This window comes from Montipora foliosa, chromosome 6 (assembly GCF_036669935.1).
Source record: "Montipora foliosa isolate CH-2021 chromosome 6, ASM3666993v2, whole genome shotgun sequence".
Lineage (NCBI taxonomy): Eukaryota > Metazoa > Cnidaria > Anthozoa > Scleractinia > Acroporidae > Montipora > Montipora foliosa.
Window position 1 is genome coordinate 3,283,242 of NC_090874.1, and position 60,000 is coordinate 3,343,241.

Sequence of the window (60,000 nt, forward strand, 5' to 3'; positions counted from 1 at the left end):
TTTACAAAAAGTATTGCAAAAGTCAACTAAAGTTACGTGAGAGGTTTTTTAAGTTACATCGCTAACGATTTGTCGTGTAAATCAAAGGAAAAGGAAAAACTGACAGTAAAGGCAAATAGCCTAAGTCTATATGGACTTAAAAAAAGTCGGTCGAACTTCTGTCTGAAATACGGAAAATCGAACAGTTTTTCCTGCAATTTTACCCATTTTTCAGTTTTAGAATGAGCGCAAGAAGTGGAGTTTCAAGCAATCGTTGTAATAGGGTTCAGATTCGCAAATATAACAAACAAACCAAATAAAAGTACTGTCATAAGAAATATAATGGCTACCTGCTCTTTTGATCGTGAAATTGTTCTTCCAGTCTGCTTAAAAATTCGCCGAGACACTGCAAACTGTATATTTTCTTCCTTTCCTGTATTTAGGATCACGAACGGTGCATTTAGAGGGATTTTGCGATTTATCGCTCTTTGTAGAGATCGGCAATATGCTCAATGATACTTCCAAGTAAATAGCTTTGGTAGAGATCCATGGATGTTTCCCTACGAGGCATACTTCGTTTCACTCCCCATCATGTCTTTTCAATGCCCTGCTGCGGGCTCGTTTGTCTGGGTCGACGAAGTTTAGGCGATGGTTCACTGCGGTGAGATGATCTTAGCCCTTGTCTTGTAGGCAGTTGTAAACTTTCCGGCCACAGGTAGCTAGGGCTAATATTTTTTCAAGGAAAGTTTACGGTCAGAAATTAATATGTGTTCCATTGCAGTTTTTTCTTGAGCATCGCGAAACAGATCCATCTCCCGATGCGGCACTTGGTCTTTGCCAACTGACTGCGTTTTCACACAGGTTTTGGACACAGAAGACGAAAATAAATTGTTTTCTTTGCACCACTCTATGCACAACTCTGGAAAGGCTATAAAGCAGGGACAATTTCCAAATGTTCAAATCTCCCATTGCTGTGACCCTTTGACTTCGGTAGCCATCTTGAATATTACGAAGACACAAGTTTGCTTCAAAAGAAGGGAAATATGAAACGATTTTAATTGCAATGAACTCGTGCATGAAAGTTTCCCATGAAAGATGCACCAATCAGACTTTAAGCGTGGTATACTCTTCCACGCAGTGAACTTGTAAGTGTGCCGCACGCACGGGGCATGAAGGAAAAGCAGGTCACAGTTCACAGCAATACTGGAAAACCTAAAACTATCACAGGGACTAACCTTAAGCCTAAACAGTGCCTTTAGTCGTGATTAGGGTTACGGTTAGCATTATTAAAGGGATGGGTTGTTTCAAGAGTAGTAAAACAGGGATCTCTTAACGGTAACCTACAAGTGTAAGTTCGACTGTAGGTGCTCGGCGCGGCACGTGTATATAATTACGTATCATTGTTATGTAAATAGTCAGCCAGAATTCAAAATAAATATCATTTTCAAGGTGTGAATTAGCAACTTGACTCGTTAGTTCAGTGGTAAAGAACAGGGACAAGTAATCCAGAGGTTTACAGTAGGTCGGAATTCAAGGCAAGCTGAGAGTGACATATCATGGGATAAAATGGCAAAAAAAGCCGAGCGGGATCTGGAAATAAGAACAAGACGAAGGGATAGAAAGGGGAAAGCTGGGACAAAAACGAGTAACGGTGTGGGCGATGAAGGGAAAGAAGAGAGAGAGGGAGGGAGAGAAAAAATGAGATCCGTTTTTATTCATCCCGTAAGTACAAATTACCCATGTATATATTCGGTTCTCTTGGGTATACGTATTGTTCTACAAAACAATAGCGCGAATGAATAATTAATTTATTCTGCATGCATAATGAAGTAGGGACCTGTACGGAAATCATTCCTCGATTGCATAACGATGAGTTTATTCTTCGGGTTACGTCTCTATCTGATGGTCCAGAAAACGAATTTCATGAATAAAACTTACAAGAATCGAAACAGTTTGAAAAACTGTGTAAGAAAAAATGTGGCAATTGCATTAAAAATAACTGCTAAAAATCATAGCAATGTTTGTATCATTGTTTCTTATTCTTTGATTGCACGTGAAGTCATTTGGGAATTTGACTTTATTCTTATGCAAAACTTAAAGTGCTACTATGATCAAAAAGTGCACTTCCCTTTTTCTTTCAGATTCTAGTGAAAGAATGTTTGCTTGACACCTGACTGGCAAAATTTTGAGCTTCGAATTTTATCCAAAGGCTGTTTGCTTTGAGTGCAAGTTTTGGATTTCACGGTCCGCCATTATTCACGATCAAGACTGACCGATTGGACCTCAAAGGGTAGGATCGAGGATAAGATGACTTCAAAGACTCACTGGCTTAAAATTGCAGCGTATAAACGCAGCTTATTGTACATGCAAAACACATGCAAAATTTAGGCGTTTGCACACGCATTGAATTTTTAAAGATTTTTAAAGTTAGTAATGGCTGACCATTAATTAGGAAAATTTCACTCAAAATAAACAGGTATCTTTTTAAAATGAAGGCTTAAAACTTCGGTCACTTAGTGTTCAGTTAACATAGTTTTGAAATATAAAGAAAAAGTAGAATTGATTTTTGGTCATAGTAGCACTTGTAAGCAACATTTTTCTATTGTTTTGGCACCAACATCACGGCCGTCTTACCACGTGAATACAATCAAGGAATTCGGGGTTTTCTGCGATCGAGCCGGGTCTCTCACAAAGAGACAGTGGGATGACATCTCGTGCAACAATACGATTTTAGCCTAACGCCACCGCCCGATATGAATCTTGAAACTTATTCCATACTTATTTTGCAGGCCCGGTGGTTCGAAGAGTGGATAGAGATTTCTTCAAGGGAGATGAGTCAATCAGTTTTGATAGCATTTATTCACCGGTTGGGTATTTATTCGGTAAATGGTGCTATTCGACCCTGGGACAACAAAAGCAAGGCGATCACTTTCAAAGCATGACACTACGAAATGATCGAAGCTGCAAGAGCCCACCTGGTAACTGGATGCGTTACCCCATTGAGTGCAATTAACATGGGAACAAATGAGATTTTCTGCAGGCTGAGCAACCGGTGAAATGAATTAACCAAAATAACTATTCAGTAAAGGGGGCCATATTCAGAATTTGCTGACAAGTGATTTGTTGCAGGTTTGAACGACTTTAATTAATAAAATATAGTGCATCTTAATAACATAGCGGAAGTTTTAATAATCAATTTGACGACAGCACGTGTGCACACTGGAGCCATAACAAGGAAGACAAGGAAGGAAACATTCATTATTAAGCTTTGATATCCTATACGGAAAAAGTGATTTTGAAAAAAAAAAATCGGTAAATGTCTTCGGAATTGTTGTATAGACCATCTACTTTAAGCCTCATGAAGCTCTACTCAATAGTCCTTTCTCCATGACTTGTCCCAGGTGTTCAAAATGCCCCATTAAAAAACAAGTGAGGGTTGTTATGGAGAGAATATTATTTGAAACTAAGCACCTCGCTAATGGGTCAACAAGGAAATACAATAGGTGCTGTCAACTAATCGCATAAATTGCATACTGAGGCTGGAACCCGGCCAGACATCAGTCTTAAACTGCTTCTGTTTAGTCCAGTAAGGGGCAATCATCTTTCTAGTGAATCTCAACCAAACAAAATGGAGAAAGGGCGAGCAGCATTGGCTTTGAACTTTAGACCACAAAGAGGAGTAGAAAGCGAAAGGCAGAAACGGAAGCGAAATTCTTCGTCTTTGTCCTATGTAGCTGCAATTTCGCTTGCTATCCTCAGCTCGCCACGGCAAAGACTTCCTCTGAGCGATATCTACAGTTTTATCGAGGAACACTTTCCTGAATTTATTGAGAACAGGGTTCGTTGGAAAAACACGGTCCGACACAATCTGTCCCTACACGACTGTTTTGTACGCGGTGAAGTAGCTTCTAACAAGAAGGGCTGCAACTGGAGGATCCATCCATCGTTCGTAGCCGAATTCAGTCGTGGAGATTTTTCCAGGCACAAGTTGTCACAAAGTCCAACTTTTTCATGGCCAACTGGGTACCAGGCGACAACTTCATATTCAGCTTCCCTCGTGGAAAATCCAGCTGTTCCTTGTTATTCTTACGAGTCAACTTGCCGATTACTGATATCAGCTCAATTCTGGTCACCTTCCTGCCAAACCAAAGAAATCAGACAGCCCCATTACACCTCTTACCTTCCTTGGATATCGCCAACAACCTCCGACAGTGCAGTTCTAGATTAAACCATGCAGCCAGGGTTGAGCCTTAAGGCTTCCGGTTGTTCCAGTCGTTTTTTATGCGATGTATAACATGGTTTCTTGTTATCAGAGTAGTAAAAGAGGTAATGTACCAAGCGAACCTCTGCACTCGTTTACTTTCAGATATTACATTTTCTTAGCTACTTACTGCATGTTTTAGTGTTCTTCAAGTATCTCATGGTTTATTTTGACCGCCAAAATACGTTTGTGACTTCAAGAAAAATAAACTCAAATTTGTATTTTCAATACTTTTAAAGTTTCAAGTTGTCTTCTTTCACATTTCCTCGTGCTCAAGCCCATCATTAAACCAGGGAGCAAGGCGACATGCTTGAAAGGATACCAGAATGGAATTGCCCGGTCGAACTAAGTAGGTAGACAAAACACGAAAAGATAGCACTCGCTTTACCTCACGCGGGAAGTCTTAATTTCAATTCACGGTGACGCAGAAGAAAAGAAGTTACTGTTTGCACACGCGAAATTTACTCGTGCTACATTTGAGTATGTGGAAGTCAATAATCCCAATTGTCGAAAAATGTCAACACATTTATCATAATAAATATTCTTTATTGGCCATAGATAATCTAAAAAACACAGCTAGAATTATTCTCCCAACATTTAATATTCAGTATAAAAAGTAAGGAGATACCTGTTTCGAAATAACACCGACCATCAAGTATTATCGGGCCGTAAGAATACATAAAAAAATGGAAAACCTGTTTGAACAACCCTAAGGATTAAAGGAGCCAGGCGGCTGGCCATAAAAATCGTCCATAACACTAAAGCTTGATTTCGCAATATATGAAGAAAAGAAAACTCTGTTTCCTTATTTCTCTCAATACCGAAAGCGCAAAAGTAGCGAAAACTAAAGACGTCCACTTCCGTACAAGTTCAATCGTTTTCTCTTTGAAGATGATAATGATCTGAACAGACCAAACACACCACGCTTTCACCAGCAGATAGACTGGGTTGGTCAATTTAACCCCGCTTCACACTGACATTTAAGATTTCTCATGCGACTAGGATAACGTTTTGCAAATACACCGAGTACCAAAGAGCCATAAACAACAAATTAAATCACAATTCTTGCATAAATCCATTCTCTTTCAAAAACGTTTTCGTATTTCAACATGAGCTGGAACTCTTAACAAGGCAAAATAACATATTTGCAAATGTGGTTGAACTGGTTTATAAAAATATGCGAGTTTAAAAACTGTTTTGAAGATCAAACTTTCCTACTTTTTCTCGCCAGACAAATATTGAATAACCTCGCGGTTCTTAGGTGTATCGTATGAATAATTGCTAAGATGCAAACTAAACTAGCCAAAAGGTACTCAAATTAGCATAATTTTGCCCCGTTGACGTATGAATTAAAAACCTAGAATCCTTCTCATTTTCATCGAAGTTCGTTATCTCACAGCCATCTTGGACCAATATCCTAACAATCCCGCGGAACCTTGAGGACCTTATTTCTACAAAGCACGTATGCTGTAAATGGCGACACGAGGGCTGACAGAGAAAGGCTTCACTTGAAATTTCTACCTTTTACAATAATTGTTTGCAAAGAAAGAGACGTAACTGTCAAAACGTGACCAAGAAAATTCAGAATTTTAACCCAGACAAGATAAGATGTTTTTGTTTAAAGCTGACCGCAAACCAACTTCCATTGACCAGCTGAAACAACGCCTTTGGCATTAACCGAGATGACGTCAAATATTTTTAAATTACAAGTATTGGCAGCGAGACGAATCTTAGCTTGCCCTGTGGCTGACTAACGATGACGTTTCCTAGTTTTCATCAAATTCGAAGGTAGACTTCCAAGTTTTCTTGCCGCCTTGCATTAAAATTCCCGCAAACTTTAAATTTTCTTCTGACCTTTAAAAAGTTATTGTGGCGCAGTGTGCAGGGTGTTTTAAAGGTTTCACCCTCATTAATTTTGAATATACTTTGCCAGCTAGTGATGTCCTGCCAGTTGGGGTTCTTATCATGTAATGTTTGCTTCGAAATATTCTTTTCTCTGATCTTCGTTGCAGTGAAGCGCGTTTGAGTATATCCACGTGGAAATGCGCAATATAAATGATACCCGTTATTTATTTGTATTTATTATAAGTGTTCTATTCCCAAACGTTTTACCCTGACAACACTTGGCAAAATCATCAGTAAGTCAATTTTTAGTAAAGAAGGCAACATTAATGAGAAACATCAAGGAAGTTGTTAGCCATGATAGCCCATATTTTAATTGTAGCGATTATGCCGCAAAATGAAACTTACAGATACAGGTCGATACATGTTGGTTGATTTAAGTCCGAACCTGCTGTAACATGGCAATTTGGTGCTAATCTCAACAAAAATAAGTAAAGTTTAAGCAAAAGTATCCACTCCTCAACAAAATTTTAATGTACATCGAAAGTGTCTTAATAAAAACTGGTACCACGTGCTGAAAATAATAACGGAGATATTTGTACAATATTGAAAAAAATACTAATGGTTGCCGAGGTTATACTGCATGAGTTAGTTTAGGTAAAGAAATTAATGGATCTCAGCATACTTTACTTCTCATTAAAATCGGAAGGTCTTCGTGAAACGAGTGGATGCGATAATTATAATTATTATTATTCAAAAACCTTATTCATTACCCATGCACAATATTAAATAATGATAAACACGACAGGGACTTGCAATTTCACGAAAAGTTGAACAAAGTAGATCAAACAGTGTTCCTGATATTGTCATTTGAACTGACATAACCACGTGTTTCGATGAACCAATATGGAATGCCGTTTGTATCAAAAATATTTCTAGTCATCTGTAAAATTTACCATCAAATGTATAAAACTTATTTCTCCTTAAATATAACATCTTAGCTTATACAAAATATAAAACTTGTCACGCCGTATACAAAACATGTTTGAAAATATAAAACTTATCATGCCTTAAGTAAAAGTTGTTCCCATAAAACTTGTCACGCCATATATAAAACTTGTCGCAATAAAACTTCTCACACCATATATAAAATACTTGACACGCAATACGCCTATTGGAACCCAGTACCGCACGCTTCGGCAAATAACTCAGCTCGGTGGGGCGGGGGGGAGGGGAGGGGAGGGGGCTTCTTCACAAAAAGGACGGGGGTGCTCGTCGTACCATTAAGGGGTTAAAAAAAAGCGGTCTTGGTGGTACCTCTTAGGGTGTTCACCCTCAAACGGTCCACAGCGGGAGCTTTAGTGCTACCTACGATACCTTGGGGTATTGAGCTGAAAAATTAAGACACTGGAGACATTTAACAATTACCTATTTTTTAATTTTGTCTAGTTAAAACCCATGATTTGGTACCTCTTAGGGGTGAAACAAATTTCATACCACGCACACAAGATACAATACAGTACAATGCAATACATACTTAATTGACCGCTCCCCATAGGGGCTTTTCAGGGCCAATGAAACACAACGAAACGACGGAACAGAACAACAACAACTGTTAAGAATCCCAACTGGCCAGAGGCAAACCAGTTGGCTATTTACAAGTGAAGCTGGGAAGTTGAACCAGGGACTACCTGGAACAAACTCAACGAGTGGTGAAATGACGACTTCGCGTAAGGTTGCCGACGGTGATTGCCTCACTTTGTTCTAGTAATCGAGGCAGTGACTCATTTAGGTCCTTTTGATCACCTCTTTGCCTTTCCACTCTGTTTTGGTCTCTAAGACCATCAACAAGACTTGATAGTCTCAACGAGGTCTCTGTGAGAGGCCATTTTGCTAATCCCGGAAACTCAAGTTCATCGCCTCGTTCTGTGTTCTGGTACTGGGTTCCAATAGGCGTATGTGACAAGTTATATAATTTATATATGGAGTGAGAAGTTTTATTGCAACACGTTTTATATATGGCGTGACAAGTTTTATATTTTCAAACAAGTTTCATATATGACGTGACCAGTTTGAAAGAGAACAAAATATTCACAAAGAGCTTTCGAAAAATTCTCGGTGAACTTTGGGGTTAACTTGCATGATAATTTATATCGCACTTCATCGTACCTTGGACTCAGTTCAAGCATGTGAAGTATATAGAAAGGATATAAGGTCAAGTAAAGCTTGGTGACGATAACGGATATCTTCTTTTCGTTTGGGTGGTTTTGTAACGTAGACGTAAAACGTTCTTTAAGCGTTTTCAAGAAGCAGAAAACGGAGGTCTTCGAAAAGGCATTTGTGTAAACAGAGCATATGTCAAATCCTTCAATATGGAAAAGAAAGAAACCAAGAGAGTATGAGGTATGAAAGCGAATCCTTGTGCCCTATGATAATTATTTGAATCTATTTTTAGGCGTCCATGCAGAGATGGTTATTTTCATCTGTTGTTTCCATGACCGCTCGGTCCACTTTCACACCAACTGACCATGCAATTTCAGGTGTCGTCTTTGAAATAACCACACAGCAATAATACATTTCAAATAATTTTCATCGGAATAGGGCCAAACACGGGAGATTCGCTCTATGACCTCGTTTTCTCTTGAAGAAACACATTTTAGTACTCGGTTGGTACTCAGGTCTTGAGTATCACTTCAATAATGACTCCACGGGTTAGGAACTGCCCGCTCACTGCATGAATCGTGCTCCAACCTCGCCGTAAACTAGCCCCATAAGGTTAAAACACCGGAAGTTTTCGTTTGCTAATGTCAATTAACTGAATGCAATTTTATAGTACAAAATAGTGACCTTAAAATTGGTTGGATTCTTATAAGACATTGAAATGTTGAGTGTGCATCATAAGGGCAAAACATATTTCTGTCCAGCAGTCCCGGAAGACTTCAGTTGATTCTTGACTGAAAAAACACTTAGATTTAATATTTCCAAGCAGAGAGAGAAAGTATTACGGCCCCTTCACTATTTTTTTTGCAGCGGTTCAATGTTATATTAAAGGAAAGCAGCTGAGAAAGTTCAGTCGATACCCATTGCGATATTTCAGCGAAATCGACATAAGGTACCACCTGGCAGGCTGGATTTTTCAATTGCATTCTTGTCGCGACAAATGAAAAATGCTACTATAAATGTGTCGACTTACTGCGACAAAATAAACGCAAAAATCAACGTAAAACTATGTGTATATACTCAGGCTAGCGCTGTCGGTTCCCGATTTTCGCGCCAAATCTGTGTGTCGCGCCAGCAGCCAACCTCCTTCGAAAACAGGGAAAGACCGAAAAGGGCCGAAGATGTTTGCTAGCTTCGGTTTATTTTGCTTTTTTTCTATTCACTTTCCCTTAACGCTACTTCAGACGTTTCACAGTGAAGCATTTATATACAATAGTGAAGAGGAAACGGTGCAAGCTGTGTTATTCACCGACAGTTTATCTCAATTTGAGGAACCTCATAGTCTACTCTACTTCAGCGAGGCAATTTTGCCCATACGCTGTCAGTTGAGGAATCGTTCCTGGGACACCTCGCAGTCTCGAAATGCTTTAGTACAGCAATATGCTGACCAAGGAATGTTCCCCACGATTACATTTATATCCTTACAGTGCTCAAAGTCGTACAACATCGATGAACTTGTCGAAGACGACAGCGTTTACTGGACAAAGAACATTTCAAAACAAGAAGTACTCGATTATTGCGTGGTGGACAAAAACGGAAACGTACCTTGGACGTACAAGGTAGAACTCGGAAAAGGACTTGATTTGTTTGAATCTTGGGGTACAGTTGTTTTTCCAGATATAGAACCGTTACTTTCCATTCAACTTGGCGACACTTTAGTTGACTCCATCACTGGTATTTCTCCTCCAAAAGATGTTGTTTACTGGCAGCATCCTTGTTCTCCGGCTGTAGCAGTCTTGGTTCCTTTATTTAATACAAGGAAACAGTCGTTTACAGGTACGATACTTTATGGATTATTCATTCTCTTGAAATTTTATAAGGTATGGAAATTGTGATTGGAAAAAAAACATTTTCAAATTTTCTAAACAGCATATATTGCTTCGAAATGCCAAATGCAGAGACCTTCTATTTTTTGCTATGTTGTCTTTAGGGTGTTATTTGGCTGTAACCCATGGGAGTTTTACTTCCAATACCACTCACTGGTATGATCTTCTTTACCGCTCTGTTGGACAACCAGGCCAATACTCCATCTGCAAGGAGGCTTCATTTGAAGACTGCGAACAACTATCAATTCTGGACTTCACATTAGTGGATAACTACATTTTATTGGTAACAACAAAAGGTCTCATCAGGTCGGAGTCCATTCTCAACGCTACCAAAGGAGAAAATAAAACCAAGGTAAAGTCATTCATAAGGTTTCCCCTATGGTAGCAATTTAATAAAAACAAGTAACTTCACGATGCACTATGACACGTCTGCAAGTTAGTCATCATTCGGCTACCACACTATTCCGCTATAGGGGCCGAATTTTATCGTACCGCTCATTGAGCCTTCTGAATGCTTATTGAATCCTCGTCGTTAATATAAACAGTCAATTTACTAAGGAGAGAAAGAAATTTTGATTTAAGGGGAAAAGGAGGCCTTTCTGACAAATTCTTCTGCCCAAAGAGGTCAGTACGTGTTAAGTAGATTTCATCTGAAATATGAATTCCAAACTGAGGTGGTAGGTGGGAGGGCATATCAGAGAGGGGTTAGGACTAAAATGGATACTCCAAAATATGGTGAGACACTTCGTGACACATACAGGTGTAACATCTGGTGACTTCACGTGGCAATACCTGACAACCTAGTGTCGGTTGTTCAAAAAGGTAGATAACGCTATCCACATAATAAATCACTATCCAGTGGATAAACACTAGCAAAACCGATTGAGTTATCCAGTGGATAGTGGATAGCGCTATCCACCCTTCGAACAACTGGGGCCTGAGTGTTAACCCGCTTTGGCAGATAAACAACACTCTATTTAGGCAGAGAATAACTGCTAGCTTGGGCACTGATCTCTAGTGATTAGGTATAAGCGCCGACTAGGAAATGGCTAGCTTTCATAAATTGTTCTGGTGACACCATAGTAGAACTCAGTAAAACTTTAGTACGATCATTTGGTACCTTATATACACAAAAGTAAGTGTCTCAGCTTATTTTGGAGTATCCATAGACCGTATTCATAAATGGCGGCCAAGAAATTATTATTTTGTCTTTATGCTGATCATCCTCACTAGCCTCACTTTGGAGCACAAATTATTTTGAATTTTGTTCGTGCTAACGAGGCTAGAGGGGATGTTTAGCATAAAGTCAAAAGAATAATTACTTAGTCGCCATTTATGAATACGGTCTATTCTAGTCACGACCATCACAGAAGATCCCCTTGGTACTGTGGTCATGTGGTGACACCAACTGGCGCTTATATGTCCAGGATTGACCATGCTTAGATGCACGCCGATTTCAATAAGCGTCACGAGGTGTCCTCTGGCTCTTCTCCCCATCTTCAACATTACTCGCTTCTCAGAATACGGACAATTAAAGACACAAAGTGTCCCCAAAATCAAATGCTGCTTCTTAATTAAATGATAAACAGCTATATTTACCCCAACCAAAAAATAACGCTTAACGTTATTGTTGGAAATAGGTAAAAAATGTTTGGACGGCTTAAAGAAACACTTCAATTGGGCGTGCGTGTATTTAGGTGTAATTCTGGACATAAGTGGAGATCTGCTGGCTGCATTCTATTCCCTGTTCATTATTGACACAAATCCCAAAACAAATGTTCTAATAAGAATTATTTAACCAAAGCTTCCTGACAAATGAACAGGGGTGCGACGAGTTATCCTAGCAGCTTTGGACAGGGATGGTAGTCAACTCATGTTTCTTATTTTTTTTCATATCGTCTGTTTCAGGTCAAGTTCTACCAAGTAACCAACATTCCCAAATCACTTGATCAAGCATTTAAAGCAGGATCAGTTACACCCGGAAGGCTCAAATTTTATCATACTAGTCATTGCGATCGACATGACCTGTTAATCAGAAAGCAGGTATCATACTTGATTTATACCGATACAATGTCTGACGATGAAACTTCAATGCTTCTCACAAGTGAACCTCCGTTCGAAGAATGGTCCTCATATGCATTGCCTGCATCGCTGAAAGATATGTTATTACTGGGCGTGTCTTGGGACATTCAAAGAAGAGCAGTAGTTTTGCTCATGAAGGAACTTAAGAAGGTATAAAACATCTTTTCCCCTATCTATGAAGCCATTTTGCCAATTTATTGTACTGTGGGCAAACTTGCGGCTTGTCAATTTCTTCAGCATTTTTATGGAGGTCCACACAGATTTGCATTTGATAAAAGTAATAATATATGATGGAGAACTTTTTTGGGTAATACCGAAAACCCAGAAGTTTACATTGTAGCCCATAAAATTGAAAAAATTAATCAAGTTGGATGAAACAAGGGAAAATATTTACAAAACAGTGATTAAGACGTTCTTTCTTTTTATTTGAAATGTCTTTCTCGCATTTACATTGCAAACCACCCCTCCTCCAAGGGGGAAGCGAGGGTGCAAGGAGACTAGGGGGTAGAGGTGTCTTCACTTTCTCAAAACGTATAACTCAACTCTTACGCAATTCTCCTAATATCGCAAGGTTCTTTCAGGTGGTTCCCTACTTATTCCAAAACACTTATCAATAAAAACAAGTAAAGCCCCGACGTCAAAATGGAGAGAATTTCACCAGAAAAGCGAAAAAAATTAATAATAAAAGAGGCAAAGTATAAGTTCAAGGTGTTTTTTTAAGCACAAAGATTCTGAATTTGATGTAATGTACTCATCTGCGTTACTAGGATTGTTCCTTGGTAGCAGTTCTTGATCCATATCACGCCAAACTCGTACAGCCAGTGTTCCGATTTCCGGATAACCTAACATTCTCAAGGATCATCTCTCACGCTCATACTCATGTAATATTCGTTTACGGATCCCAGGTAAGCCGAAGTTTTCTTTCTTAGACTAATATGTATCGTTTTTCAAGGTCTATTTCACCTCAGAAAAAGACATCAGCTTCAAAGGTTAATTTAGTTATATTAGTTATGTTGAATTGAGTACGTTTACCTCATCTAAATTTCACTAATGTAGCTTTTTTACTGCTGACAGTTGTAAGCTAAGATCGTCTTAAAATAACGCAATCTTCTAAAAGTGCACTTCATGATCTCGAAAACGAGCACGGTGACCCCCCATTTTTTTGGCTTTTTGGCAAAAGTAGATCATTACCTTTCTGCGCGGCAAGTTTTTTGTACGTAGGAACATTTTGGGCGCGAACGTCCTTAACTACAGAAAGGTAATGGTTGCTATGGAAGCTTTTTAGTCAAAGAGCCCTACAAGAAAGTTGCATGAATGGTTGAATGGAAATCTGAAATCCCTTCAATCAGAAGGCGCATGCGTAACTAGTTCCAGTCCTCTGCCGCTCGTTTCACTAAAAAATAGGGAAAAGCTTTCAGGAAACGAAAGGAAGAGGCAATCTTTTCACCGGATGGGAACCATCCCATCAGTTTTCGTAAACTGCAGCATGAAATTTCTATTTGGACAAAAAATGGAACTGATATTTTGAAAAGTGTATCAAAGGAGTGCCTTATGACGTCATAATTTTTTTTGAGAAATAAAAATCCGTGCTGCAGATTTTGTGTTAGAATGTTCTCATACTGTTGCGTTGCAAAAATTGTGAAAAACATCGTTAACTCGCTGAGGTTTTAGGCGTTTTCTGTTTTGGTCATGTGATTTACCAATATGCTTGTGATTTAAACTAGACAAAGGAATGTTTGAGGAATTTGAAAAGTGACTGTTTGAAGGGGTCCATAGCAGCGGTTTGGTAGTTAAGAGTCACCTCCCCCTCCCCTCCCTTAAAAATCTCCAAAAAGGAAGTCTGATTGACAAAACCTAGAGTCCGCGATTCTTTTGGCGCTTACCGAAAGAGTCGCGTCCTCTGGGGACGAGAAGACTGCCATTCGACCTTTCACACTAAATCCACTGTGTCACACAGGTATGGCTATCTGTTGATGGAGGAAACTCGTTTCAGTCAGTGTTGGACAGGTATCTACGAGGTGACTCAGTATCATCACTATTTGCTAACACCATGGGAGATGCTTTTGTTCTGGTGACAAAACATGGCGCTTTGTATTGTGGTTGGTCAGGCATTCCGCGAGTAAGTCAAATCGAATCATCTCAAAAGAACCCCCTCTGTTCATTCAAGATGGCAAGTTTTCGTCACCAAAAGTCAGTCAACATAATCTGCATAAAGAACATTTCTAATGCGCTCCAGTTCATGACTTACAACATCGATTTTGGAACAAAAATAAGAGAAGACAGGATTTTTCTTTTCAGACCACTTCTTGTGACCTTTGTCTCTGAGAGAGAAGTTGAATTTTCTGCTTTTTGCGGGGATGCTTTTTTTTCAGACCATATTGACTGCCGCGAGTATTTCCACGCTTCTGATGTCGGAAGGATTCTTCGAATAAAAAATGGTGGTTCCGCCCTTATAACTAAATTGAAAGAAAGTTCAAGCATAACTGAGTTTAGCGCCCGTGCTATCGGTGACATCATACAGCCAATCCCGTTTGCGAATACATCAGAATCCCCTGCTCTTCGGTACGACCTTGAAATAAACATCACGGGTACGTACGCTTACTTACAACTTCATAACTTAGTTAACAATTCTGGATGGCGAGGGGAAGACATTGGTAAAACACTTTATTTACTTGGAGGATTAAGTCTGATTTTAGCGACATGTGCCAGTCCTTCGTTGGCAATTGGTAGGCTTCCTTCGGCATTGAACGGTACAGAAACCTATGTTGGGGTTTTCGAAAAAGGAACTTGGTTTCTTGTTGATCTTCGTCCTTTCCACGCCTTTCGCGCTTCGGATTCCTCATTGCTTCGTATAGGCCAAACAGATAATGACAGCGGCTTGGCTGAAATAATAAGCGACGATGGGAAGTTTTCGTTTTCAAACGAAATGGTTGGAGGAGTCTTGAAACACAACCATGGATGGGCTTTAATCATATCTGTTGTAAGTGCTGCAGTTTGCGTCATCAAATCCGATAATATAAAACCCGGAAATTATACAGACAACTGGGGTATCTACAAGGCGAACCATAACAATGAGTCCTACGTGCCTTTCATTCCACAACCTCATGTTCAAGGTTGGTGGCTAGCAGAGGATGAGTGTCGGCATTTTCTTGTTGAAGAACCGCTCAGTGAACTCGGGCTCTACCATTTGGATTCCAACGAGAAGATTTCCCTCACTATCCGCAGTATGGGTAAAGGTTTTACCGACGAAAGTCCAACAGAGCTTCCATTAAGAGCGTACATTGGCAACACCTTCTTATTCCAAGTAGAGTCCTTCTACCGTATGTCCAACATGAACCATACTCTTAATATAACTCTTACAAAAAGACCATTTACGATTGGAGGAATTTCATCAATTTCTGTGAGACTGCATCACACGATTTCTCTGTTGTGCAAGACGGCATCCTATACTTTTCACGGAGGCTGCTCACCCACTAAAAAGCTGCGTTTTTTGTACCCCGTACCTTTCTCTCTGAATGACTTTTTATATGGCGAAGTGACTGACTTCAAAGACATTGTGAGAAACTTTAGAATTCCATTCAATTACAGAGCCCCTTCCTCAAGAGGTAAAGCGATACCGATGTCGGAAAATACGTACAATGTTGACCCGCAGAAACCCCTCTACAAAACTAGTTACGCCGCAACACGAAATACGCTGCGTTATAAACAGTGCAAGGGGAAAACGTATCGATCAGAATGTGGATGTACAGACCAAATGAGAGGATCTTCCCTTGTTCAGCATTCCGACTGCATAGACACTGTGTATCGAATGCTGTTTAGCGAAACTCTCAAGCCCAGTTTTGTTGTATTACAAGAAGACAGCGATACACAAGCGCTAAAATTCCCATTTTATCTGGAGGAACTTAATCAAAGGCAGGATTTCTTGATACTTTCATCGAGTGACTTAACTTTCTCAGGTTTTTCATCTGCAGTGTTGAAACAAGAATTGAACAGTTCCATACAGTTTAAAGGTTCCGGATTGTATCACTTTCGTGCTTACGTTGTGCAAGAAAACTACACGTTTTGTTCCTTAACAGATGAGTTTATTGTGTTCATTGTCAATACACCTTTGCCCTTTCCAGTAAATGATATAGTAAGGGCTTGCACTGGAATGGCATTCGCTAGTCTGATGATAATCGTCTATATTCGATACTTTCATGGCAAAAAGAAAATGAAAACCGACTGAGATCTTGCTTCATGTTTGTCAATTTTCACGACTTAAAAAGAAACATGTATCGAAGACTTTATTTTTAACTAGGAGAGGGGAAAATAACTTAGAAAAACCCACATGAGCACAGGAGACTGAGTAACTTCAACAAACTCGGCAACCCGCGTCGGGGCGTCATCGGGAACCGTAGTAGGAGTGCATTGGTGGGGAGCCAGGATGCACACCACTGCGACGTCCCTGCTTCCTACTTTCAGCGATCACTCAGAAGAAACGGAAATCACTGTTCAAATTGGAAACAATTTGAGTTAGAAAGAAATTGGAGTGGACAACTAATATTCTTTTTTAACAGCTTGGTCCTCATGAGAAGGTTAGGTTCAGCTACTATTTCCCTCCTTAATTGGTATGGCATGCAAACGGAGAGCTGGACTATTCTTAAATGAATGGTGAAAGACTACTGAAGTAAAGAGATAGGAGTTTGAACGAGCGTCTTAAATAAACAGCAACAAATCCATACAATTTAGGCCGTCAGAGTAGTGATCCCGTTCGTTTTGTTAATTTGTTAAAGTTTGATAACTGTCCTGTCGAGTCAACTCGGATATCGTACGCTTTGATTAAAAACAACCAAGGGACATATGAGAAGCGTGATCTCCTTTAAATTGAAACCGAAGAAGATATGTAAAATACAACACCCAACAAGATTACGGGCAGCAATATTAGTTCTACAGTAACATATTCCACATGTTCATAACAGAAAAAGCGGACGTTTCTTTCTCAGTTGACATTGTTATGTCAGGTAGTGATTAGCAGGACGTAAGTTATCTGGAGAATGAGCAGCCCGGAATCTTTGCATAAAAGGCATATGCCTCTCTTAGATGGACAGGTGGGGCATATGGTGTCTGTCTTAGAGAACTTTACTGACTTTACAAGTAAAAATAAGGCACATTGAAGGCAAAAGAGAAATGCCAATAGAAAACGGTAATCGAGGGATAGAGCTTGCCTTCTGGAGCTTCTTTGTTCTCTATTAAGAAATTCAAATTGATGATGTCAGTCACTGGCCTTACGCGAAGACCCGAAGAAATTAAAAAAAAAAACAGTAGCAGGCCTCTCTTTTCACTTGTAGCCGGAGAAACTCTCCTTCCTTAGCAGCTAAGTCTACTTAAGTAATACACATGCTAATGCTATATGATAAAAGTTATTGAAAAGTAACCGTAGGACACGTTCGTCTGAAGAAATGGCGGACAGAAAGAAAATAAATATCCCTCCAAATCTCCTTTGCGTCTCCACGGCAGGTGTGTTAAGTGCGACTGGGATATGATCAAAACAAGGACGTGACCAATACTGGTACTGATTGTTAGCTAGATAAAAAAATGAAATTTCATTCAGCCATAAAACTGAACATTTTCTTCATTATTTGATGTTAAGGGATAATCTTACAGCATGAAAGCAATTTTACCGTACTTGTGGCTCCTTAAGTCACTGTTCCATAACCAATAAAACCAACATAATGACTTGGTGATTGCGACAAATGCTGCTATAACTGCTTCTTTTAAAGATATTTGTCACAGAGAAATGATTTCGAGTCTAATATAAAGCGTATTACAAAGTAAGGCACTTGAAAAAAAAATCAGTATACACCTACCGAACCGACGCGAATCATTATTTCATTTTTCACCATTCAAGCTACAGTTTGCTCAACCCGAGAAAGCCCAGCTTAACTTGAAGGAAAAACATGGCTACATTGTGCTGTTTTAAAAAACCATCGAAATATGCATATCTCGTTGCTCCTTTGAAATTGCTTTCTAAAATGAACATGCAGTCACAGCAAAGTTGTAGTTTCGAAAACACGAGAGGTACTCCGTTTCAGTTCAGTTTACTACTTGTTTTGTCCCGCAAAAAAGAGCTGACAAATAATGGTCGTTTAAAGACGGAACGACAAATGCACTTTTTTACCGTCCTTCGGTAGATCACTGGCAGAGCACTTTCCTTGTTGCAAGAAGGATTTGAAAGGTAAGTGCATTCGTGGCGGCATTTATCAGTTTGTAACTTCCAGTGATATTCAAAAGTATTTCAGCGAACACAATCTAGGTTTGACAAAAAATTGCTGGACTCAAGTTCTTAGTATAAGAAATAAATGTGGAGAATAAATCACAAAAGACACCGTTTATGCGTATCATCTACACACTACTGAACAGCAATCTACAAGGTTTTGTCGTACTCTTTTTAAAATATAGCAGACGCTTTCAAGAAAACCAACGGACCATAAAGTCCACCAGCAAACAAAAGTAGATTAAAACTTTCACTTTTCCCTTACTGATACTGGTATGCAAAATCTAACGCGAAGCACACCTTGAGCAGCTCACATTGAACAAACTAGTTGTTACTTCTCATTTTACTTTCACTTTTCCCTTTCAATACCATTAACTTGAGTTTGCGTCGAAAACGGACGAAGATCGCATCGCTGACTTCTTTTTGGGTAGTTGTCTAACCACTATGAACTTGATTCCTTGTACAACGTCGAATGAATAATTAATTATCATAAAGACAGCCCGTTGTACATATGTATAGTTTAAAAAATAAGATAACGAGGAAACCTCAGTACACGATCACATTAAAAAGCAATAAAGAATACTTTTCAAGTCAAGAAAGGCTTTGAGTAATGCTCTGAAATACTGTGAGATTTTTAAGTGACCAAATGGTTCTATAAAATGGCTTTAGAACCAGAGGCTTTCTGAAGGAGGCGCTCCATTTTGGCTTCTCTTAATAATTCCAGCGATATTGCTCTTCCTCTAACTTCCTTTAAAATCCCTCTTGCATTTTAGATACAACAGATACCTATTCAAACTATTCACCGTTTGAAAGCGAGAATTCTTGCTGTAACGTATTGTAGTTTTTCTTTAGCAGACAGAACGTTCGCATTCCTTATTGAGGAAACAAGGAGTTAACTACAATATGAAAGTACTAACGGCCAAAAAAGTATTCTTAGAAGAAAAAAATATTAACTTTTTTTTTCCGCATGTAAGGATTATAAATGGTTTGAGGTGGTTAAACCAATATCCATCTTTAAAAAACTGTACTCAATTCTTGCTTTTTCTGTAGGGCCTGCTTAAATAGATATGGTTTCGCTTGCCTGCACGAGAATTTCAGTAAACACTATTGCATGAAAAGACCAGATATCAAGGAAGCAATTGTCTTAGACAAGTTATTAAGCGATAAGTTAAAAGACGTAAAAGAAAGCTGAAAGCTTTTCCATAACGGACAGATGTGTGAAGGGTGAACCTTTGCGATTTCTTTTCTCAAAGTACAGTGTCTCTAAACATGTCGACCTACAGTACGTAGAAATAAAAAGCGCACTCATTATTTGGCTGAATGTCCTTTCAATTTTGGTTAACCGGACATCGTAAATATAGTGATAGTTTCCTGTGAGCAAAACTGGAATCCGATCATTAAACTAAAAGATAACTTGGACAGTGTATTCACCATGTCTAATTGTCCGGTGTTGGCCATTCGCGGGTCTAAACACTCGGTGGATGAATGAAGAAGATTCTGAAAATTCTATTTCCTGTCGAAAAACGTTACCATCAATTGAATCTCAATCAAAGGTAACCCGGGGTTAATGGCTTTATTTTTCCCAAAACGAAACAAGTCTTGTAATTTCGCACGCGACCAAACTTTGTCTCGTGACAACCTCAGTACCGTTTCACCAATCACACAGATCTGCCGAAAGGACTGAGTTGAAGACGTTCGTTTCAGAGGACAAGAGTTTGATGTTTTATACCATAAGGAGGCATAGGTCGCAAATTTCATTTGAGGGGTCACCCATAACAACTTGATTTAAAAAGCTCTCGTGATGGACAACAGTGCGAGGAGTAAAACACATGCGCGCAATCTCTACACACACACTCTCTGAATGAATACTTTTATATCATAAAACGGCCTTATTAAACCTTGCCAAAAAGAACCTTGTAATTCTTACACGAAGACGTTTTTAACAGAATTTAAGTCAATTTCTCCGCCTAGTGAAAATTTACATCAAATTAGAAATTTTATTGCTTTTGTTTCCCTAAAAATTCTTGATTAAAAAAAGGCAGAAAAAAGACGGTGATGTTTTAAACGGCGCTGATAGATTCTGTCTGTCACTAAAGGAGGCTGGCGAGACAAAATTTTTCTTTCCTGACTTCAGATTGTCATTTTTATTTCGTGTTTGGCACAATAAAGATGAAGTCATCAATCTTAGTCCACCGCAAGATTCCAATTAAACAGTACAACCATCCACTTATGAAAATGTTTATTCGACGAAGGCCTTAATAAATTCTTGGTTAGCTAAGACAGGATTTAGCAGGCAGTACAGCACTACCTTAATTGAAATCTGACACGATCAATAAATAAGAAAAAGAAAGATATGCAATTAATCAAATATTGCTTGCTGAATTGATATACAAGTGTCAACACAGCAGCGCCTCGAGACTGAATATTGAAAAGAATCTGCTAGAAATATTCCAGAATACGTGAGGGTAATACAATTGAATACACTGAGCAGCCGATGTATCCAAACAATACCTAAAGAGACACCAGTAAGAGGGTTTGCTTTCGATTAATTAAACTTAGCTACCTTCGCAGCCAGCTGCACAGTAGAACGCCGACAAGAAAAGAAAGCTATAAATTACAATATGAAAAGACGGAAGTTGATCAGGAGCAGTTAAACAGTCATAGCGAGGCTTCAAGTCGGAGTTGGTATTCAACTCAACAGCAATAAAACTGCCATTAACTTCAGGATGTTTTTAAAGCTACGTCGTAAAAATTATAGCTAAGTGCCATTTTATGATGTTTGCATTTCATTGTCGAATGAAATATTCAATTGTTGTGTCAGTTTTGACATTATTCAAGACCGACTTGAAAAAGTGCAATCAAAACAGGCAGAAACCGTTTAAATCGAAAAAACATTAACCCTAGGCGAAAGTACTGCTTTTACAAAAGCTATTTGTTTAATTACGAAATATAGAAACCGGCAAAAAGTTCCCCGCGTGAACGTTTTTTACGTTTTAAAGCAAAGGTTTAGATTTCATTGTCATCGGAGCATAGATTTACGTCTCTTCATATGTATTTCAGTGTGTGGGTCAATAAAACCTGTCGGCTTCCTGCAGTTAATGTGAAATATTTGAAACAACACTCTCATCATTTCATTGAGTTTCTTGAAATGCGAACATGCAACGAAGCTCTTACCCTGTAGTCTTCGAATCACCATCAAATTGTCAGTGCACCTTCACTTTATTTTGAAGTCACTTTTGTTGTGCAATAAAATTGTAGTCGTTAAGTTTGAGTCAGTGAATCAAAGCTTAAAGTTATCCCCTCTGTTGAAGTGTTTTGCAGGTTTCACAATCACAGGCCTTAACTAACAAACTGAAATTTAACGAAATAAAACCTAGGAGACGATTCTGGGCTGATGAGTAGGTGATGAATACCACAAAGCTAATACAACTACTGTGTACATACATGCAAACGTTGACTCTTGGCGGTTCATATATATCTTGGGACACAACTATTTCTGTGGTAGCTATACAAATACGGCTGCCCCAATATAGTTTACCACATGTACACTTTTGAAGAGTGAAGAACCATTTCATCAACAGTCGGGCATCAGATTCATTTTGTGAAAGTGAAAGGTTCATTGGCAGAGACAGTACCGTTCAGTATTGTTATTCGATTTCCTTACAATTTGCAGAAAATAAAGCTCTATGTTAGTATTAAACACTAAATACAACATGAGGTGTTGCTCAGCTGATAGTAGCTTTCTTAACTATTATAGTGTAACGTGAAGTGCTAGTTTTTAACCCATACAAACCATATGAGCGTTATCCTTACTGATATAAATGGGCCCACAAAAGGACAGAGAAAATCTTTGACCCGGGTGGGAATTGAACCCACGACCTTCAGCTCTACCGACTGATAGTAGCTTTCACTATAGAAGAACTCGAGACAAGCGCAAAGCGTCAGACTTTTTTAAGCACGCCGGGGCCTTCATCTGAATTGTCAAGATTGAGAACGTTTATTGCGAGCATTCAAACGTTTGAACTACAGTCTTATCCACTGAGTGCATCGAATTATAACTGAGTACCAGAGTAGACTCGATAACCAGACAGTATTTACTGTAGTGGATCTTCCGTATGCAATAACCGGTAAAAATGGAAAACAATGAAGGAATTAAATGTTCGGGTAGAACCAAATTTCGGGTGTAACTCATTATTTTAAACGTTATCCGCGTGCTTTCAAGTTAATTGTGAACAGCTACAAAAACCGTACCATAGGATAGTTTTCGCTAATTACTTGAATGATCCACTGTGACATTTTAGCTAAAACGACGTTAATTCATCAGTTGAGTGAAGATAACTATACAACTGGATTTGTTCTGCAAAATCGCCTTTACTTTCACGGTCTTAAAGGACGTCTTCCTTCCTTTTTTACTTTTTTTTTTACCTTTAGAACTGAAATTGGAGTTTTGAAGTTGGTTTGTTATGATTCCTTGTTAGTACTTGTTAACACTCACACTCAAATCAGAAGTAGAAAACACTATGGCCTGTAAAGTTGTTTAGGCTTAAACGAAACCCTAAAATGTTAACTCAGCTGAAGCGCTTTATATATATATATATATTTGGCCTTCTGGGCCTCCTCAATGCAGTGCTGATGTCTAGGATGGAGGTTAGCTTAAAAAGCCACCCCAAATGTCCCACACATGTGGTACATCTAAGCCATGCCAGAGTGCTCAAACTAGCGAGCTTTTGAGCGTATATATATATACAAATACATATACATAGGTATACACATTTTTTATCAAGAATATTTCTTTTAATGTAGAGTAAACTACTTTCTTCTACATCATGGCTGGTGCAATTTATTAATCGCACATCTTAAGCTCATAATGAAACGAGATGATAAAGGACTGTCCGTTCTCGAGCTTAAGCTCGTTATCCTTTAGACTGAAAGAACAAATTGTCTTAATTGTCTTCTCAGTTTAGGCGCTCTGATTCAACTCAACCAGGGATACCTTTCCGTAACACAAACACCTTCTTTTTCACCGTAGCTGGCGCAATTTATTGATCGCACATCTTAAGCTTATAATGAAACAAGATGATAAATGACAGTTCGCGAGCTTAGGCTCGCATTATCTACCGTCTTCGGTGCTTTTATCGGCTTTGAAGCGGCACTTGGATGGAAAAAAAAACAAAAACAAATTATGGTTTAAATAAAGGTAGAGGACTAATGTAGAGGCGTAGAGTTTAAAGGAAACGAGTCCTTTTATAGGGCTAAATAGGTTCAGTTTGAGGAAGTGTCTCGGCAGTGATCTAGGGTAAAGAGCACAGTTTCTCAAAATTATTTAATCTAAAATAGTTGGCAATTTGCCACTGTTCACAAAGCAATGGTGATATTACGTAGAGTCGTACAGTATAACAAGACACGAACTTTAAAGAACGTCACTGCGGACAGTGCATATTAAAACTTGATCGCGATGTATGGCGGCGAAAACCGTAGGTCATGGCCAACCATGCTCGCAGAAAAGCGAGGATACGGAATTCATTTCACAAGTCATATCATTGAAGATTCAGGTTGATTTGGGGAATTTTCTTTGAGAGTTTTAAAATCAACAGTTAATGATTTTCTCATCTACTAATAAAGGATCAACTTGAATATAACTGTAGTTGATTGCAGTTATTGTCGCGTCCTAAGGGAGTTAACAAATGATATCCATACATCCGATGACATGTCGAACAGAATCTTCGTCCTGTATCATATCATTTAACAGAAAATTTCTTTTTCTCTAGTACATTTCTTCCAAAGTTAAGCAATTTTCTGCAGAAAAGTTCTAGTTCTCGTCGCAATTATTTCCGAATATTTGAGGTTGATTAATGGTATGTTAAAACACACACAAGGTAAAAAGTGGCTAGTCTTCTATGGATTTCATTAAACGATCTGTGAACTTGCGTCAACTCGTTTGCATTCAATACTCTAAGTCACGGGTATTTCACTAAACTAAACTCGCGGACTTCACAGCAAAAAAATATCTGTTGTTTTTTCAATTCTTATTCCTACAAATTAAAGTGAGAGCAAAGTTCTGGGACATTTTTCAAATGGTCAAATCACTTCAATTTGATGTTCTAACTACAGCACTTGAATTATTCCTATCTAGTCTAACTAGGGACTCATTTTCCATATTTTGTCGTAGTAACTGAAGTCCTACAGATCATTTTCCGGTACCGTTCAAAAGTTAGGAGACGTATCGATAGCCGTAATGTTCTGAAAATCAGTTGACTAATTTGATGATTCAGTACGTCATTCGCTCTAAACACAGGGAATTAAATTTCAGAATATCACAGTGAAAACTTTGAAAGAAAAAGAGGAACTGCAAAACAAGTCATTCAACTTAAGAGATACTGGGACAGAAGCTAGTGCTTAAAGTTGCTGATAAAAAAGCTGGAAAAAAAATCAGCGATTTAGCGAAAACATATACTCAATGCGACAACCCAAAGAAGATCTGTAGTTAATTTCTACTCCTTTGCACTTTGTCAGAGTCTCCCCAATCCAGGTTTTGCTATGTTTCGCAAAGCATAAAAGGTATGGTTAAACTGGAAATTAAACGCAGACGAGTCAGTCAAGAAGTACTTTGAATGTTCTAGCCATTCACCTCAATTAAGGATTATTCAGTTAGTTTTACTTATGTAGATGTTCCATACGCTTCTTGATCAATGCCTGTATTGTTTATTATTGTGGAAGCAACCATGCAAGACCTCGGTTTACGGTTTCGCAATTTTTCAACTGTCCTGGGTGACGTGGTTAGGTGGTTAGCAATTTACCCCCTAAGTACCTCCAACTCATACGTTACGCACTTTTCTGAAAGATTTGTAGCACTGAGTTCAATTTAGGTTAGGCACAGGTTAAGCCACGGTGAATCTCGAGCGTGTTCTGAATCGCTATAAACAAAAAAATTGAATTCTACACATTCGAACCTCAATGATAATGTTTTCACATATTTATATACATATATGCATAACAAAGGCAAGTTTAAAACCACCCCCTCGGAGCAATCCAAAAGCAACTTTTGGTCGCAAAGAAGATCCAGCTACCATAACGCTTGTTATTAAACAAAAAAACTAACTTAACTTATATTAAAGGTCGCAACGTGATTTACTAGAAGGCAGCGTTTTCGCCGTTTTTGTAGGAAAGCCGACGCAAAATATTTACGACTCGACTGCGAACAGGTAAATTTGGTTAACAAATATTTGATATTTGTCAAGTGAATTGTTAAGTCATTTGGTGGGAGGAGATGATGAAAGGCGAGCGGGAACAGAATAGACTATAGGATTAATATTGAAATGGTGCAAGCTCATCTTTCTGCCCTTTGATCTCCCACACTGTTAATTTCCGGTCGAGTTAAAAATGCTGAAAAAAAACTTTTCAGCCGCACAAAAGCAAAGCGCGTCGTTCTTTACTCTTTCTTCCTTACAGGAGCAACATTCCTTTGTTTTTAGAGCCTGAACACAAGAAAATAATACTTTGACGCTTTCTCAGAGTTCACAGATTTCGCTATTGTGGTTAAGACATAGCGCGTCAAAATACCTAGTCAACCTTATATTGAAATTACGCGCTTGTGTGAAATGGCCGGCAACATGGTGTAGCGACAATATTCAGTTGGTGAATCCTCGTTTTTCAATCAACCTAATGTACGCTCTTCTTTCGCGTTACTTTTCTTCTCTTTATAGAAGCTCTTGTCGCCTAGTGTTACAGAGATGAATTATGTAATATGAAAATTGCTATTGGAGTTCGCAAATCAATAAAATGGCATTTTATGGACACCTGCTAAGACGGTATATTTACTAAATGGTTGCTTTCACCAAAGCTAAAGCAAACTAACACTTCGGATTTTTATATTCAAGAGCAAATAAGGCCTTCGTGAAGAACGTGAATATTAAAATAAAATTTAAAAGAGATTTATAGCCTCATAATGCAGGCTGTGCTATAAATTAAGGCCTTGACATGTTCATTCTGTCCAACATTTTTAAAATTTTATGTTCCGGATGCAGTGTTTGAATAAACTAAAGAACGAGAGGAAAACATTGTTATATGTCCTGAATTTCTTAAAACGTTTAAGGTAGTTAGCAGAGTGTTTTGACCATTTTTATAATCAATTAAAAGTTTTCATCAATGGAAAAACTGAGAGAAGTCATCTGCTGTTCCGGCAAAGACCTAAATGAGTGCAGTCAGCGCCAATTCGCAAAAAAAGAAAAAAACAAATTGCATTCGGCTTACCTTTCTCTGTCAAGGTTACATTTCTACCTTCTTTTAACTTTTTATCTAGTACATCATTTTCATTAGTGTAACATAGCTTTTATTGTTGTGTGGCTTTTTTTCTTTACTGGCAAGGGGGACTCTTTGTTAACACCTCAGTTCAAGCAAATCACAGCAAATTTACGATGAATTCGACAATTGGAGGTTGATTAAGGCGCAGGCGAAATGAGAAATTAAAAATGTACCTTTATCAACACTACCTGCCTCATAACCACAGCTGGTGTGATTCTTACTTTTAATTTCTTATCTCTCAAATTTTTATCATCTGACGAATTGGGCTAGGTAGCCCCTTTAAAATTGAGGCATTAAAATTGTTCTGACATCAAGTTTGCATATGACAGCGCGGTCGACAACGAAACTGGGAAATTTTATAATATCCACGCCTTCAAATCGACTTAACACACTGAAAATTGAACTTGTGATTTGATAACAAAGCTTGTTTGTCTTCCGGCAGGCCCGCAAGCAAGGGAGATAGAATCGTCCCCAACTTTATCAATGTTTACCTTAGACAGATGTTAAACGCAGGAAGTACTATTTTACGAACAAAACACAGTGTGTCTTGAAACAATTCGAAATCTCAGCAAGATTCTATTAATAAGAGACTCTTTATTTCATATTTGTAAAACCACACCAAAATGCCAAGTCCTTTTAAATCAAACTAGTAATGTAGTCTCCCTGCAGTGATAAATGACTGACACCAAGTTAATACGATTTGAAGATCTAGAACTGAGCAGAGCTGTCCCGCATGAACACTTTCGATTCAACAAGAGATCTTTACTGAAGCTTGAAATATTTCAATACTTGATACGACAAAAAAGAAGTGAATATTGTCTTTTTTTGTTTACGTGTTCTCGACGCGATAAAAGAGCCTGAGAAAAAGAAACCATCTTTCACTAGATCAGGTGCACCATTTCACCCAAGCGCTTTTTTTCGCTAGTCTTTCTTTTTGCGTCGAGCGCACCCTTGCATATTTTATTCTTGTCAAAATCCCACACTCAAATTTCCAAAAATCGCCTATTGGCACACAAGGTACAGTATTGGGGCTTTTACGTTAATTAAGGCCTTTTCAATACTTAATAATGCGTTTACAAGACGTTTCAACCCAGGTGACATACGTCACGCTTGTCTGGCGTTCTACATTATTTATCATACAAAACACAAATTTATAAATACCCACGGCGCACTCCACTCAGTGGCTTTTCTTGTTGTACGCGCAAGGATGACGACGGGTGCAATGCAGTCAAATTATCCATACTTTGGTAGCAACCTTCAGGCAAAGGAGTCCGGCTCGCATGGACAGCAATTGGATTTTCCCTTTTCTCCTTGCCGTATGCAGTCACCAAATTACTATAATCAGTCGCCTCTACCAAATTTCATGTCACCCATGCCGCAGGGAAACCTCGGGCAAGTCAATGGGTATACCACCGAGCCACCCGCGTATGGCAACGTGCCGATTTCAGCGCAGAACGGAGCATCGCTTCCAATTGATCATCAAAACTACTACCCGCCTCAAGAAGCTGGTCATAACTGTTCGTTCCATCAATATGCCTGGCTTAAAAGCACCTCTTCACCGGAAAACTGGTGGCAAAATTCGACTGCAGCAGGTTAGTAACAACTCGACTTCCTTCTTCACATCATAAATGCGAAACCCGCAAAAGTTAATCGCATAAACTGAAAGCCTTCGTTACTCTCGCTTTCGTTCCTAACTTTGCGAACTGTTTGGAAAGTAACAAACAACTTATACGGTTTACAAGCATTAATTCAGTATTAGTTTGACTAATTGTTCAAAATTTGCCATCGAATGGCAATCTGTGACCACACAGACTATATTTACGGGCACCTTACGCCACGATATTTAACTACTGTCGATACTTGACGCGCCATAAAACTGTACTTAATAAGCGATTGCCATTAGCTAACATTTAACTGTGATTTAACAAGAACGTTGCACTTGTTTTAAAGACAGAGCTTATGTTTAGGGGTTTATATATTTGGGGGATATTTATAGTGAACTGTCCGGCTTTGCTTACAGGAAACCCTGCGTGGAACGGTAGAGGTTCAGAAGGGAAACGGAAGAGAACAGCATACACTCGCAAGCAGCTACTCGAGTTAGAGAAAGAATTCCATTTTAATCACTTTCTTACGAAGGAGAGAAGAGCTGAAATGGCATCTCAGTTAAATCTCACCGAAAGGCAAGTCAAAATCTGGTTCCAAAACCGGAGGATGAAATGGAAGAAAACAAATTCACAAGCAATGAACAAGAACGCGAAGTCTTCTTCGAACTCGCAAAATTCAAACGCAACTTCGGTACAAGACCTACATATTCCTAACCCAGTATCACAACCATTGAACACTACGACTGTAAACTCTCAAACATCCCTGGACAATTCTTCGGTTCCAAGTTGTTTGGGCTACAGGAGCCATCAGAGTTAGGACACTAAATTTTCTCAAGTGCACCGGCTCCGTTATCCGTTCACAATTCAGTGACGATTGAAACTTATCCTAGAACTCAACCACATTAAAATGCTAATGTAAAGAAATTGTTTCCTCGATCCTAAGAAAGAGATTTTTATTAAGAGATGCAATTTTATCAATTTGGTTTTTCAAGATGTATTTACCTAAAATGAATGAATATTTAGAGAAGGAGGGTGGCTGCCACAAGTCATTCATGAACAAGAAAGATCACAATCGAATCGCTATTCTCGCTAACGGATATGAGATCACGAAACACCATGCTTTTCTGTACATAGAACAAAATCGTAAAATGAAAAGAGCTGTAAATAGAACTTCCCTTTGGCAGTCTTTCCATCGTGTTTTCATATTTTTGACAACTTCTGACATGACTCAAGTGATCAGGTTTTCCCGACTATGAAGGGACTTCAACAACTACACTATTTATGCAAGAATGATTCTTACAGAGAGCTATCACGGAAAAATAGAAATTGCTGTTATTTACGTTCGAAAAGTTTCGACTTGCTCGTTAAAAGGATCAACACATTTATTTAACTACCAAACTCAACACATTTTTAGTCAGTTTGTCATTCGAAACAAATTTGTGTATGTTGTGTGAGGATTCAATAAAAATTTGTGTCAATATTTGCCAAGCAATTATAGTGGAGACTGTGTGAATTGCAAAGTAGTGCTTATATCAGGAAAACCTCGATTTGGGGTCCCGCACACTGCGATGAGAGCTGTTTCATTAAAGTAAGCACACAAGAAAACATTCCGAGGTCAGTGACAATAAAATTAGGGAACTACAGCAGAACTCTGTCTTTTCTGGTCAAAAGCGCTTTGCATATTTAACTGTCTTATTTAAGCGAATCAGACGTCAGTGCCGTGTTGTGGTAGAATATCGACCTCGGGAAATTTAAAATTTAATATTGTAGATAGTGAGTGGTGGTCTGAAAGTTTCTGCGAGCGTCGTTTGTAATCAATGGCGTTGAATCTAGCCTTAGCTGATGCGAAACAAAAGTGCAAATTTGAACTACTTAGGTGCTTTGAAAAGCTCGTAAAAGGGAGGCGTTAAATTGGAGCAAACGTGAAAGGTTCTAACAATAGGTGAGAAAATAACAGATAATAAGACAATAGACTGGGCAACGCTACAAGCCAATGCTAAAAGCCTTAAAAGTCTGCCTAACCCGTGAACAATTGGACTTATTGAAATTATTCTAGTATCGTGGGATTACAAGACCGATTTGGGTTTGGCAAGATTCTTCGATCGATGAAACACACACCGGAAGGCACAAGTCAGTCGCAACATGAATCCATCTTCACCGAACCGAATTTTCTCCGTCGCTGGTTATGTCTCTCTCTGTTTAATAGAGTTTTTCCCGCTGTGATAAACGCTTTCTTGCTGTGTACCTGACTTCTAGTTCAAAGCATATGTAGGTTTTCCTTCCTGCATTTAATACTCACTTTAGTGAGTTGAACATAGCTAACATTGTTCGATGTAAAAAAATTGCACTACCGAAAGCCATTCACGTACAACATAAAACGAACTAATGTTTTTCTTGTGAACAAAGCTACAACCTGCTATTGAACAAATCCCGGTAGTTTATCGAGTCTAAAAGCCCTGCTTTTATTAATTTGAATGCCTTTTCAAACCCCTTCCGCGAGAGTGAATGGAGCGCTGTTAATGAATACCAGCGCTCTACCAAACTCGGCAATGCAACTCTCCACCTACTTGAACTGCGCTTTTTACATTGTTTTTATGCGAACAAAAATCAAAATATATGATAACAACAGATGCATTTCCTTTTCATCGTTGTAAATTTACGGATCATAACATGAACGGACCATGGGTTTATTTCTCAGTGGTTCTCTACCTATACCAAACGAGTGAAAAACTTCGGATACTCCGCGACATATTACACACACAATATTGCCAGGTTAGGATACGCGTTAGTTTGGCTCCCATCAAAATTTTTAAATGCTAAACAGAATTGTGTTGAATATTTGGACCAAAATAGACAAGACTCCGCGAGTGTACGCTAGATAACATTATCCACCAAGTTTATATTAGATTATCGTCAACTGAAACCTAAATGCTTCAACAGTAACTTAAGTTTCTAGCGATTCTCGCCGGCTTGCCTCATTCAGCACGATCTCTCTCGCCACAAAAAGAGGAACGCCTGACAGGTGGAAAAAAACTCGAGTACTGAACCGACCACAATTTAAATTAACTGCCTGCTTTTCAGTATTTTGAGGGCACGTGGCAAAACATTCGCACGATTTCCACGCTTGAACACCCAACTTATCTTTCATTTCCTAAAAAAAAAACCCCATAAGGATTGACATCATCATTTCAATTGTGAACAACGAGGTATAAACATTTGATTGTTTAAAACCTGACTCTAAGTCAACAGAAATCATAAAACATTCGACAGACTCGGAAATATTTTACTAGTCCTAAGTTGACTGGCTTATGTTGCTATGTTTCGACGAAAGTTTACAATAAACAATTATCTATGAGTCAATACCAGGCAAAGTAGGCTCTCCCACACGAGGTATATCGTTGCGAGGGACGTTTATGTATGGTAAGTTTCAATTTACCACTGAGAACTTTTCGATCCCAGTGCATTTCCTTTTCAGGTAAAAATACAGAAAGCATGCCGAAGCCACGGACAGATGCCGAAATTTTCTACTCTTTTCTATGGTTGATGATATTGAAAGCATTGTCACACGCTAGTGCAAGTGGCAAAATAAATTGCAGCGTCAAGTTGGCGTTCTTTAAGGACCACAAATACAGCGCTATCAATAGCTGACAGTCTAGCGCCTTGCAATACTAAGTTCTGCTGTCTGGTAGAATCCGTGGCGCTTCTTCAACTGATACAATCTGAGTCTAAATCTTTCCGATGTTATTCCATGTTACAGAAAACCAACCCCCTTTTTTATTGTCCATCACTGCAGTTTTCACTGCCAAGATCAATCCAACTTCTTCGTGACCACCCGATATCTACTAGGTTGACAAGGTAAACCCCGGTCTCCGTTAGAAGATTGAATCAATAACGAATCTTCATTTATACGCAACATTTCGAACACGGTAGTGGTCAGTCTCTCGAAAAAACAGCTTATCTGAAAATTGCTGGCAAATGTTAGGGTTCGAGAAGTTTCGTATTTGCACACGCTCACTTATTCAGAGTAAAATTTCTCTCAATTTGCGATTGCAATTCGCTATATTTAAACTCAAAAACACTCTCTGCTAAAATGTAGCACACTTGGTTTCATATTATTTTAGAGGTGGAAAAAATTATCGGGAATCGGACCATGTTCTCACTCTCAAACAATAGGACAAGTATGGTCTAAGTGATCAAGACTGTGTTTACTCGGTTCAAACTGTTAACTATTGTGAGCTAATGGATAAAGACAAAAGGCTTCTATCGCACGGCTCCTCCTTCACTTCAGCTCAGTGTCGTCAAAATAATGGCAAGAACATAACGGTGTCTACGTCTGAATAACGCTCAGAACGTGATGAAATATTATGCGATCAATAAAACTGTGGTATTTCTTTTTCCTTCTTTAGCCGAATTACCCCACCCTCCCCCCCCCCCCACCCCTCCTTGGACATTCGTAAGGTCACTCTTCTGTTAAACCGTTACGTTCAATGAAAATAAGTTATGCTCAGACAGAGTTGAACCTTACCTCAGACGTAATTAGCTTGAACATTTGTAAACTAATATAAAGTAACCTCAAAAACAATCCAAGAAGGAAATATAGAAGTTAAAGGCATGAAAGGTATACAACACTTTATTCTCTCTTAGAGGCGAATCTAAAGTTTGATAGTTACATGAGGACAAACTTGCCCCGAGGCTGCCACGTTCTGTTCGCTTATTAGCATGCGCAAATTTCTCTTTCGGTCACTCAAGCGCACATCCGTTTGTAATCAAACTTTCACACTTCAGTTAAGCAACTTGAAAATCCGGTCCTTAAAAACGCTGCGAAAAACACAGTGAATATAAACACCACTGCCTTTTTTAAGGAGAAAGCGATACGGGTGGTTGACGTAGTTTGGTGGCTATTTCAAGGTATGATGACTACATAATGATGTAGCGTGAGTTACGCCTGACGCACCCGCTCGCAAATTCACCTGAAGGGTGACTGATATTTTTCCACTGTGGGCCACAAGACGCACCGTTGCATGGAAGAACTGAAAGTTTCAAGGGCGTGCGTCATCATCGACACCCAACCTCACGCAAACTATCGACTCCGTTTTCATCTGTTTAAAATCACCTTTAATTGTATATTCCTGTTACGCTTTAAAGTTTTCTCATGATGTTTGTTTACAGTGTTACTCCGCTAACAGCAATAAATGATTTTCCTCATTTGGCACGCAATGGGGTACTAGGAGCCAAGATATTTTTAGTATTTGCGTTTGCATCGCCTCAAGGTGTACTTATCGAGGACTTCGTATAGACACAAAAAAAAATTCAAGAGTCACGGAATCATACTCTAACTCGCTAAGATACTGAAATTAACTGCGAAAAAAAACACCATTTCAGAATCTTCACACTAGTCGCTCTTACTCGCCCTTGTGAGCCCTCATCCAGTATTAATGTTACGCGTACTTTTAATGTTGCGTTTGTCAACCAGCACAAGCGGGAATCAGTGGCCAATATTCACAACGGATATTGCGTTGCAGTGGCAAAGACTCTTGAACTAATGGAACCAGTACCGCTTCTCGTTTCACCAGCGATGTCAAGCGGAGTTTATTAGGCAATGGATATCACAAAAAATGCTATGTCACGGTAGCGCTAGGTTTCAAGTAATCTGGGTTTTCGGGACCTACAAGCAATTTTTGACTATTCCTGCGTGTATTAAAGTATTGCGGTAATCGTGTAAAGGTAACCTTGACCCTCATTCTCTAGTATAAGTTAGACACTTACACCAGTAAATGTAACCGCCCCAGAAAGTGGTGTTCCAAGAACTGGAACAGTGATTGTGGTTCCAAAATAACAATTTAGCCTCATTTGTTCCTGAAGTATGCGGGGCTTTTTTGTGCAAATATATCGTCTCTTTTCAGGTCAATGAGCTCAAATTTGCCGTGTTTGATTTTTAACGTTGTCCTTGACAATACCTTAATAATTTCGAAGAATGGAATTTCAATGTACCTTTGTCTCGCTGACCCCACTTATCTCAGAGGATATAGAGCAAAGATAAATATCGAAAAATATTATTTTTAGCCAGTGAACGGAAACGTAACCTTGGCTGTGTACCATGCACTCTACCCGTTTTGAAAGAGAGCTTAACTAAAGTGTCCTTTGTTTGACAAGTCAAGAACGTCCTTTGGTTAGTATTTGTAAGTTTAAAACACGCTCCTCGATTGGAATATCAAGGAATTATGGGTTATCAGATTTGCGCCTCTTGAAAATGCAGCCTTACTGCTGAGTAGCCACTTTGTCCAAACCTCATGACTTTTGACCGGGTTTATCGAGAAGTTTGTTAAGCACGAAACCCACAAAAGTGCAATATAACGTCCCAAGTAAATTGTGTTTCAGTGCACTCCTAATGGCTGCTCAGTTACAATTGACGGTGTACTGACTGGGTACATGTAATATTCTACCATAAATTTCGCTTTGTGAAGAGAAAATTCTCTCACTAGCAACCGTCAAATGCATGAGAACAATAGTTATTTGAAAAAATCAGCTATCCGCGCTGGAAAATTGGCACCTAAATTAATCCACTTTGCTCCGGTTTGGCCGTTTATTTCCTCTCTCTCAGCTATCAACTTATCTGATTCACAAGGCCATAGAACTTATGAATAACTAAAATAATCATAAACAGTGGGAGGAAAGTTAGGTTTCTTCCAACTGCATAAGAACTTGGGAATGCTGTGGTTATAGACCTTATTCATAAATGGCGGTCACATTTTTAATTCTTTTGTCCACGTGCAAATTAGCCTACCAAGCCTCATTTTAGAGCAAGAATTCTTTTCAATTCACTGTAGGGTATCGAGGCTTGGTAGGCTAATTTGCACTTCGACAAAAGTATTATAAATTGACCGCCATTTATGAATAAAGTCTATTATATAGATTTAAATCGACTTCATGAAGTGCATGAATTTACTATCTTGCAAACGGATTTTTGACACAGACCTTTGGAGATCCCGTTAAAATTGCACCTTGCCTTCCTCTTTAACTTTTCACTCGTCACATGCCCCCCCCCCCCCCATGTTTGAAAGCAGAACTGTTACAGCAAACCAGAAATTTCATTTTCTTTTCACCATTTAAGAAGTTAAACGACACTAAACTTTGAAGGCGACAGAGATTCCAAGCTGTGCAAACCGCCTTTCTTTTGCTAAACTTGACGGACATGCCATTATACAGTTCACATGGGCAGCCCGGGGATCCCAAAGGCACTGTATATTTCAAGACGAAACTGCAAAGACAGAAAAAGACATTACGCGTTGATTAGCCAACATCTGGATCAAAAGCAAGAAAGGTGGCCCTAGTTATGACCTAAGTGACAGAGCCAGATCTGTGACACTCCACTGTGTTCTTTGGCAACCCTAATTTTAGAGCAAACTTTAAAATTGACTTGAAGCTGTCGATAAAATCTGATAAAACTTTGGGGATACTCTAATTATACGACAGTCTATTGTATGGCTGACAAAATTGAAGCACCTCAACAAGTGATAACGGGACCAAGGAAGGAGAAGCGAATAGCCGAACGTTAATTAAAGTTATGGTTAGAAACCTCGTTAACACTTCCCAGTTACTGTCTAACAACCCTTTTTTTACTTGGCCAATTTTTCCAGAAAGTTTTCTCGCTTGGTCCGCGATAAACATTTCCAACTTTCAATAACCAATTTAGCCACTTTACTTTCCAAAACTGATTGTCATATTTAAGCTTCTTTTGCGTTTTAACACGTTGAAGATTGTTTATCTAACACGATTATAGTTTTTGTTTTATAGAGCTCCTGTTACGATCCTTAAAATTGCAGGATGTATGGTACTATCAGAAATAACAACATAGTGTCCCCTTTCAATAGGGTAAAGTAGTTCATTATTGTTCAGTGTACGCTTATAAAGTTCCGAGCGGTAATTCTTCCGAGCGCATTAAAGGCTTATCTTTCGGAGCAGGTACCCAAGTAACGGTGTTGCGTCGCGCGTCCGAGGGATGGGAAGTCCCCATCCGACGAAAAGGACGCCCCTTTCTTTGTCCAAACCAAAGGCAATGATTTGGACTACTACAATGACGACTTTGTTGTGTGACCTGAAGTCTGAACACTGTTTTAATATGAAGTTAAGGGTGCACCCACCAAAATACAGCAAATTCCCTTCAAGAAGCTTCATGGACCTTAGCAACCTTTCTGTATTCCTTAGCTCTTGTTTTGGGGCACTGCATCTCACACCAGTTCACTGGAACCAATGCTGCTCCTTTTTTCAAAAAATATAAATAATATAGTTATTTCTTCACGTAATTATTAATTTTCTCCAGGATCAAGACCGTGGCAACCTTGTTATTAGCCTATAATCAAGCCAATAAACCATTTGATCTAAACAATTCCTTTCAAAAGTTTAAAAACCGTAAGATCTTTTACCAGCTTCACTCTTGGCAAATACAACTCCAAATTCATTTTCAGCTGTTGACAGGAGATATGTCTGTGTATGAAGAGTTAAGACACGAGCTAAAACAATATCACCAGGGCGAAATGACTTGTACATCTCAACTTTGTCCTTTTCTGTAGCTCTGACATCTTCCTTCCTTATTGTTCCTTTGAATGATTCTTTCAGAGATGTCGACTCCACTCCAAGAATTGCCACTTTACAGAATCTGGGATTTGTGCTTATTACCTGGAAACCAGATGTTCAATTGGTTCATAAAGAATTTACAAAAATTCCTGTTGTTTAAAATGCCGCAGGGGTTTCATTAAGTTTCGAAGTAGAGGGGACCTTGTGATAAAGGAAGCGGGCACCCCTATATATACCCTCTAATAGTAAAGTCTGTTGAATATAAGTGCTACACGGCCAAGGTTTGCAAAAACGTAATCCTTCCTTATACTTGTACATATGCATTGCCATGACATTGATATCTTAAATTCCCACAACCTGCTCCCATCTGACCTTGTAGCTCAGTCGGTAGAGCAGCTGTGATCTAACCAAAAGGTTGTGGGTTCAATTCCCACCCTAATCAGAGTTTTTCTCTGTCCTTGTGTGGGCCCATTTCCATTAGTAGGGCTAACACTCACATGGTTCATATGGGTAGAAAACTAGCACTTCGCATTACCCTCTAATAGTTGAGTCTGTTAAAAGCTACACAGCCAACGTTTGTAAAAACGTAACCCTTCCTTGGACCCCTATATATAGTTTGGTTTTTGATCTTGAGACCTCCTTTGAGCAGGTACTGTACTCAGCGTAGTACCTGGGTCCTGCCTTCTAATAAAACTCCTGAAATGGTGATAAGATCAGTAGCCATGCCTTGAAATTGAACTAAATTATCCATCTTTCTCATCATCACCCTGCATGAGCTGACCGGCATCAAGGTGTGGTTTGACATTTTATTGCAAAGAAGAATCTTCTTATCATTTGTTTTTTCACCTTAATTGTTCTACTAGGCAGGGAATTGTGCAACCAGGTATTTTCAAAGTTAATTGTAATCACCAAACAGCAGCTGGCAATATTTTTCACAAACCTTGCAAGTGACAACTGACCCAACTTCAGGTACCACATGCTTTTCTTCTTCTCTTGTGACAGAAATAACAGGTTTCTGTGTTGCAGAAAGAGTTAAAGAAACAGCTTAGCAAGGGGCTCATAAAGGGGTATGCAAAGGGCAATTTTACGTTTTTGTTCCAGAGATATTCAAGTCTTTTAAATATGCAAATTAGCCAAGTGATGACGTCATACACTCAACCAAATTTTGATCAAATATGATGAAAAAGGATATCTCAGCCAATTTGCATCAGAAATGTTTGATTCTTTGCAGTAAGGTTCTATTAAATGTGCTCCACAATCTGAGCTTAACAGTTTCGTTACCATGGCAACATACTGGGTTCCAGACCTTTCCAATATTAAAGGCATTTGTGGCCACCTTTGGCATTCTATTTTCATATTTGCAAATGGTGCCTCATATACATGATCCAACATGCATATAAATATGTTGGCTTGAGTTTGTGGCCTTGTTTAACATTTTTCAAGCTGAAAATCACTTACATATTAAAATAAAGTGGGTGGGAACTGGAAAAGAGTGAGTTGCCAAGGGAACACATTGTTTTATAGTCGTAGGTGTGTTTTCTGTAGAACTATTAGCTTACCAAGTTTCAATGGTCTGCACTGCAAATTGGCGAAGATAGCTCCATTTATATACTTGATGTAATATGGGGTTGAATGCATGACATCATCAGTCATCTCATTTGCATATTTTGCACAGTTTTCAAACTTACATATCTCCGGAACTAATGCAGGTATTTGCAAACGGTAAACAGCATTTTCATTCTTTCATAGAATTCTTTGTGATACGCCTAAAATATCAACAGGTAAAAATTTGATCATAGTGGCACTTTAAAGGGTACATTGGCCATACTGCACTGGATAACTACAAAATAATTAACAATCAAAGGGTTTTAGCTAATTACAATTCCCTCCCTCAACTGGAAAAGGGAGGATAATGTTACTAGTCCATAAAAATGCGACCATTTGAACTGCCAACATTCGCATTGCATTGATTGGTAAATTCGAATAGACTGAATTCCTTTGTTCTGGTTTCTTGCACCAATCACGTTGAGAAAGCTTTATTATGGTTCAAATTTGGCGAAAGTATGGGTACATCCGTGATCGATCAGATGCTGGTGTTTTTAATTAAGGTGAGAACTTCACTGGTTTGGCATCAGTACCAGCTTGAACAAGACAAGGTCATCAGCCGGCGGCTTGGTGTTGCCTACCTTGTCAATTTTCTTGCCTCTCTAATTGGCGGTCGAGAAAAGATCTCGCAAAATTATGCCTAAAACAGCTAAGAATGACCAAAAAACATAACAGGACTCAGAACATGTCAAAATCCCCACCTCTGGCGTAACATTGAACATTTGTCCCCACCAGGGGCTTAACATTGATAGGTGCATTAATTTCCAGGCTTCAGATCCTCACACCGCTAGGACACCATGACGGCGATGAAAGCACACAAAGAATTCTTATCAATCATGAAATTTCTGTGAATGGTGTAACGATTTCTCACCTCTCCATTTTGCTGTTCTTGTAACTGCTTGTAGCCGGCGAGACTTGCAAACACATACCCATGGCGAATATAAGTTCCATTACCTGGGGTAAATTGCTCTAAACTCCCTAATCTTTCTCCCGGGATGGCAACGGGGTTTTCGTCTATGGAAACCATATGAATCCACTCAGACCTTACGTAAGGGACGGCAAATTCCAGCAATATTTCTGCTTGTTAAAATGTGAAGCTCGGCATGAAGTAAGAAGTGTCCGCTGCTCGTGTTAAATGCGGTCTTGTTTTTTCCAGGCCCTTCTCTTCCAGTCAACAACGTTACCACGACAACTAATATTTCAAGATGGCAGCGTACATTGCAACTCATGATCGTTCTGCTTTGGCAAAACCACATGGAGACACCAAAGCATCTGCTATACAAAATTCAACTCATAAAGACATTCTAAGTAAGTAGTATTTTCAAATATCTCAAAGAGACCTTTGCACGGTTTCTGACGCCATCTGGGGGGCAAACGCGGTTTAAATTACTATGAATGTATGGGATTTTGGCTGAATTCAAACCTCTATAACTCCGCTGCAGAAAGGCAGATTTCAGAAATTTTAAAATATTTTAGTCATTTTTATTTAAATCATTCACTCAACGGAAATTTAGATCATTGCACAAGGCACAAAGTCTGAAAATTGGATATTAATGAAATTTGCATAATTTTGTTTTCAAGGGTTTATATGAAATTCACAAATTTCGTTTATGGTTGTTATATCTTGATTCTGATTGTCATACTTCACGAAAATAATCTCAATAGAATTGCTTTTTGAGAGGTATTCTCGCTATCCACTATTATTACTCAGTAATGGTTCAAAGTTGGCAAAATTCCCATACATTCACTGTAATTTAAGCCGTGTTTGCTCCCCCAAATAATATGGCGTCAGAAACAGTGAAAAGGTCTATTTGACGAGTCTTTTAAAAACACACAAAATTTGCATGGCAGTTTGATTACAATGCTTGCCTTCAAGTGTCTTTTTGGCAGCTTCTGCGAGTACCAGAGAAGAAATTACGTCCAAAACAAAAGACAGAAAACAAAACAACTCCAAATAATGACTAATCCCAAGTGACCAAAAACACAATGCTTTTCGCTACCTGCAGAAAGACCTTTTTTTCATAGAAGACAAGCTTTCTAATCACTACCTCGTTCCCAGGGTCTGTCTTCTCTGCCTCCATTGTCGAACTGAAACTGAAAAACTGAAAAACTTTATTTAAACATGTGACATTGATGAGCCTAAAAAGGGACTCGTTACAAAAATGTACGTGTATCTACAATAGTATCTAAATTAAGAAAATACTAAACTAAGAATCTATAATAAAATTACCTATCCATACTATAAATTTAAAATAGCATCTAATTAGAGCAGGAATTACAACGACACTCGTCCTGGCTCAACTTAAGTTTCTTTAGTTTGGCCACAAAATTCTTAAGGTTTGGGGCCTCCATAACTTGCAAAGGTATACTGTTTCAGAGGCGGCACGCAATGTACGAAAAAGATCTGTGTTTAAAACTAGTATTGGGGTCGGCTGATCGATTCTGCTACCATTGCCGCGAAGATTGTAAGCACAGTTTTTGATTCTAAACATATTACTTATATAATTGGGATAGCCTTTGTACACAAATGTCAGAGCTTGGACCAGGCGCCTATGCTTAATGGAATCTAAATTATACTGCAACAAGATCTGCTGGTAACTAATAGACTTAGGTAGATTGAAGAGAGTTCTAAGTAGGTAATAATTGGCATTTTCTAACTTATCAGATAAAGTTTGATTAATTCCTATTAGAAGAGGACTATAATAGTCAAAATGAGGTAGAATGTACGACTTATATAGTGTAACCACAGTGTCACTATCAATAAAATTCCTGATTCTGTGCAAGGCGGCTATCTTTGCATGAATTTTACTAAGAACCAATTTAATATGTGAAGAAAAAGTGAGCTTATTGTCAATCGTCACTCCCAGCAACTTAAGTTCATCGATAGTCAGAATATTATTTGACTTTAAGGTGAGCTCATAATTATAGTTGGATTTGCCAACAATCATAACCTGCGTCTTAGTGGCATTGATGGTGAGGTAGTTATCTTCAAGCCAATGTGATAATCTTGCCAGGTCACAAATGATGTAGAATTCCAAGGTCGCAGGTGAGTTACTAGCAGCATAACGGTTGTGTCATCTGCGTTAATATATATATTAAACAAAAGGGGTCCCAGAAGAGATCCTTGCGGGACACCACATTGGACTACACACCAGTTGGAATAAGCATTCTCTATTTTGACTCGTTGCTTACGATTGATAAGGTAAGACCGCGCGGATCAATTGAATGGAGTGGTCCAGATGCCACTAACTTTCTTATCAGTAGGCAGTGGCATATAGTGTCAAACGCCTTACTCAGATCTATAGACACCGCTGAGACTGTTTGTCTCTCATCTAATGCTTCTCTCCAGTCCTCTGTGATCTTCAGTAGTGCCGTGCAACAAGAATGCCCCATTAAGAAGCCAGACAGACTGTCGGAGAGTAGACGGCGTGAAACAAAATCTTAGATACACAGGGTAGAAGCGATAATTAACTTTAGTAGATTCACATCCCTTTTTAAAAACTGGACTGATGTTGTTGCTAGATTTCCACTCACTAACCCAACAAGATTGTTCGAGACAATAATTTAACTAGCGAGTCAAGAGGGTCGCCAAAGCAGAAGCAGACGCTTTCAGGAGCCTCAGAGGAATACCATCCACGCCAGTTGCCTTGGATCCATTTAGATCTAATAGCAGGTCCAACACATATTTAGCAGTGACAGGCTGGAAATTAAAGGAGAACTCTTGATCTTGATCATCAGCCATTTCATTGATTAGATTACACTGGAATGTTTGTTGAACTCAGATTCAGTGAGAGCCAAAGAATGGCTTAGTCCTGACTCGGCAAAATAGTTGTTAAATATCTCAGCCACTTCTTGGGGTTTATTATAAACTTGACCATTTTCAATGAGAGTTATTTTGCCCAAGTACAACCCACGCGTGTTTGGTAAGAGAGGCTTCAGTTTTCTCCAGAATTCCCTTGGGCTAGATTTATTAGACTTTGCGCTAACAAAGTAGCCGTGTAGAGCTTTAAGCTTCAGCAGGAGGCAGATAGGAGAGACCCTGGGAATGAGGTTGTTCTAATCATAGATACTAAAACGGAATGACCAAGGAGGAATAACCTGCATTGATATAAAGCAGCTTATTGTGAGGATTTACCATCACCTTGCCACCAGGAAGACTCGCCACCAGTAAACTCGCTTCCACTAAATCTGATTGAACCATAATTGAAAATAAAAAGATTCACTCAGCTCAGTCTCAAAAAGTGGTCGCATTTTTAATCCTGACTATACTACTTAGAAACAGTACAGCTTCCTGAGGGACCTGAGCCTTGGGGGAACCTCCTTCCAAGGGCTTTTCACCACCAAAAGTAGGATGCCTGTGCTACTCTCGGCAGTGAAAAGCCCCGGGAATGAGGTTGGTCTGTGGGGCAGTTTAAATTTTCAATTAGAGATTGGTGGTTGTTTTTGTATGGACTGTGGACTGACCGTGTGAATTTCAAATTAAAGATTGGTGATTTTTTGTATTATTATATATAATGGCAGTTCAACAAAAAGTCAATGAGCTTTTGAAGTTTTTGGTGCAAATGCTCCAGGAAGATTTGGAAAGAGGTGCAGAGCCGCTGTTTCAAACCATTGTCCAAATATTTTGAATGAACCTATTGATATGGAAACAAAGTTCAGGCTTTTGAGCCCTCTTCTTCCATGGGAGTAATTAATGGCCAGCACGGCCTATGAGAGCCAGAAAAACCACGCAGGGGGTTGGAAAGGTTTAACCTCTTTTATTCAATGCATTATGGGGCGCAAAACGTCCTTGAGGAGCCGTTATGAGGCTTTGATTGCGGAATTTTTTTCTGAAGGGGAGGTTGGAGGTAAAATAGTTACTAAACGGCAGTTTTTCTTAAATGTGGGAAAAAAATTAGCTAATAAGATTATGGAAAAAATAAAAAGCAAAGTGCACCATTATAAGTTTTTACTAAATTACTCTCAGGTGTATGAACTCCTGATGAAAGGATGGCCTATTATAAATATCAGTGAAGCCCCTGGTTTCAAAACTTGGGACTAGTGTTAACAGTAAGTGCGTGTCACAGTTTGCTTTTGCATAGTCATATGGCAGAGGGAACAATTTATACATGTAGCTACTATTAAGCAGCTCAAGCAACTCAACAAGGATTGAAATTTACTGATCATCGACGACTTCCATAATGGTTTTATAGACTTTGATTCTTCTGTCATTTTCGAATCAAGTTAATTTCACAAACAGGAAAGATTGCACACATTTTCCTATTTCTTATTTATTTAAAATTTCATTTCTGGTCAATGACTGGCCGTTTGGCTACTTACCGGTACTTTAACTTTAATTATAGATACATGGGGTATGTGAAGAAGACAAACTTGGTAAAGTATAACTTAAGAAATTTAGCAACTGCATGGTGGCAAGATAACTCGTCTGGGTGGCGGGTTCGCTGTTGGTGAGTCTTCCTGGTGGCGAGATAACTGAATACCATCGTGAGCTACAATATGTGTGCAGTGCATTAAATGAGCCTAGATTTGAGACCCAATGACCTAAACTTGTTAAAAAATTATACCCTACACTGACCAACAATAATTATAAATCTAAACAGAGTTTACTAAGAACATAACACATCTATGTGTAAGTGTTGTGGTTCAAATTATTTTCTTGGTTTAAAATTTCTCAAACCAGTTCATTTTTCAGTTTTATTTTTTTGTCTTAGTAATACCAGAAACCCATAAGGGTTGAAACGTGTAACGCGCATTCACAGCTTCCGAATATTCAGTGCTAAGTACCATATTTGGAAACCCCTCGCTCCAGTTAACTTCGCGCAAGAACATTGGTGGTATTGCATCACGGTGTTCTTGCGAACTGATTGGTTGAATGTTTCTCTCTTGTTGTTCCAAATATGGTACTTAGCAAATTGAATATTCAGAAGCTTGTTTCCCAGCACACAAGGGGCGGTTACACGTTTCAACCCTTATGGGTTTCTGGTAATGCTTATCATAATGTGAAACAAAGGAAAATAAAAATTTAACTCAGGTTTAAAAAATTTTGAACCACAAAGAATTTGAACCACAACATAAACATAGTGACCTAGTGTAGACAGTTTCCTGCTGTTTCATGGGAAGAGGGGGTGGTTTTAAAGATCGGGATGGAGAGGAGGATGTGATAATCGAGGAAAACCTTACTTGAATCTTCAAAATTTAGATTACAGAGGTTGGGCATATCAGCTTTTTGCTGTTCATTAGTTGTAATTAGTTGCTTGTTTTAGAAACTACTGCCCTCTAATCATTTTTCAATTAGTGTATCTTTCTTTTTTTGTCTTGAAAACATCTTAAAGTGCCCCTGTGATAAAAAGAAATCACTTCCTTCTTCAGATTTTGAAAGTGTGTTTGCTTAATAACTGACTGGCAAAATTTTGAGCCTTGATTTTTATCCAAAGGCTGTTTACTTTGAGTGTTTTGGATTTAATGGTCCACCATTATTCAGATTCAAAACTGACCAATCGGCCCTCAGAGGCTGGATCCAGGGAAAAGTGATGTGGAAGGCTCACTAGCTTAAAATTTCAGCGCATGAATGCAGCTAATTATAAATGCAAAATGCAAGTTTACGAGACTGAAAGCCCAAAACTCCCGTGTTGCATATTAACTCTGCGGCATACACATGCATTGTAAATGACATCATTTTCTCCTCGATCCAGTTCTCTCAAGAACTTAAAGTTAGTAATGGCAGACCATTAAATAGGAAAATTACAGTTAAAATTGATTTTTTGGTCACAGGGGCACTTAAATGGCCAGCTTTTCAGAAGAAGTTGATTGTAGTTTCATAAACCAAGCTAATTTTAGATAAGAAGAATTTTTGAGAGTTTTGAATGTGCCCCTGTCCCCAGTTGTTCAAAAGGTGGATAACGCTATCCACTGGATAATTACTATCCATTGGATAGTTCAATAATTGTTGGTTTCACAGTGACTTATCTAATGGATAGTGATTCATCCGGCGGATAGTGCTATCCATTGTTTGAACAAGTGGGCCATTAGGCCATTAAACTATAGTAAACTGTAATACTTAAGGTTGGTTGTCAATAATTATTATTGTTTTATTTGTTCATTTCCAAAGAGAACGAGAAATAATAAAATAATACTGTTACTGATAGGTCACATTTTTGCAATATTGAATTTAAAAAGTACTTCTTTAATATGATTTTGAAAGAAACCTGGGAAACTTAACAGGCATGGCAATTTAGGCATGAACAGTTTCTTAATGTATCTATCTCAGGCTTTTGAGGCAATGATAAAATAATAATAATAATTTGTTTTAATTTCAGCCATTGGAAACAAACTTTACCAGAAGCTGATTGATGACAATGATAAAGAACAGCGGGAAAACTTGACAGAAGTTGAAAAAAGAATATGGTGCTTAGCAAGTGAGGATAAGGCACAAGCTTTGAAGGAAGCAAAAGATGCTGGAGAAGTTGAACTGGAGAAAGCAATGGTAGCTGCTAAAAAAGCTCAGGTGATTATATTATGAAATGTTTTGTGTCCTGGCTTATTTGTTGACCAAATAAAGGTTCCTTCTGACTGACACATTACAAAAATGTAAAAAAACTTAATCTTGTAATGATGATGGGAGAGTAGGGTTGGTGCAGTGGTAAGAGCACTCGTCTCCCACCGATGTGACCCTGGTTTGATTCCCAGACTGTTGGTTTGTTGATTCTCTTCTCCTCTCTGAATTTTTTTTCTTGGTGCTCTGGTCATTCCATCTCCTCAAAAACCAAATGAATGTTTCATTTAATTTGATTTCTATGTACAATGTTCCCAATATTAGTGCTACTGCGCTAGAAGACTTCATGCTTAAATAGAGTTCATCATCATCATCATTTTAGAGAAGCAACTTCTCCTTTTATGAACCCATTGACCCCTGGGAATGAGACTTATCAGGTTTTACTCTGTCTAACGGAAGACGATCTTACTCGTCAACTGGGGGTATCCTACGGCATTTAAGTGTCTATGGGTTAACTTGTAGACTTTGAAGTTCAAAATCGTATTCTGATTAGCCGTTCTGCTTTTCACCACCGTCAGTCATGTGGCATTTAGAGGACTGTTTCAGACAGAAACTGACAATGTGGATTCAAATCAGCCCATCACAATGCTGAATGAGTCTTGTTTGACTGCAGTACATACCTGTACATACATACATACATACATACATACATACACTTTATTTAATACTCAAATTTGTTGTCCGTAGTATAGGCAAAGACAGAATGTATTGTGGATAAGTCGATTTAAATAAGCTGTTGTAAATTACCATAATCATTTTATGAATTCTTCCATTGTATAAAGATAATAGGTTTGCTTTATGTAATAATTCATCATGGCTGGACATTTTATCATTGAAAAGGAATCTAAAGGATTTTAATTTATTTGATTGACAGCATGTAAAATGAAACTTTTAATTGGAATTTGAACTTCAGAGCCAGCATAATTTATGAAGGGTGCAGTAATATGGATTTGAGGTATATTGAGTGTAGGCTATCAATGTACCAGTAGTTGATTATGTTCAGATGATCTTTCCACTGACAGGCTGGATTTTTTTCTTAAATTTTGTCAGTCTTTATATTCATTCCATTATTTGTGCCCCATCATACTTACAAGACATAAATTTAGGAGATAAATCCTGCAGCATCTGGTGATTATTAAAACATTTCAGTAGGTTCTTTAGAGGCTGCTTGCAAAATTGATACCGATGAGTTCCACCCTTCTCTAATTAGCTGTGTTATACCCTGATTTCTTTAGGAGAAGGCAGTTAAAGCAGAATCTAAACGAGTGGAGGCGCTGATGAAAAAGCTTGCTGCTCAACAAGTTCAACAGGAAAAAGATGAAGGTAAAAAAAGACTAGAAGAAGCACTGGTAAAGGCAAGGGAAGAATTTATGCTGGAAAAGGCAGAAGCTGTCCAGCAGACAAGAGAGGAAGAGCGTATGATTGCAGCTGATGAGGCCAAAAAAGTTTCTGAGGCTGAGAAGGATAAAAGGAAACAGCTGATTCTTGCTGCAGAGAAGGAGAAACAGGTAACAGAATAGTGTTTTGCTTAATTTGATGGTAAAGGTTTCTCAATGTACATGTACTTAAAAATCTTAAGATTATTATTATCGTTATTTTTGTTGTTCTTATTGATAAATCTTAGAAGACTGGTACTAGTTTTTGGGCTCTTGTTTGCTCTTTCATCTCCTTTTATGTACCACTCGCATTCGTAATCTATTGATAGAGATTAAATAGCCTGTTTACATGCATAACCCACCCTGCTGCATAAATCGTTATTGTTGCTTTTGTAATTGGGTAGATCCACTCAGTAGTTGTTTTGAATTCGTATCAGAAGGTTCCTCAAGTTTAACCTAATTTTAAGACAATAGTTTGCTCTTGAGTTCTGCGTAATTGCGTGCTGACTGGTTACAAGCAAACGAGAAAGATATTTAAGATGTTCATTCTTGAGCTACTTTCTAAATTGAGGTAATTAAACAATAATCGGTTTGTCTAGCAAGCAAATGTAGTACTCTCGCCATATGTCACGGTGCGTCACATCACATGCCGTGCAATCAAGCGTTGGAGAATCTTCTTAACTCAAGTCTGTTTTCTCACAAAGGAGCCGGAAAGTGACTAAATTATCTTATCACAACAAGGAAAATCATTTGGTTTGATTAAAGAATTTTGTTAGAGACAGCCCCAAGCCAAAATCAACGGAGCAAAACGTTCCAATGCACGCAAAGTTGACCATTTGTGAGTTTGTAGCACTGATATACACTGTTTAAGCTTAAGCACTTGTTCAAAAATGGTTAGATGTTATAAAAGGTTTGTTTTTCTTCATTTTTCTTAAGTGTGATGTAAGCCACCCCTCATGTAATTTTCATGAAATTTTGACGAAACAAGTCGTGGGTGACGCGCTGTATTATTAAAAGAGTCGCGAACGGACGCTTTCATTTGGGTAAATTGACGAACATTGCTCGAAACGGAAAATACCATAATAGTCTTAGTTTGTCTACCCAAATTTTGAATAAGCATTGTTTTTGTTTGCCCTTGGGACCATTGTAAGTCCCAAGAGAATCTGGAAACAATGCTTATTTAAAATTTGGGTAGACAAACTAAGACTATTATGGTATTTTCCGTTTCGGGCAATTGCGCAGCCACACATAACTTTCGAATAAATTATCGCAACATGTCATGGGTAGCTGCATTGTTGGGGAATTACTGTACGGGTCCGCAATTTATCCCAGAACCGCAAACGATCCCCAATTTTGGACCGGAAATGATCCCAAACCGCTGCTATAAATCAAATTTGCCTCCTTTAATTATGGGATACAATGATCAAAAAGTAAGTGGGACGCAATTGTAAACTGATTGTGACCAGGGGCCCGTTTCTCGAACCCTGCGTGTGTTGCCAGAGTTGTTCGAGAAACGGGTCCCTGGTCACAATCAGTTTACAATTGCGTCCAAGTTACTTTTTGATCATTGTTGTACTGCCGCTAATTAAATGTGGCAAATTTATAACAGCGTGATAAGAAACAAAATTCAGTCTTTCTGAAAAACTATAATGAGGCAGAAACCTGTTGTGAGCCATGATTTAAAGTGATTTTAATAAAAATAAGCGCTCTTGACGTTAATATTCCATCCTCCATTCCATTTCTTACTTTTTTCCCGGGATCATTTGCGGTCCTGGTATCATTTGGGGTTCTGGGATCATTTGCGGACCCGTACAATACTCTCGACATTTCCGAATTCGAGTTTTCTACACAAATTTTTCACTCGGTGTACTTATCATTAATAATACCGTGACACCATTTCAGTTCCTTCATCCGCTCAGATTTTAACACTTCCTGTTTCTTACTATTCATTTGGTCACTAAGTAATCCTATAACGGCAATTTTACAAATGAAGAACATCTAAATAAGGCATTGACATAAAACCGTGCAACATTAGTGGTTATTCACGTTACTCAAGACTAAAAAACTTCATCCCTTGCAGCATATTACATTTAAAAGACAATCGCCACATTGCAGCATGTTATATTCTTAAAAACGGTGGCCACCTTGCGGTAAAAATTGACCTTGCGTACACCATCGGTGTCCGCCAAGATCAAATCGTCTACTGACAACGCCCTTTTCATATTCGGTACTGATTTGTTCTCTCACCGCCTCAACATCAACTGCTCCGTTTGTAAACAGCCACTCCTCTACCTGGGCCCTGGACACATTGAATTCTGCGTACAACTATACTTAACAGCGGGGGAAGCTGTAGTGTCAACCATTACTAGTAGGAAACTAATCTTTTGACCACCTCTTCAATTTTCAGGTCTGTGCGATATCTCGTTTCTGAGTTATTTGTCGAACTTTATTACAGAGATTTTTAAAGGAGACACCATGTGGAGATGCAACCTCGTTCCCAGGGTCTCTCATCTTAACGCCTGGGGCGAGCGAAGAGACCCTGGCAGGGTCTGGTCACGTGTCTCCTAGAATCTGGGAGATGACAATTTATCCAATGAAGGGAGGGGCGGCTTAGTAAGAATTTTGTCTATACCGAGACTCGCTTTGAATTCGACAAAGCTCAACGCGACAAATTCCTTGTTTAGAGAGGACCCCTCCCTAGTGTTTTCACTTGTCACGGAAGCACGTGACCAGACCCTCCAAGGGTCTCTCTTCGCTCGAGAGACCCTGGGAACGAGGTTGGTGGAGATGTGGTCCGGGCTTCAATTTGGGAATCAATATTTGCTTTTTAGTAAAGGAAACTAATAATTGGAAACGATCCTTAGACCATTTTACAGTTGTAGCTAAGTTACCTGGCCTAAGAATGGAAGCGAGGCTGCCTGTGACCCTGTTTGATACATTTCTAATTTTAATGCAGACTAATTAGAATTACAACAACATAATTTACATGATAAAAGCAGTAACAATAGATTTTTTCTCATTTGCATTGGATTCGGCACATGTAAAATGCGACGTTTAAAACGGGCCTCATGGTTAGTGCGCTCGACTCCGGATCGAGTGGCCGGGGTTCGGGTCCTGGCTGGGGACATTGTGTTGTGTTCTTTACTCCCACGGTGCCTCTTTCCACTCCACCCAGGTGTATAAATGGGTACCGGCGAATTCAAGGCTGAGGGTAACCCTGTGATGGACTAGTATCCCATCCAGGGGGGAGTAAAAATACTCCTTGTCGCTTCATGCAAAGGAACCGGGGATAAGGTCCGGCGTGTTGGGCCACTTGGCTCGGAAAGCGCTTACCTTAGTTAAATAAGGTTGAGAAGTCATGTCAAAAACTCGTGCTTCGTGTTTCATCAGGGGTTCCAAACACCTCGAAACAATAAAAACACTCCGCCTACGGCGTCGTGCTTTCATCTGTTTCTCGGTGTTTGGAACCCCTGATGAAACACGAAGCACGAGTTTTTGACATATTACTTCTTCATGACGCCTTTGTATCTCAGACGCCTCTCAGATGAAAATTCTTAATCAACCCCCGAGCATAGTAATGCGTAAATAAACCCGCAATAGCAAAGCTGCTTTCGAAATTCAGTTGGGTTAACCCCAACCCTCTCTAAAAGGTCCCGTCTGGTAATTTCAGCGGATAAAATGAAAGGCAGAAGCGATCTTCGCACTTATAGACACCTGAAAAATCCAGGCGGCTTCAACGGGATTCGAACAGATGACCTCTGCAGTGCTGGTGTCTTTTAGAGGCTACGGTACTTATTGACTGAGTGGGAGGGCCTCACGGGAAAATATTTGGCCGGAGGTCATGGCGTACGGACCGAGCGCAGCGAAGTCCGTGCCCCAAGACCGAGGGCCAAATATATTCCTGTCCGGCCCGACCTAAACTCAGTCAATAAGAAATCTATCGTATGGGCTCTTTACACTATTCATGAGCACTCAGAATATACAGTTTGGACAAAATAAGTGACAAAAAGTTGCACAGGAAATTTATGTAATATGTTGCTTGCATTGCTTTTCTGACTGTAAAAAGCGACGAAGTCCTCTAAAATCGCATCCCACGGAGCAGTACATGTTCCTATTAGGGCCGTACGGCTTTTTCCGCCCCTACTCGCGCTAATGCGTACGGCCCTCATACAGGGATTATCCCAATAGTTTTACAATGAAAGTGCGCTCGGGGCCGTACGGGCCATGTGATGACATTGCTTAAATTCTATTGATAGGTGCAAGGATCGCCTCTCCCTTTCTTCTTCAACAAGCACTTCAAATGTATACATTGTTTCATTCATCGTCTGATAAAATGTCTTTTCTTTCAGCAAGCTTTGAATAACCTCAAGGAAATATTAAAACAAGAACAAAAACAAGTCGTGTCAGAAACGGAAAAAAATTGCAAAAAAGAAGAAGAGATGAAAGTAAAGCAGTTAAAGGAAGCGCATGAGAACGAAGTCAAAGAACTGGAAAAGCGCATTGATCACCAGATCAAATTGACGGAAGCTGCTAATGAGGAAACTGAGAGAACTCTAGGATTGAAAAGAAAAGTTGAGGAAAAGTTAAAAAACACATTAACGGCCTTTCAGAACTTCATAGACACAACGAAGGGTTTTAATAAAGGGCAGGCTGACTTCATACTGCAGGACCCTTTAAAAGACGAATTAGAAAAAGGTGGAGAAATGTGCTAAAACTCGATAGTTAAATAGAAATTGTAGCTTCCACTGACATTATTTGGTCCCAGTTATATTTTTTATTAGCAGTCAAATTAATCGTACTCAAAGCAGCTCAAAGATACAAGCTCTTAGTGTTTTACGTAAGGATACATTTGCTCAACTGACGGTGGGTGGGTGACTGCAGTTGCAGTACCAGTCTCACTTTCAGTGTTTAACGGAAAGGGGGATGAATGTTGACGTTACAGAGGTATTTTGGAATAAAACTTGATTTGCACTCGCCTTATGTCTCGAAAATATTCGTGATTTCTTACCTGGAGTGCATGCTTACCATTCAGCTAAAAATCACGCAAATTTCGGTTAAAATGCCGAATGAAACAGTTATTTTCTGGAAAAGTCCATTTGGAAAATGTAGAGTACCTTCAGAGGTACTCCTGATTTTCCGATCGGAAAGGAATTTCGGAAATTCCTGTACCATTTTACCAGGCTCTATTTCGTGCATGCGAAATCGAGTGGTAAGCGAAGGTAAGCCTATTTTTTTGTCCGGTTGGTGGGTATACTTGGAAAATCGCTTACCATTTTACAACGATCACCCCAACCGGAATTTTCCAACAAATAGTAAGCATCCCAGCAGGACCAATGTTCCATCCTAAGGTTCCAGCCACCGGCAATGAATTGCTGGTTCCCATTCATACAAGGGCAATGCGAGAGCGTGAGGTGCAGCGTTGCCCATTGTTTGGAGGGGTGGATTTACATGCAGATACTGCAGGTTGACAACCAAACTGATATGTCTCCACGCCTTGTCGTAAATAGCCAATAGACTGTTTCCTTCCAGTTCCACAAGGCTGATAGCTCTAATTACTACCGTGTATTTACAAAGGTTCGAAATCAGTTTTACTTTTTGGAAAGGTGTGTGGGTGTCTTGCCAATAACTCAACACAACGACATAATCAGACCCCGAACCCGGGCCCGAAGACCCGCAGTTTCGAAGTCTTGACAAATGTTTCATACCATATACGATTTAAAATTTAGGAAACTGTTTCAATACACACCTTGAAACCAATGCTAAACAATAATATTGGCTTTAATGATCATACAGATTTCGCTATGTTTAGGATGTTGTTGCTAGCTTTGTTGTCAATGTAGATACTATATACAATTTTGAAATTTGTATAACTGTTGCCTCTGAAAATGCGTGCTTACACCTACGAAACGTTAAGTTCTAAATAAAAATGTTTGAATGGCCAAAAAAACGACCATTTACGATGAGATCTATTAATTCCTTTTGCCTCTCACATCCTCTCCTTTTCAAGTGTTCGATCGCTCACTACTTTGTAAAATTACTTTTCGTGACACATGTGCAGTTGATCAGTTGGCAGGTTGGGTTCTGAGAAAGAGAGGATGTCATATGTGGAAGCTAGTAATGAATTTCGTTTTCGTGACGATGCTCATAGCCACCTTCTGGAGGAAAGCGCAAGTTGTGGTGACTCACCTTCGTAATGTCTGAAATTGTCAAGTATTTCCTACGGCAGGCAAAGTTCAAAGATCAAAATGAAGCCGTCGAAATTCGTCAGAAACTCGAGAGTCTAGTAAACAACATTCTGGCGCTAGTGGAAAAGCAAGACAAGCGATTTCAGTGCGCTCCTCTAATTCATAGCGGAAGTGTATACGAAGGAGTGAAGGTCCATCAGCCGGACGAATTTGACTTCATGATTACACTAACCGACCTCAACATTTCAAAAAGCTTGTTAACGAAACTTTGAGTGATGTTGAAGTACCTGAAGGCTTGGTCATCCTGCGAACCGACCTGGAGCTGTTGGAGAGTCCATGGGGACCTGTGTTCTTTACTTTGTTGGGAAACAGCACCGGAGAGAATAATCCAGCTGGAATGATGTACACCGAGACACGTGGACCAGCTACCACTTTACATTAGGTTGCAAGGTGGCGACAGCTACAGCGATCTACAAATTGCTGTTGATTTGACGCTGTCGTTGGAATTTCACGTGTCCAAACTTCCTGTTGAACTAGCAAAGCTTCCGACGTCAGTTGATAGAAGACTTGACGAGATTGGAGTCCATATGGTTCCAGCTGCATTTGATAGTGGGCGAATCTCGTTCTCTATGATCGAAAAGGAAATTATTTGCACCTCCCCCGATGGGTTCAAAGATTGTTTCCGGATGCTTAAGGTAATGAGGAATACTATCCAAGAACGACTGGGATTGAATCAAACGGCTGCATCCCTGATTCCATCGTACGTCTTCAAGACAGTGCTCTTATCTGAAAAATATACAGCAGGTCATCACTGGGAAAAAGAAGATTTGTCTCAAGTCATGGATAAAGTATTGAAAGTGATTTTAGAGGGTGTAGGGCTCGAGGAGACTGGCAGCTTCTTTATACCGTGTTACAATCTACTGTCCTCTGGGGATCACGAAAACAAGTTACGACAGTGCATTTTAAAAGAGATGCTGAATGAGTTGAGAGGTTTGAGGAAAACGCACTCTTTTGAAGATGTCAAAGAAATTAAAAAACAAACAGATCGGGGTGTTAGGAATGATAGACTTGCTGGAATACATCATATCCAGCACTCTGGGAGGAAAAGATCCAACCACAGTGTGGAACAGGATATTTGTCAACATATAGAAACAATTCCTGAATCTCACAAATTTGGTCACTTTTGGAATCAGATCACCGACTTGAACAGCACGGAGCTTGATGACAGCACCTACAACTTTCTCACGGGAATATGGAGCTTGCTGAGAATTTTCTTTATGAACTTGCTGACCTCCCGTCCAGTTCAAGGGGAACTTCATGTTTTGGCACGGAAGTTTTACATCAGGACCTGTGAGAAAAAGAAGGAATACGAGCAGAAGCACCAAATCACATCGAAATGTACCGTTCATCAGGTTCCACTTCATCAACTCGTCTATGAAACTCTTCACGACCTTGCTGAATGCTACATTGGCGATGAAGGGCATGCATTCTAGTCATCCCTACACAAAGGGGTGTCTCCTGGCTACAAATCCTCCCACTTCTTTCGGGACGTCGCTGAGGTCACTGTTAACCGCGGAAGCGAGCAACGTTTTGTAATGTTCAAAGAACGCATGAAGCAGTACCTGGCCTTTGTCCCCGAGCAATCTTTGATTACTGTTTCGGTCAATTATATCAGCCAGATTATTCACTTTTCTCGAGACATAATAAAGCGTGAGCTCGACTACGTAAAAATACCAGAGATAGATTTAGATTAGTGGCTTTGAAAACTAAGAGCATTAAACAAAATTGAATCATTCGTTCAAATGCTGTGGAATCTCGCTGATTTGGAACACCAATTTGTGATGGCTCTCGTCACGTGAGCTACAAAGGCTCACAAAGTTGAGAGATTTTGGGGCGTTGGACAGTGCTTTTGCCATTAGGGACTTTACGATCTACGACATCGACGTCAACGAAAACGTCACGTCAAAACATTAGGTCATCTCGCTCTCGTCGTACAATGTGGGCGAAGTATCCTAAAAATAAATTGGTACAAGCGGTTTCAGAGTAAAAATAGAGAATTAAAGATTCACATTTGTGCGCTCGCGTTGTTGTCAAAACCTCAAATTTGGTGATTGCACGTCGTGTTGCAGAGCACCGCAAGAATATGTGCTAACATGCACGCGCACGTGTGCAGCACGATTACTGTTAAGGTGATTCCCTAGTAATGCACTGCGCACCCTGTTCTGTGCATAACAGAGCGTAGGCCACGTTTTTGTTCAGGCATGGCTAAGAGGCCTTATGGTCAAATTTCACGGCTCAGTTCTGTTTTCAAAATCTTACAAGTCTCAACGGATATTTCTAAACAAAACAATGTTTAAACTTAACCATAAAGACACCATAAAGACTCGTAGCCATGTGTGAATATTGATATATCGAAGGTGGCCAAAAACATTTCAAAATGGCGACCTTTCGAGCTGAAAAGCTCGCTAGAAAGAAGAATGGCCGTTTTCAGAGCACAGTGAGTAAAGAGCAAAACAAGAAACCTTTTAGACTCTTGCAAAACATACAGTCGAGTGATAGCCTTGATGATGCTCAAGTGTCATAATTTCAGTCCGATCCTTGCATGACAGTCTCTGCCGCAGCGGACACACACAAATTCAGAGTGCAGGGTGTCCGCTGCGTTCTCCTGCCTCGCTTTCCTTCTTTCTCTCCTTTCCTTCAGCTGTAAAATCCTCTTCTCTTTGCCCCTCTTGACCCCACTACTGACAGCGTGGCGCCAGCCATCGCGATCAAGTGCAAGCGCCTCCCAGCTCTCTGTGCCAATGCCTGTGAGTTTCAGGTCACGCTTGCAGACATCCTTGAAGCGCAGTGCTGATCGACCTATTAGGTGGCATCCTGTTGCCAGGTCACCGTACAAGAGGTCCTTTGGTATACGGCTGCCCTCCATGCGACGTACATGACCAAGCCAACGGAGTCGACGCTTTCAAAGCATGAGATGCATGCTAAGAGAACCTGCTTTCTCCAGCACAGCAACATTGGTGACTTTTTCCTACCATGTGATGCCCATGATCCGTCGCAAGGAAGCTTGGAAGCATGGAAGCTTTCCAGGCGGTTCTCCTGTCTAGCGTATGTCATCCAAGACTCGCTGCCGTACAGTAAGGTACTGAGGACGCATGCCTGGTATACCTTGAGTTTGGTATTCAAGGTCAGCTGACTGTTTTCCCACACCCTCTTGCTCAACTTAGACAAGACGGTGGCAGCCTTGGCGATTTGCTTGTCGATCTCTGAGTCGAGAGACAAATTGCTGGACACAGTAGAGCCAAGGTAGGCGAAATGATCGGTGACCTCAAGAACCTTGTTTTTGATGCTGATAGTTGGAGGAGCCGGGACGCTCTGGCCCATGACGTTAGTTTTCTTGATGCTAATTGTCAGGCCGAATTCCTCGCAAGCATGGGCAAACCTGTTGATAATGTGTTGAAGTCCTTCCTCGGTGTGCGCGATCAGGGCCGCGTCGTCAGCAAATAGCAATTCTCTCAGTAGGACAGTCTGGACCTTGGTCTTTGCCTTCAGTCGGGAGAGACTGAACAGTTTCCCGTCACTCCTGGTGTGCAGGTAGACCGGCTTCTCGGAGTGCTGAAAAGTGAAGTTCAGCAATAGCGAGAAGAAGATGCTGAACAGAGTCGGCGTAAGGTCGCAGCATTGTTTTACACCACTCATGATCTTGAATAGCTCTGACGAGCCGCCGTTGTAGCTCACTGTGCCCTGGATGCCGTCATGGAAGAAGGCAATGATCTTCTTCAGGAGCTTGAACAGGCCACTCCTTCTCACAAGGTCAAAATCCTTGGTAAGATCGATGAATGCGATGTAGAGTGGCATCTGTTGTTCACGGCATTTCTCTTGCAGTTGTCGAATGGAGAAAACCACATCGACCGTGGAACTCTCCGCCCTAAAGCCACATTGAGACTCGGGAAAATTGCGGCTGGCAAGGACTTGCTTGCAGTCGAGACAGTACTACACGGGCAAAAACCTTGCCTACGATAATCAGCAAAGATATGCCCCGGTAGTTGTTACAAACACTGGGGTCGCCCTTGCATTTGTACAGCGTGACGATCTTGGGAGTTGGAGTTAGTACCTTCCCTTCGCACCAGCAAAGGCGCAGGAGTTCATGAAGTGGTTGCAAGAGGGCTGACTTGCCGCACTTGATGATTTCAGGGGGTATGCCATGCCGCTTGCAACGCATCAATAGTTTTGCTAAGTTCTTCCATGGTCGGCTCGGAGTCAAGTTCCTCCATCACTAGTGGACACAAAATTGTCACCTCGAGATCACGCACCCGAGGAGTATTTGTAGTCAGTGCCGTTTCAAGACGTGTGCCTGTGCCATACAACAAACATTAAATTATTCCTTTTGAACAATACGATACACCTGTTTTGTTATTTCAAGAATCACGTTCCAAGAATTTGTTCCAAGAATTTCAAGAATTTGTTCCTGCAAAACGTAGCGTGAATCGATGGAACAAACTTGTCCTTGATAGAAGGAGTTGCAATGATAAATGAGTAACTTGAGCTAGTTATCTCTCGCAAACGAGCTTGGTGACCTATTTTTTTAATTGCACATTTCGAGTCACCATAATGTAGGGATCAATCGAGAAAAGTTTAAAGAAAATCTTACGACAACTTCTGAGTCACCTTAACTAATATCCCTTATTCTCAATTTCTTAGACTTCGACGTCTATGTAGTGATGACTCCGATTTTTCCAGCAAATCAGAGGAGATGTGCCAGTTCTTCGAAAAACGTGGCTATCCTGTCTCTGTGGTCAAAGCGGGCCATCATCGCGCCCAACAATTTGATCGACAGTCGTCACTACAAACGTCACAAAAAGATAAGAATGACAGAATTCCATTCACCCTCACTTTCCATCCTCATAATCACGCAGTCAAAAGCATCATTCTTAGTAATTTTAAATTACTCCAAAATGATCCCGAGACTGGTAGAATCTTTTCGCAACCTCCACTTATTTCATTCAAACGCGACAAAAACGTAGGCAACTTTTTAGTTAGAAGTGCGCTCAAAACTAACGAGCAACCCGGCACTTTCAAATGCGCGCGCTCACGATGCAAAACTTGTCTTTTCATTGTTAACACTAGCAAGATATCGGGACCTAAGCGATCTGTTAAGATCAGCGATCGTTTCACATGTACCTCCGCAAATGTCATTTATTGCATAACCTGCACGTTATGCAATAAATTATACATTGGTGAGACAGGTAGACGACTAGGTGACCGATTCCGCGAACACCTTCGCGATGTTGAGAAGAATGACAAGGATGCATCCAAGCCAGTCGCTCGCCATTTTAATCTGCCTAACCACTCCAAAAAACACTTGGCTATCTGCGGCCTTTCCCTACATCTAGGTACGACGGAAAGCCGCAAGAATCTGGAACAAAAATTCATCGTTCAAATCGGCACCCTTAATCCTCACGGTATTAACGAACGCTTTTCATTTAACTAATATATTCCTATTTTTCACGTTGCCATGTTACCACCAATAGCGTAGCTCCTACTCTACTATAAAAACTACACGTAACCCATAATCCCTCGATTCGCTCTGACGAAGGGCTAACGCTCGAAACGTCAGCTTTTAGAATCTCTGTACGGTGGCCAATTTACATTATCAACTCCGTTGATAAAACCAAATTTTTGTATACGACTTCCCCACCGACGCAGCACCACAGTTTCTTTAGAAACTACCCCTTCATTAATAATATTGTTGTTTCGTAGCGTTCTCATTGGCGATCGCGTCGTAGATCCGGCGCAGTGGTGAGAACACTCACCTCCCACCAGTTTGACGCGGGTTCGATTCTCAGACCTGGCGTCACACGTGAAGATTATGTCGTTTATTGGTTCTCTATTCTGCTTCGTAGTCCAGTTTTCCAGCCGGTTTTCCCACAGATGACCAGCTCCCAACGTCAGTGGCTTCATAGCTCAATATGGATAAATATGGACAGAGGACGATAGTTCCTCTATCTGTTTTATCATCTTTCTTGTGAACCGTCGTCAATTTAGCTGTTTTCCGCTCCGGGAAAACAACACCTGTCCTCAGGCTTAGAGTGAACAGAGCAGCTAATGGGGCAGAACTAAATTATTGATAAGACCCCCTCCCCAATTTAATGTTGCCTATTTGTACCTAAATATCCCGGGAATCACGCTACAACATTGTTTGGGGGGAATGGGGCGAATTGGACTACCTAAGAAGGCTAAAAGATAGAAGAAATGCGGCATAGGGGGTAGAAATGGTCAATGTGACAACAATTTTGTCGCTGATTGTAGATACATGTAAAGTGGGTACACAAGAAAATTTTAC

General features: G+C 39.6%; 5 protein-coding genes across 5 annotated transcripts; 4 read left to right on the forward strand and 1 right to left on the reverse strand.

Annotated features, from left to right (window-relative positions):
• The first annotated feature begins 3,607 nt into the window (after positions 1-3,607).
• On the forward strand, positions 3,608-4,207 carry LOC138004948 (forkhead box protein L1-like). The gene has a single exon (XM_068851241.1). The coding sequence runs from the start codon at positions 3,608-3,610 to the stop codon at positions 4,205-4,207; it is 600 nt and encodes a 199-aa protein (XP_068707342.1).
• A 5,216-nt stretch (positions 4,208-9,423) lies between these two features.
• LOC138004949 (cation channel sperm-associated auxiliary subunit beta-like) lies at positions 9,424-18,600 on the forward strand. Its single transcript, XM_068851242.1, has 5 exons — positions 9,424-10,078; positions 10,233-10,480; positions 12,037-12,360; positions 12,978-13,115; positions 14,168-18,600. The coding sequence occupies exons 1-5, from the start codon at positions 9,424-9,426 to the stop codon at positions 16,433-16,435; spliced, it is 3,633 nt and encodes a 1,210-aa protein (XP_068707343.1). The 3' UTR covers positions 16,436-18,600.
• A 9,326-nt stretch (positions 18,601-27,926) lies between these two features.
• LOC138006335 (homeobox protein Hox-A4-like) lies at positions 27,927-30,024 on the forward strand. Its single transcript, XM_068852599.1, has 2 exons — positions 27,927-28,356; positions 28,785-30,024. Exons 1-2 carry the CDS (start codon positions 27,972-27,974, stop codon positions 29,183-29,185), a joined length of 786 nt encoding a protein of 261 aa, XP_068708700.1. The 5' UTR covers positions 27,927-27,971; the 3' UTR covers positions 29,186-30,024.
• A 5,430-nt stretch (positions 30,025-35,454) lies between these two features.
• LOC138006336 (exosome complex component CSL4-like) lies at positions 35,455-39,647 on the reverse strand. Its single transcript, XM_068852600.1, has 5 exons — positions 39,419-39,647; positions 37,883-37,957; positions 36,792-37,044; positions 36,510-36,627; positions 35,455-35,626 (listed from the first exon to the last, which is right to left on the reverse strand). Exons 1-4 carry the CDS (start codon positions 39,572-39,574, stop codon positions 36,530-36,532), a joined length of 582 nt encoding a protein of 193 aa, XP_068708701.1. The 5' UTR covers positions 39,575-39,647; the 3' UTR covers positions 35,455-35,626; positions 36,510-36,529.
• Positions 39,648-39,697: 50 nt separating this feature from the next.
• Positions 39,698-52,451, forward strand: LOC138006334 (uncharacterized protein C6orf163 homolog). Its single transcript, XM_068852598.1, has 4 exons — positions 39,698-39,855; positions 45,864-46,051; positions 47,335-47,607; positions 51,825-52,451. Exons 1-4 carry the CDS (start codon positions 39,753-39,755, stop codon positions 52,185-52,187), a joined length of 927 nt encoding a protein of 308 aa, XP_068708699.1. The 5' UTR covers positions 39,698-39,752; the 3' UTR covers positions 52,188-52,451.
• Positions 52,452-60,000: the final 7,549 nt, after the last annotated feature.

What these genes read in the sequence shown, in the direction of transcription:
- LOC138006334 (XM_068852598.1), top strand. Translation starts at nt 39,753, where the DNA reads ATGGCAGCGTACATTGCAACTCATGATCGTTCTGCTTTGGCAAAACCA. An exon ending in TAGCTGCTAAAAAAGCTCAG is followed by an intron (nt 46,052 to 47,334) that starts GTGATTATATTA and finishes TGATTTCTTTAG; the next exon opens with GAGAAGGCAGTTAAAGCAGA. An exon ending in CTGCAGAGAAGGAGAAACAG is followed by an intron (nt 47,608 to 51,824) that starts GTAACAGAATAG and finishes CTTTTCTTTCAG; the next exon opens with CAAGCTTTGAATAACCTCAA.
- LOC138006335 (XM_068852599.1), top strand. Translation starts at nt 27,972, where the DNA reads ATGACGACGGGTGCAATGCAGTCAAATTATCCATACTTTGGTAGCAAC. An exon ending in GCAAAATTCGACTGCAGCAG is followed by an intron (nt 28,357 to 28,784) that starts GTTAGTAACAAC and finishes CTTTGCTTACAG; the next exon opens with GAAACCCTGCGTGGAACGGT.
- LOC138004948 (XM_068851241.1), top strand. Translation starts at nt 3,608, where the DNA reads ATGGAGAAAGGGCGAGCAGCATTGGCTTTGAACTTTAGACCACAAAGA.
- LOC138006336 (XM_068852600.1), bottom strand. Translation starts at nt 39,574, where the DNA reads ATGGTTTCCATAGACGAAAACCCCGTTGCCATCCCGGGAGAAAGATTA. An exon ending in GGTCAGTTGTCACTTGCAAG is followed by an intron (nt 37,045 to 37,882) that starts GTTTGTGAAAAA and finishes TCTGGTTTCCAG; the next exon opens with GTAATAAGCACAAATCCCAG. An exon ending in ATTTGCCAAGAGTGAAGCTG is followed by an intron (nt 36,628 to 36,791) that starts GTAAAAGATCTT and finishes TTTTGAAAAAAG; the next exon opens with GAGCAGCATTGGTTCCAGTG.
- LOC138004949 (XM_068851242.1), top strand. Translation starts at nt 9,424, where the DNA reads ATGTTTGCTAGCTTCGGTTTATTTTGCTTTTTTTCTATTCACTTTCCC. An exon ending in AAGGAAACAGTCGTTTACAG is followed by an intron (nt 10,079 to 10,232) that starts GTACGATACTTT and finishes TGTTGTCTTTAG; the next exon opens with GGTGTTATTTGGCTGTAACC. An exon ending in TCATGAAGGAACTTAAGAAG is followed by an intron (nt 12,361 to 12,977) that starts GTATAAAACATC and finishes CTGCGTTACTAG; the next exon opens with GATTGTTCCTTGGTAGCAGT.